General features: G+C 41.2%; 2 protein-coding genes across 6 annotated transcripts; both read right to left on the reverse strand.

The window, feature by feature from the left end:
- Positions 1-34,327: 34,327 nt before the first annotated feature.
- Positions 34,328-40,666, reverse strand: phlda1 (pleckstrin homology-like domain, family A, member 1). 3 transcript variants are annotated; one of them, XM_067490008.1, is made up of 3 exons: positions 40,012-40,666; positions 38,329-38,592; positions 34,328-37,394 (listed from the first exon to the last, which is right to left on the reverse strand). In XM_067490008.1, exon 1 carries the CDS (start codon positions 40,510-40,512, stop codon positions 40,051-40,053), a length of 462 nt encoding a protein of 153 aa, XP_067346109.1. In that variant the 5' UTR covers positions 40,513-40,666; the 3' UTR covers positions 34,328-37,394; positions 38,329-38,592; positions 40,012-40,050. The 3 variants fall into 3 exon arrangements, with proteins under 3 accessions (XP_067346109.1, XP_067346110.1, XP_067346108.1); XM_067490009.1 differs by having other exon boundaries at positions 34,329-37,394; positions 38,384-38,592; XM_067490007.1 differs by having other exon boundaries at positions 34,329-37,394; positions 38,351-38,592.
- A 914-nt stretch (positions 40,667-41,580) lies between these two features.
- Positions 41,581-60,407, reverse strand: nap1l1 (nucleosome assembly protein 1-like 1). 3 transcript variants are annotated; one of them, XM_067490013.1, is made up of 16 exons: positions 60,259-60,407; positions 54,766-54,804; positions 53,954-54,042; positions 52,521-52,623; positions 48,840-48,981; positions 48,112-48,204; positions 47,829-47,957; positions 47,553-47,624; positions 47,329-47,468; positions 47,080-47,225; positions 46,970-46,989; positions 46,643-46,765; positions 46,388-46,420; positions 46,226-46,276; positions 45,252-45,288; positions 41,581-43,410 (listed from the first exon to the last, which is right to left on the reverse strand). In XM_067490013.1, exons 2-15 carry the CDS (start codon positions 54,780-54,782, stop codon positions 45,283-45,285), a joined length of 1,164 nt encoding a protein of 387 aa, XP_067346114.1. In that variant the 5' UTR covers positions 54,783-54,804; positions 60,259-60,407; the 3' UTR covers positions 41,581-43,410; positions 45,252-45,282. The 3 variants fall into 3 exon arrangements, with proteins under 3 accessions (XP_067346114.1, XP_067346113.1, XP_067346111.1); XM_067490012.1 differs by lacking the exon at positions 45,252-45,288 and having other exon boundaries at positions 48,124-48,204; XM_067490010.1 differs by lacking the exon at positions 45,252-45,288.
- Positions 60,408-60,948: the final 541 nt, after the last annotated feature.

Consider the following 60,948-nt stretch of genomic DNA (forward strand, 5'->3'; position numbering starts at 1 on the left):
TTCACCCCACAGTACAGTGTTATGTCTATGTTGTATTATCCCTGCTTAAACGAATAACCTACAGTTCTGTTCTGTTTTACTGGAGGACAGTGTCAGAAGCTGAGGTTACAGGAGAATCCACATCCAAATTGTCAGGAATGATACAACGGCAACCAGGGGAGAGAGAGAGAGAGAGTGTTCCCAGGACAAATGTGGGTCCAGCAAAGAGCCCCTGGGAGGAAAGAGAGGACAAAGACAGTGAAACACACACACACACACACACACACACACACACACAGAGGCTAGAAGAACAAGGAACAAGGAACAAGGAGTTTCCAGATTTAATACATTTATTAAGACTGAGACCGACCCTCTGGTGAAAGAATGGTAACAGGTACAAGCTTATAAAAGTTAGGGGATAGAAATGAGTTTTAAGTTTGGATTTAAAAGCCATTAGAAAGTCAAACCCTCTGATGTCAGGTTATTCCAGAGAAAGGGGGCACGATAGGAAAAGGCCAGTAAAGGAAGTTGGAATTGCACATCTATAATTCCTCCTGTGGCAAGTTGCAGGCTGTTGCATGTGGCAAAGCATTACAATAATCAGCTCTGGATAAAACGTAAAAAGTGTGAATTAGCATCTTAGATCTGCCACGAACACGAGATCTCATTTTAACTTTTTGAGAAAGCAGTCTTGGTGATGTCTTTAATGTGTTGGAAAGCAAATAAAAGCAGGATGGCGTCTCATCAGGACCAATGAGTTTGTGACATAGAAAATCCTAATATTCCAACATCTTTTTCGGGACACTAGATGGTTTTCAGCAGTCAGTGAAGTGTTTGGGCTTCATTAGGGCATTGGTGAGGTCTCCATGGATCATTTTAGCCCTGAGCGTTAGCCACTGATGCTAGGGAAATGTTAAGCACCTCAGCAGCATATTCAACATTGAGCCACTTCACACACACACACACACACACACACACACACACACACACACACACACACACACACACGGCTGGCGTGTTTGCCTCGGTGCTTCCTCCTTCCTGCTCATACTGTGGATTTTGGAGGCATCTAACCATAGACAGCATGGCTCATCTATTTAATTAATTTAGATAATTACATTTTTTTAGGTAATCACTATTACAATGTCACAGCATCATGCTACCAGTTTTAGATACAGAGGTCGATAAGGTCAATACAGTGGTTAGATCCCAAACTCCACATTGTTTAAACATTGTTTCGACTCTCGTTGTAAAATGGACATCACCAAGTACCACCCCCTTTACCCAGTCTGACAGGGTCCACGTTCTCCTCCGATTAATGTCCATACTACGGGAGGACATGAATGATGTAATTTGTGAAACACCTCAGAATCCCAATTCCCAATTACAAGAAATCATGTTTTTTGTTTAGACACATTGAAATTTCTATCTTTCATTAAATCAGCCCCTTTGGGCAAATTACAGTCAGCTTTATATATTTTGGACAGTGACTCTATTTTGATCATTTCACCTGTGCTCCCCAACACAGAGGGTTTGAGATTAAACAACCAACATCCATATTTGCTTTAAATGCACATTGTTAGGGTCTGGTTGAAAATTGGAATTGGGAAATTGGATTAACTGTGCAGAAGTTTAAACAAGAAATCTGCATAACAGAATTTAGAGAATTAAGTATTAATACTTGGTTGCAAATGGGTTGTTTTTTCCCCTGGTGATGATGTGCCAGCCTTTTGCTGCAGCTGTTTCATAAGGTGTTTTCATAATTAAACAGTTTATTGAGAGTATTTTGCTTCCTGGATCAGACACATTGTACTGATCCACAATTTTTTTTTTGTCACACTCCTTATCACTAGCTTCCATCCACTGAATGCAGTGAAACAGTAATTCACACAAGCCATCAGAGTGTATGCTGTAATCTGAGTTTCTCATGAATATGAAACCACTTAAACATAACTCAAGGCAGATGGGATGATGGGATGTAAAATCAGTGGATACTGAAACCATCGAAACCAGGCACATTCTTTTAAGGATTTGACCCAAAACACGTTATGGCTGTGACTCGGATCTGTGTTGCCCTGGTGACCACCTCTGTCTCTCCTCTGCTCTCTGTTCTCGCTATCTCTCTCCCTCCCCACTGCTCTGCCTAATCAGTCATAGCCTACTTCACCTGTTGCCTCCCCTCCACAAGCTCCGAGTCTAGGCCCCCCTCTTCCCTAGGTTCCTCTGAAGCTATGCAGGTGGGGAGAAAGCTTTTTCCTGAGGAACAGGACTGAAGGTTTAGGTGCAATTTGTGCCTCTGTTGCAGTCAGCTGGGACACAAGGATACCGCTAAGCCACACGCGCACTGACTTCGCCTCGAATTCCCGACCGAATCTAACCCTTCAGTTTGCTAACAGTTTGACTCCTCTCGCCATGACTCTGGGGCGAACACGGAATTTATGAATGAGAACCTGGCATGTGAGTTGGGTCTCATTGATTCCACACTCCAGAGCCCTGGACGGAGACCTGCTGATTCCTAGCACCTTGCAAACTGCTCCCGTCATTTTGACTATTGAAAATCACCATGAGAAATTGTCATTCCAGATACAACAACACAACAACAACCACCACCATAATCCACATATACACTGGCTGAAAGGTAAAGTCCTTACAGGAGGAGAGCTTCCTTCTCCTGCCTCTGCCTCTGACATGCTACCCCTCTGCTTAGTCCCTCAGAGAGACATCTTCTGACAATAGTGACCTGACTAATGTCCCAAAACCTACCATGACCTTAAACTAGTCTTCTCCAAGGACAAAGCCACTTCTCTTCCGCCTCACCGTCCCTATGACTGTGCCATCGACCTACTACCCAGCACCGTGAGGCAGACTTTATTTGCTTACTGGTCCAGAGTGTGAAGCTATGGAAAATTACATCAATGAGTGGATAGTAGCCGGCCTTATCCACCCCTCATCCTCGTCTGTACTAACTTACCTCCAGTTAAAAGCCATTTCTCTGTTCCCCCCACGCGGACCGAGCCTTCTTACACCTCAAGGACACGTTCTCCACAGCTTCCATCCTCTCTCTGCCCGACCCCAGTAGACAGTTTGTTGTAGAGACAGATGCCTCACATGTAAGGGTGGTGGCTGTTCTCTTTCAAAGGTCTGGGGAGGTCTGTAAACTGTTAGCAGTCAAACTGTCATTTGAGGAGTGAAGGCACCGGTTGGAGGCCGAACATCCTTCGTAGTTCTCACCGATCACAAGAACTTAGAATACCTTGAGACTGCCAAGGGGCTCAACTCCCGCCATTGGACACTATGTGCTGCATGTTCGATCCCTGTTAGCGAAGAAACAGATTTCATTCTACACCCCTCTGTCCGACTAGCTCTCACCCAGCTGGAGATTGAAGAAGAGGTGTCCCAAATCCAAGCCAATGTTCCAGCTCCTCCCACTTGTCCAGATGGACTCCTGTTTGTTTCCGAACAGCTTAGGTCCAAGATGCTAGATTGGGGTCATGCCTCCTGTCTCTTCTGTCATCCTGGCATCTCTTGTACGCTATTCATCCTGCGTCAACGGTTCTGTTGGCCATCTATTTCTCAAGATGTGAATTTGTCTTAACCTGCCCTGTTTGTCCCCAATCTAAGTCCAGTTGCCAGACTCCTTCAACCTCTCTCCATCCCTAGACGCCCATGGTCCCACATTTCACTTGACTTTGTTAGTAGTCCATTTCATTCCCCTCCCTAAGATACTGTCTGTCAAAGAAACTGCAGAGGCACTTGTCAATCAGGTCTTTAGAGTCCATGGTCTCCCTAGTGATGTCCAGTTTATATCCAACTTTTGGAGAGTTCTTTAGGCTGCTCGGTGTTACGGTCAGTCCCTCCTAAGTTTTCCATCCTCACTCCAGTGGTCAGACTGAGAGGTGAAACCAAAATCTGGAGACTGGGCTCCATGGGGTTGACTCCCTTTCAGGATTCCGGTTACCAGCCACCACTATTGGAATTCTGTGAAAGAGATTCATCTGTTCCCTCTGCACAGGCTTCCCAGCTGGCCTGAAGGGAGGGCACGTGCTACTCCGATCATCGACTTCGGACTCTTATAAAAGATCTTCTGACCGACGCCGCAGCTGTGCCCCTCATTATTGGGTGGGCCAGCAAGTATGGCTCTCCTGTGGGAATTCCCCCTCCATGTTGAGAGCAGAAACCTGGCTCCCCGGTTCATCAGTCCTTTCCTCATACTCATAAACTACTTCTCTGCCTTGGGAATGAGAATGGGCTGGCACTTTTGTGCATTTAAACCACCATATCCAAAAGAGTTGGCACTTTGCTTATATTAATCTGATGCCTGCAACATATCTCAAAAATATGGGAAAGGTGACAACAAGAGACTAGAAAAGTTGTGTAATGCTAAAAGCAAAAACTACTTGGATTAATTACAGTAGCAATGAGTCATTATCATGACTGGGTATGAAAGAGCATCTCGGAGATACTGAGTTAAAGGGAAAGACTGGAGTGAGATTTATCACTCAGTGAAAAAAAATATGCATTATCACCTTGAAATTAACATTTCAAAAGTTAAAGAATTCGTAATATTGACAGGCGGTGGTTGTTGCTCAGTTGGTAAATAGTCCACAGACCACAGGGTCAGTGGTTCGATCCCCGGTCCCAGCTATGTGTCGAAGTGTCTCTGGGAAAGATACTGAACCACTAGCAGCCTATTCCTATCTTCAGCTGTGCAGTGCTGGACAAGAAATTGGGTAGGGTTGGAAAGGGGGAGGGCATCTGGCGTAAAAGCTGTGCCAAATCAACACGCGGACAATGATCTGCTGTGGCGACCCTGAAGTCATGGGATAATCCAAAAGGACCAAAAAAATAAATTAAAAAAAAGTTAATAAGTTCAGAATATTGACAAAAGAGGAATCCCGAGAAGATTGAAGTGATATTTGCGCCTTCAGGCTGCACTGCAATGAAGACATTATTCTGTAGTAGCCAAGTAATAACCTCATGGGCTCAGGAACACCTGGGAAAATTACTGTAAGTGAATACGTTTAGTTGCTGCCTTCACAAATACAAGATAGAATTCCAACATGCAAAGAAAACCATAAACAAACTAAAGAAACTGCTGATTTCTCTGAGCCCGAGCTCATTTAAAAGACGCCTTCACTGATACTGAACTTGCTTCTTTTGGATCTAGTCTACATGTAAATGAATGCCATTAAAATGTCCTCTGTCTCTCCTATATTGAAATATTTCTCTTCTAGCTGATAAATGCCTCCAGATGACATAACTAGGAGGAACTTTCAGTTCAGAAGTGATCTCATTGCTCACACTATGGACTTTATAATCCTGGTCAACCTGCGTTTCTAGAGCTGCCCTGGATGACGTCATCTGAACTCCTAATGCTAAACACTTCCTACAGATGACGTCATCATGATGTCATTCAGCTAGAAGCAGGGAAATATTTTAATATATCCATTAATGCTGAATGACTTAACTAAAGCATCAGTGTGTACAGTATTGCAGGTGGTGTGTCTGTTCAGCATAGCAGCACATCAGATGACACCATAACCTTGCAGCACCATCTGTCTTTGCCACTTCCTCATTTCTCTCAAGTTAGCCTTTAACCTTGAGTAGGAAATGACTTCCCCTGATCGCTGCTGGCTGTTGAGGCACAAACCGCGAGCCAGATATTCCCCTGCGCCTTGCAGTCAATCACAAAGCGTTATAATGTGTCACTCGCTTCTGAAGAAAAACCTTCCACACCTCCTGAACAGTGACCACATCCTCATAAGTCATTTCCTTCCCTGCGATTGTTGGAGGAGGAAATGGCGGATTTATTGCTGCTGTGCGTCTGATAAGAAAATAATGAGATGATAAAGCAACTGTTGGCCTCTATACTTCCTAAGTGATCAAAAGAGTGTTAGATGACTGCTGTGATGAGTCAGGAGCCCTCATTCTCACCATGCAGCACAAATGTCTCATTAAAACTTTGCTATGGAGGAGTCACAAAAGGCTCACACACACACACACACACACACACACACACACACATTCTTTCACTCAATAAGATTCATAAGAATCTTCAGATTATGTTTAGACAGGTAATTGAATCTAAATTAGGTTTTATATGCAATAAAAACCTGTATGAGTTTTATAGTGATCAACATTCTTCCTTGTACACGTTTTGCAGGAGATCAGATTCCACCCTCTAGCACACAAACATTACACATGTTTGTGCAATGTGGCCCCCAGTCCTCTCCACCCTGTGATGTGTAGCTCAGCGCAGGAAGTGGGTGAGAGACGCCTGCTGTCCACATGTTTTATGACTCCATCTGACAATAACTGTAAACACGTGCTGCTGCTGCTGCTGCTGCCTTGATGGAGTCGGAAACATAGTGGTTAACGTTCTTGCTCAAATTTTCTGTTAACTTCTTAAATGTGCTTAGTTCTTGATTGTCTGCTGGGCTGATAAATTAATAAATAGTATGAAATAATATATGCTGATGTATCATTATGGGTTATAGGCAAGTCATTTTTATTAACGTCTGCCGTAATTACCGTAATCGGTATTGTTTAAAATACGTTGTTTCTTAGTTAAAGTATTTTTACCTTTGTACTTTAATTACAATTTTTATGATTTTCTTAAGATTTTTACTTCTGATAAAGATTTGAAGTGGTAGTTGTAGTAAAAAAAACTTTTGGTTTTTTTTGCACACGGGCTGTGCAGCTGCAGACGGCTCAGAGTGGCCATGCTGACCCTGGGGGTCCATGAAATACTGGGACCACCAATGTTAATGTTGTGGGTGATTAGTCTGCTGAGTACCCTGTCAGCTAGGACAGTGTTCAACAGGTGCCTAATGGCAGGGAAAAGGAGAAGGACCATGGCTGACTTGGCTTTTGATGGTGGAAAACAATGGAGCTCTACACCACAGAGGAATTTATTTATATATCTATATAAAGTATTTACATAGAATTGTTTGAAGAATGCAGCAGTTAGGCATCTTAGAATTACACAGATCTGTTGGAGTGGAAACCAACTCAACACAGATTAAGATCACGTGAACAGTACGAGGCAAAAAGTCACTGCTGAACGACTGTTGGCTTTGGGATTTTCATTGGATTCACTGACGACAGATGAAGAATATCTTCAACCTTGTTCTGCAGTTAAACACTTTTGTAACTTCGTGCCACAACCATTTCATGTGGTGATTGGCTGTGAGAAAGCAGGTGTAATACTATACTGCTGTATATCTCCAGTCTTCTGCTCTTCTCCCTCTCACTCTACACCGTTCTGATCACAATCATGTTTGACCAAAGCAAAAAATGAAAGAACGGACAACTTGCTTCTTTATTCCATAGCTCGCTTCCACTCAGCCTCTTGGAAGACTGCGGTGAAATATCGATTGGAGCGCGGCCTTGGATGATCGCTGCCCAGATAACAGTAACTAAATGATGGATCACTGCAGGGAGAACTGAGCACTGGCGACAGCCTTAGGGATGTAAGCTCTCATCTATGATGTATCAAGCTGCATTCATGACCGCAAGCAACGTGCTAGAGCCTGTGTTTCAGTGCCCCGGGTTATATTCTTGCAGAGTGTTCAGGCTACAGACGAGTTCTTAAGATCTGCCTCTTTTTTTTTTCTTCCCATTCTTCTCCTCCTCCTCTCTACCTGTCAGACACTATGAGCTACTGCACTTGCAGCTAACACAAATGCCTGCTTGGTATTGATGGAAAGAGACAGCTGGTGTGGAAATACAAAACGGTTAAGCACACACACACACACACACACACACACACACACACACACACAGCAGACTGCCTATAGAGGGTTAAATCAGAGCTGGTGGAGCAGATTAACAACTACATTTGTCAATTAGACAACTTAGCAGGAGGAAATGGCTTTAACTTGACTTCTGCTACTTTTCTCGTGTGTGTGTGTGTGTGTGTGTGTATTGCTTTACAAGTATGAGTGTGTTTCGGCCCTCTCTGATCTAACCCTGACAGCTGCCCGCTGGCCAGTGGCTGTCACATGTTGCCTTCACTTCCTGTTCATGTTAAAGCTCTTCTGAGCCAGCCACGGATCTCTAGGCCTGCAGGGGGGGGGGGGTCTCATTTTTGTGTGCGCACCCTCTGTTACATGCAGTCACATGGTTCCGTTTAATTCAGTTCATTTAGTGGAGTAGCAGCAAGTAGAAGTTCTTCAGTAACACAGGAACATAAAGGACACCTTCACTGATTTTGAACTTGTTCATTTGGTTCTAGTTTGGTCAGCACATGTACATAAACACCATTAAACTTTCCTCTGACTTCTCTAAATCAAAATGTGTCTCTACCTCTTGCTGGAAAATGCCTCCTAATGCCTCATTTGAAAGGAACCTTCAGTTCAGATTATGTCATCTTGTCGCTCGCACTATGGAGTTTGCAATCACGGTCATCCTGCTTTTCCAGAGCTCGCCCAGATGACATCACCTGAACTCCTAAGGATAAAAAACTTCTCAGGGTGATGGCATATGGAGGAGTTTGTCCGCTAGAAGCCGAGAAATATTTTAATGTAGTGAAGCCGGAGGGAAGTTGAAAACCATTAATGTGCATTTACACCCTATACTAAAGCCATAGAAAGCAGCTTTAAGAAAATATAAGTAAAGAGGCAAAACAATTTCTCCAAATTGACAACAGAGGCACAACATTTTGAATAAAAAATGGTGCAAATACAGAAAATGCATCCAAATTGCAACCTAACTTATTGAGTTTAGAGTCAGCTGTTTCTTGTATTTGCAGTATTTTTTTCCTAAATGCTGAGCCAGTTTCAAATCCTAATTAAGAAACTCTTTTGTTTTTTTTTACTTGCCTTTTGCATATGAGATGTACATGTCACATACACTTTTTTGTCTCCTTGCAGTACTTTACACTATAAAGTGGACAGATTGATACTTCAGATGCATTAAAAAACGGACAGGAAATATAATGCACTATATAGCAAACAGGAATTGATTTCAGACACTGCCCTTAATCTGTGCCTTATATGTCTACTGTTTCCCAAAGTGACATATATGACAGTGATTGACAACCTGATAGTTGTTTTATTGTTGGAGTTATAGCATTGTACAGATGGACAGGTATAGATTTTATGCTCAGCTGATTATGAATCCAGAAGATGTAATATGCATGTTTGAATGTGAGGAAAGAGATGACAGACCAACTTTTCTAATCTGGCTCAGATTATCTGTGGGGCTCTGTTAACCAGTTTAAGCCAAGCAAATAAGAAAAAGTCCCAAGATCCTACAGAAGCTATGAAGACCACCTAGGTAAAACAAACAAACAAACAAACAAACAGACAAAAATGGCAAGAACGAAACAAGAATGACGCAGAAGTCCAGTATGTAAATATGCAGAGTGGGAGCAGGTGTATGGCAGACAGAGGGAGGGCTGGCCAATCAGGAGCTAGGAACCAGGTGATTCTGTGAACAGAGCGACTGAGATCATCATGTGGCTGCAGGGGAGAAACAATAGGAAAACGGGAGAGACTGAAATTACACAGAAGACAAAGACAAGGAACAGTCCCAGTAGACCAGGAGTCAGTGAAGAAGCACCTAAGAAGAACAATGCAGTGCTCACCTAAAGCAAATCATTAAGCCTGTGCCTTTTCTGATGTTACGTGAAAATGCGGGCCATGAAAAGGCAGTAGCTTCCATTTCTTTTAGTCCTCGAGAGTAGTTTGTGTTTCATACATTGAATCAATCAATCAGCTTTATTGTGATTTCGTCACATACAGCAGTAGTCCAAATTTTAAATGAAGCATAAATAAAATCTATAAAAATAAAATGTGATGACCAGTTATTGTTAGCCCCAATTACATCTGTATGTCCAGCCCTCAGTCATGAGTGTTAAAAACACGTTATATCTGAATTACCACGAAATAGCTGTTAAATTATCAAACATGTAACAGTTGTACAAGCTCATTTTTCTCCTTGCAGCTGTTTTATGCATGTTCACATGGGGCTGTTTTAAATGAGTAATTTGATGTATTGAAAAAGGCAAAATAAAATGCATTTGAGACAATGTTTCAATCCAATACAGATCTTTGTTTCGGCTTTATCAAACGCACATCACAAAACAAGCATAAGTCGAAACCGATCACTCGGGTGATGATGAGGTAATCACCTAAGTGAGACTGAGAAAAACCTGAAGTGCAACTGTGTGACTGTGTCCAGCATCACTCAGTAGTGAGCTGACACTTGACCTTTCAGACACTTACGAAGCATCGTTATATTGTGGCACCGCTAACAGACGTTTACACCAAGCAAAAAACGGTTTAACAGCCCCTTCAGAATTTTATGAACCTTTCATTTTCATGTCCTAAAAATGCCTGATTTCACAACAGCTATCCTACAAAAAAAAATGCAATGCGTGTTGCAATGTTTTAATGATGTTTTAGATTACAGGGTGGCACAGAACTCACAGGGGGATTAGTTGAAGTAATTGTTGTGATCACAACTTCACAAATTTCCTGGAGGGACTGGTGTACTGTGCTCCAGTTAGGCACTTTGTGTGGGAACTTGGATTGTTTTTTTTGTTTTTTTACATTAAAAATGAAAAAAAGGGAGGCTGTTTATTATGTTCCTCATGCAAACCATGCAGTCATAGACATGAGGATAATGAAGGCCCACTGAGGCCCCACACAGCTAATAAGGCAAGCAAGCAACTGGTGGGATGCTTCAATGTCCAACTGCATGAGAATAGCTAAGGCCCAAACTTTATTTAAATGGATCCAATTTTACTTTACTAAGTCAAAAGGAATTAATGCAGTTATTTTAGTACACGTATTCAATAAAGGCCTTGGGAGCTCGGCCCTACCTGACTAGCCACAACAAGCTGGAAATTCATTTCCCATTGCTACAATAACTTGATGCCATTCATTCAAAGAACGGGTCGTTTTGAATGGCAATTTAATTCGACAGAGCAAATTATTTATTAGAGGGAACAAATTACTACAATTATGAAAAATTGGACCCTTGATACTCCGTTGGCTGTGTAGTTCACAGTCTCACTGAGCTCCCTTAGACAATCAATCAACTGGAGGTGATCATTTGATTTGCAAATCGACAGGTTTGCTTTTGGGTTTTAAGTTCAGCTGTACAGTAGGTTTCTTAGATCTCTATTCCACAGTAATAACAAAAACTGGCAGCTGTCACACAGATGTTTCACAGTGAGCGTCTCTGTGCAGTATGAGCCCACCACCGCACACCAACCAGATTTAACTGACATTGCATAAGCTCGACAGAGTTGTTAAACACAGAGCTAAGAATAAGCCTGAATCATTTAACAGGGCACTTTTGTTTCTGCTGAACTCCCCCCCCATCACTCCTCCCTCCCTGTTTTCTTTCTATTTCTTCCCTGTGGGTATTCTACCTCATGAGGATCCCAGCCGCCCCTGTGCTGTCTGCTTGACAGTGCTCCGTCGAGCCCCAGCCTCCTCCTTTTTCCTCCCCTCGCTTGCGTTGCCATAGAAACCAGCAGCTGTGGAAAAGTACAAGCAAGTTGGATTGTCTGGGAAAAAGGACAGTGAGAGGTAGAGATAGGCAGCCACACAACACAACAGGAGAACTGCCCAACAAATAAAAATGAAATAGGTTTGAGGATAGTTTGTGCTGAGACCAAACAAAATTTGTTCCATGCTGTTGTGGTCATATAAAAAGGTGTCAACCCTCATGTGATAATAGGACATGTACTGTCAAATTAAAAGCTAAGCACATTCTTTTTTTTTACCAGGGTTTGTTACCTGTTTATAACAAACAAACCAAAACCTGAACTAGGTCCAGTGAGAAAGGGGAAGCAAAGTTTAGGTTCCCGCTTAAGTTCTTTGGAAAAAAGGTTTACTGTCAATCAGAGAAGCAGTTAGTGGCAGAAGAGCTAAATGATGAAATGGGACAAATCATTAAACCTAAATAAGGTATTTTACTCAATACAGATTTTCCGATGGGTTTTCAGAGACTATCATTAAGAATCATTTCAATAATATGACACATTGTCTCATTGTTTTACACAGTTTTCCATTAAATATTAGCAGAGAACATCTCAGAAGACTTAAAGCAAGAAGTGGGGAACCCGAGGGGCCAGTTGATATGATGGTACACACCCGATCCAGGTAATCAGCAGTCAGAAACATCATAAACATTATTGTCACACACATCAGGACCAGATGGTTGTAATGTACAACAAGGATTAATGTCAGGAAAATTGCAAGCTTGTAGATGTAAATCATTTTGAATGTAAATATGTTTTCTGAGTAAATGGATTTTGGTCTCTAAAACACTAGCAAAACACTCGGCCATCGGTAAAGACAAGAAACTTATCTTAACTAACTTAAGCCACAACAACAACAAAAAAAAGCAAATAATCAAGAAAAAACCTTCCGGCACTTTTTAAAAAAAAAAACAAAATTATGCCATTAATGCAGAACCATAATGAGTCCTTGCCTCACTACAGTGTGTGAGGGACTCAGAGTAGGTTTGCCAACTAAGGCTCAGCATGTTATTTTCACAGCAGAGAAAAAGGATCAGTCAGTGATAGTGACTGACAAACAGGCAACACTGCTTTTTATCATATGCAGATGGGAGATATATATATATATAGTATTACTATGTGACTTTGGTTTTGTATAAATAAATTAAATCATTTTTTAGTCTGTCAATTTATGAGGTCAGGGTTAAGTCAGCACAATCAGTACCAAGTGCACACACCTATCTTGATAAGACTTTATTAACTGGAATGTCCATGTATAGTAAATTTCATTACAAGAACAATACTTGAGGCCAAAGACAGTTTCCTGTTTCAGCTGTTGTACTTGTTGGGAATCTTTGAGGTTTGCATCTTCTCACCACCACAATCTTTTACTTGGCTTTTGTGGGACTGTTGGTATTGGCTTGCGGTTAATGTCGTTTTTAAGCTTGATGTTGACTAAAAAATACTGACTATGAGACTATGAGATTAGCTTGGCTGGATTTTCATATTTTGCACAGGGGCAGGAGTTTTTTTTTTTTTTTTTTTTAGATGTTCCCCTCCTACAACCCAGCATGAAGCTCCTACCATGAGCTAATACCCGAGAAGAGACGGCTACCTCAAGTTGCTGCCCTGTGGTGGTGTATTCCTGGTTTGTAACAGACGCTGAAAGTATGCTTTAACTGGCTGTGAGATGGGTTCTGGGACTGGAAAAAAGTTGAAAGCTGTTTAGAGTATGTCATGCGACTGATCCAAAAGCATTGGCCATATGGAGGATTTTCACATGCATGTGTTTATTCTCCTTCTTTCTTCTTTTCCTTTTGGCTGCTCCCTTTCAGGGGTCACCACAGCGAATCATGTGCCTCCGTCTAACTCATTCTCTGCATCCTCTTCTCTCACACCAACTAACTTCATGTCCTCCCTCACTACATCCATAAATCTCCTCTTTGCTCTACCTCTAGACCTCCTGCCTGGCAGCTCCATGCTCAGCATCCTTCTACTGATATATTCACATGAGCTGTCCCTCTGATGTCCTCATTCCTGTTCCTGTCCATCCTCGCCCAAAGAGAACCTCAACATCTTAAGCTCTGCTACCTCCAGCTCTGCCTCGTGTCTTTTCTTCAGTGCCACTGTCTCTAAGCTGTATAACATTGCTTTTCCAGAACAGATCACTCACTACAGATCACAATGTCACCTGCAAACATCATAGTCCACATAGATTCCTGTCTAACCTCATCTGTCAGTCTGTCCATCACCAGAGCAAACAAGAAGGGGCTCAGAGCTGATCCTTGATGCAGACCCACCTCCACCTTGAACTCCTCTGTCACACCTACAGCACACCTCACCACTGTCTTACAGCTCTCATACATGTCCTGCACCACTCTAACATACTTCTCTGCCACTCCAGACGTCCTCATACAATACCACAGCTCCTCTCTCGGCACCCTGTCATACGCTTTCTCTAAATCTACGAAGACACAATGCAACTCCCTATGACCCTCTCTGTACTTCTCCATCAGCATCCTCAAGGCATCTTCAACACTGAACATAAAACCTTCAATTTCCAGTTCAAGTTCAAATCAGTTCACACACAAGCCAAAACAGACATTTACTGCCCCAAATGACACTAAAATGACACAATCTTACACTAACATGCAAAAAGCTACCTTTTCCCCTCACACAACACAAACTTTGACAGTCACTACACATCACACTTCAAAATCCATCAGTATCCCAATACCCCATGATTATTCTACTAGGGTTAAAAAACCCTTCCTCTCTCTGCACCTTCACGTTTTGGGGATAGGATATGCTGAAATACTGTAAAAAGAGATTTTCCTGAGAAGGTTTTCTTGATTCATTCCTGCTCAGGTCTTTTTGCTTCCATCTGTCTCTAGGACCTACAGTGAGAATCTAGGTTTGACCAATTCAGACACTCAATGTGGGACAACATTTGTACTATATTCTCAAAAAATGACATAAATTCTAACCACACTGCATAAGATTTTATTCTTTCCCATATTTTTCAAACACAGAAAGGCTGAAATGTAAATGCTAAAGTGAAACTACAGAAAAAACTTATGGGTGGAAGTATCCAAAAATCTAAATGAAAACTTGAAACATTCTGAATTTCACATTAACTCCATTTGCTCCTGTCAACTTGGTTCTCAGAGGTTCTCATCAACGTCAGACTGACTGTTTTCCCTCGTCTTTCATCTAGACTTAAACAAATAGAAACACAGAGGAGCATCATTTATAGCTGAATAGGGACAGAACACTGAAGAACTTTGCATCAGGGGTTTCACACCTAGACTCGGGATTCATAATTTTGCAAGTACAATGTGCACAAAAGTGTATTAACAAATGTAATCACAGCAAAGTTTTGGTTCACCGAATGAGACGTGTTAACTTTGTGAAACAAATTAAAAAGTATTAACACATTTGCAATATAAGACTTGGGCCGTGTTAAGAAGGTGATGATGACGATTAAGTGGATCCCAATTTCATTAAACGCATCTTAGCAATCGAGGAAAGGTGGGGGCATTATTTCTATCAATGATTTTGTTGGTTTAATAAAAGAGACAAACAACTATTTAAGTTAGAGGACTCATTGCTCTGATTGGTTAGAATGGCAATTTAAAAAATATTTCCGGGGTGAATATCTCTGTACTGCTATTAGTGCTGTTCAATGAGTTCTAGTCACTGAAAGCTTTGACAGAAGCATATTTTACTATCAAAAAATATAATTAAAAAAAGCTTAAATACTACACAAAATCTGTATGATGCATTGAAAACAAAGGGTTCTTTATGTAGTTGAGTCAGGTTTACCAATTACCAAATCTTGCCTTATGCCAGTGTCTGCTCATTATTATGTAAATCATTCTTTATCCTAATTATACGAGCTGCAGCTGTTTCCATGCCACACCACATTCAAAGATGCAAACAAAAGCACTATTATAGCTACACGTGTTTGGCAGTTTACCAATTTAAAGAAATAAATCTACAAAGTGATTTCCATACCTTTTTTTTTTTTAACCCCATTTTTTTGCCTCCCAGGCAACATACACGTGCTGCCATTCGATGCGACGGTGATGAACTACTGCTAAGAGAAAGTGTGTTAACCCATTTAACAAATCATTTTCTTTGCACAAAACAAACCACGGTTTTGGCATCGTATTCCACCAGGAAGTGGACATTTGCCAAAATGTCCAACAATTGCTTTATCATAGGCAGCAGTTTAACACACACACACACCCAGGGTGCTGCTTGGTAAGTGTAAACCTGTTATGTGAACTTTCTCAGAGGTGTAAAGCTCAGCCATGGAAGTGCTTATGATAGACTGGTCCCACATTTACACTTTTCCTGGGAGGTTTGCAGTAAAATCAAAGTATTTAACAACCCGTCAGTGATCTCACTGAGCTGAGTTCTAAAAAAATACATATCAAAGGGTTCGTTTTATTCAAACATTTCTTCACAGGATTATGATAAAAGTCCAGTGCAGCAACCATGAAAGGAAAAGTAGATTTTCCATGTGCACAAAAAGTATTTTTTAGCATTCTATTACATAATGAGCGTTAACAAAAATTGTATTCATTTCTCAGTACCTACCTAGCATCATTCGTTCTGTGCACTAATGGACTCAAATAACACAAAAGTAGCAGAAAGGATCCAGATGTTGGACGTCGCCCTCATTCATTAAAAAAGGACCAGTGACTCACAAATTCCACATTTGTTATGAAACCACGCAAGTCTATTTAGTGCATCTTCAGAGAGATGTGGCCATTAATAATGGATGGTTTGACCCTGTTTCACACTGGGCTGGTGGAGTTTGGTTCACACATTTGCAGTAAGTGCAGCTGTAGTCTGACACATAACTGTGCCATATATACTGTAGCGTTGTAGCGTGGAACTATATTCATCAACGTCTGCATGTATATGATGTCATAGTCAGTTGTCCCATTTTTTTAACGAGCATCTTTAATTTCACATGACCACTGAAATAAATACAGTTGACACAGTGCTGCTTGTTCTGAATTCCAAGGCACATAAGTTACATTTTATTTGAGAATATAAGGACATATTTTCGGTCTAATTGTAATCAACATCATATTTAAGCAACTTTGAAAATTATTGCACCATTCAACTGCGGTTATCAGTTTTATTGAAATTTTTTTAAAGAATTGTTTTTGTAGAAAACTTGTTTTAAGGACTCATTTGATGATTTTGCTATTTTCTTTTTTCATCGGTTTGTTTAAAAAAGTAAACACTAAGTATGAAACTTTCTCATCCCACAGTGTCAGATAATGACGCTTCGTAAAGGCAGATTTATGCTTGTCCGTCGATACACGCTCGTGTTCGCGTGGAACTACGCAAATTATTAGGGAATTAGGTTGCAGAGGCCCCGCACGCATTGTGCGGGGACACAGCTGATTGGATAATGTCAGGAGTCGGGATCAAAAAGGGAATAGAACTGGAAAAAGAAAAACAGAAAAGAGGAAAAAAAAAACGTAACCATTCATAGATTTCTAGATGTTCACAATGATTTTATATATTTGTATGTGTTTAATATGTTCTGTTGTTGTACAGCTGCTTTATTCTGTGTATTCATTTAGGTTTTCACTGTGTATTTCAACTTATGATTTTTTTTCTTCCAAAAAGGAAAATTAAAAAAAAAGTAAACAAAGGGAAAATAAAATGTAATAAAAATTTAATTCATAACAGAGCATTGTGTTGTGTCCATTGTGCATGAGGACCATGCAGTCACTCATGCAGATTTACAACTCAAGCATAAAGTCTACACACAAAACTCTCTAGAGAGCAAATCATTTTAGAATATTTGCTGAGGGTCAAAGCATAACACTGCTTACATGTAATCGTCAGTTTCGCTGTGCAAAGTCTATACTTGGTTGAACAACTTGCCACTATGAACATGACCAATTAAAGCGTCTTTTAAAGACGTGTTTTTTCCAGGCTTGTTGTCTCCTGACAGGTGAGAGCATCTTCCATTGAAGACTCTTTGTTCCTCTGGACCTCAGTTTTGAAGTGCAGCCTCTTTTGGACCTGTTGGTCAACATTTCTATCATTCTGCTCTCCACATTGTCCACCCTCGAGCCCATGTCTCTCTCTCCGTCTCTGACCAGTCCTGCTGTTCAGGATTTGCTGGACTCCTTCAATGGTTGTTCAGAACTTGCAGCTGCTCCTCTGGTTTCTTTCAGGTAGCTGTGGTTTCTGCATTAACCTTTTCAGACGTTCCAGCTTTTTTTCTTTTTTTAAATCTCTTCTCAAGCTTCCTCTTAACTTCAGCAGAACTTTTTCTAGCTGACTTACTTGTGTCTCCCCTACAGCAAATGTCTTTTTGCAAAGCTCAGGCTACAGTTCCAGGGTTGTTCTCTTGGCTTTTACTTTAAAGCCCTCTTCAGTAGCGAGCTTGTCTTCAAGCTGCTGTATTTCAGACAGCAGAGCTGCTTTCTCCTGATATTTCTCCACTTCTCACTTAGCTTCCGCTGCAGGTTTTCTCCCTGTCCTCCCGTCCAGCTGTCCTGTGTGTTGTTTCTGGTCTTTGTGGGCTCTGAAACTTTTTTCTGATCCCCACCACTTCACAGACTTAGATGCTCCTCTTGTTGCCCATTTTACCAATTATTCATTTAGTAGCTGTGCAGATGTTCATCAACTTTCTGTAACTGCACAATTAGGTCAGATATGTCCTTTTCCTTGGTCTGAGGAGCCTTTGTGCACAGAACAGTGCTTACGTTTGCAGCAGAATTGTTAAATTGGAGTTTCAGTTTCTGCTTTGCAATGGCCACTTTAAGACTGAGGCTTGCGATTTTTTTTTTTGACCAGTTCAGTGCTGCAGTGTTGCCCTTTGCAGCCCCTGGTCTACAATCAGACTGGTGCTACATAATTTAAATAATTTTCTTCTAGCTGATGTTTGAAAATGTTTGAAAATCTTAGTCCTTCTTAGAAAAACAAAAAAAGTTTCTAGTGTTGCTGGTTGGAGCTCTTTGTTCGTTCAGGGCTCCATGTTTAGTGTCTTCCTGGGTTTTGACACTTTACTGGTTAGTTGTGTCGCTTTCCTGAGAGTGAAACTACTTGGCTTTAGTTCAGTGAACTGAGCTGAACCCCCAGTTTACCAACTATATTCCATTTGCATCAATATAGAATGTTGTCATTTAGCCTAGGAGAAGGTCAAACATTTCAGACAACTGTGCTATTGAAAAATGTATGCATTTATGCATCGGTGTGCCCCATTTATAAGAATTTGCTTTTGCCTATATGGTAAATGTGCTCAGCAGTAACAAACCCTCTATTGAAATGGGCATTTGACTGGTTCTAAAAAAAAAACTGGTAGTAAAACATGGATACATGAAAACAGGAGCATGTAGCTTCTATCGGAACAAAATGGATTTTGACAGATTATTAAAAAAGCTCCACATAGCTGAGGTAAAATCATAGACGTGATTGATAAAGTCCATTTATTGAGAAGGTATTTCTCAATATTTGGCCTCAGTAACTCAAAATATTAAGATCCTTTCCGAATATTTGGATTCAAAAGTCCAAATAATGAGATACTTTCTCAATATTTAAAGTTACTAAGTAAAAATGTCGTGAACGTATCTCATTATTCTGAGTTACTAAGTCATATTTCCAGAGTGATGGAAAGAGAAGAAAGCAGGATATACGCACACAATGCCAACAAAAAATGAGATAAATCTGAGATACATACTGGTATTTATAGAAACATAGCAGTTAGATGTATTTGCTCATTTTCTAAAAAAGACATAAATGTATTTTTTTTGCATTTATACTCACGCAGAGAAGACTTCAGAGGAGATGATAAATTATACATTTAGTATGTGTGCTGACTGCGCTGCAGACTACATCTCCGTGTATCTCAGTCTCCCCCTTGCTTCATGTTTTGTCAAGAAAATGCCAAAACCATTTAGAGTCACGACAGTTTCAAAGGTCTCAAGCAGCAGCCACATTTTCACTTCATTAAAGGACGTAAATGTGAGCGTTGAGTTTGTCTTTATTTTGCTGATGAGCTCAGGTTACAGGTTGAGGATGAACAAATTAGTCCTTCACTCTGTATTTATTTCTGCATGTCTTCAAAAATTGTGATTGTTCTGAAATGTGTGTGTGTGTGTGTGTGTGTGTGTGTGTGTGTGTAAATTGCCATCCCACAGTTCATTGCTCCAACAATATTTAAAAGATGACACACAATTGGTGCATCTCATACAACTGAGTTGTGTTTTTCATCTCCGACTTTTCTTTTCACATTTCTTTTATAAATCCATTAAAAGCCATAAGGGAAAAAAAGCATCATTTTTTTAATACTCAGTTTCAGCTCATGAATGATTTAATCCAAGTACGAGAATTTTCCTTTTAGAGTCGTCCTGGTAATTCAAAACCACTAGAACTACACAAGAAATGTCTAAACTGGGGGAAAAAAAAAAAGGCCCCAAATGCTCACAATCAACTATTTGATATTTGATTGGAAATGAAAAGCATGTCACCCAATGGAGCTATTTGTCTGGCTGATGGGTTTTTAATCATTTTTGGACAACACCAGAGTCTCCAGCACAGATGGATAAGCTCATCCAGGCTGCAGACTGACCGAAATTAAATGTAAGAAAAGTCAATTCATTTCATTTCATTTTTAGAGTCTCAAGGGGGATTGTTGAAAATACGATTCATTTAGAAAAAGTTATCCTTTAACAGAAATGTAAAATGAAAGCAAATCTGTAATGATTGTAGTTATGGCTGAACAACTCACTTAATATCTTGAGTTTGTTGATCTCATAAAATGACAATAAACAGGGGGAATATTTCCAGGTTTATTAACAGCATGTACCTATGTTTATGAGGCTAAATGGTGAGATCTGACTACATGCTTTCAGTGTTATTGTTGGAGATGTAGGTTGGTGTGAGGAAGATCCAGGGCACCAGCCATATGTCATAGTGTCTCAAGGGCAAGACACTGAACCCCTAACAGCCCATTCCCCTCCCCAGCTGTGCAGTGCCGGTCCAAGCCCGGTAGAAATTGGGGAGGGTTGTGTCAGGAAGGGCATCCGGCGTAAAAACTGATTAAAATCAACACGTGGACAATGATCCGCTGTGGTGACCCTGAACTCATGCGGTAAAAAAAAAAAAAATTATTATTGGATTATCATCCAACCTCTCGCATGCTGTAGTGATGTCACAATTCTGTTCAATCCCTGCTTGTCCCTGTTTTTTGCTCGGCTTCACTTCCTGTCTCCAGCTTTTATAATGTAGCCCCTCAGCCAATTTACCGTCTTTACTGTCATCCGCTGCTGTTCGCTTTGACCTGTGCCCCTGCTCATTTAGGCCCGGCTTTCCCCACAGTTCCCTGCCAGTTAGTCTTTGTTGTAGCCTCTGGAGCTTTTCCTGTTTGGACTCCTGTTTCTCTGCTGTGCCTGTATTTGTATTTTGATCTGAGGTTTGATTATTTGTTTGTCTGCCTCCGTTTTAAACTCCATTTATTTATCCTTGTTAACTTGCCTTTGCACTAGTGTGTCTTGATGATGTTAGTTCATCCCTATGTGCACACAACCTTTAGTTTCTGTCTAGTCCTGATCCTGGATGTTTAGAATGTGTTCACCCCTAGTTGGTTAGTTGCTACTCCTGGTTTATGTACCTCTCTCGGTGTGTAACTTCCTGTTCTCCTTGTGGGCTGATTTTCAGTAGTTTTTACCTCCTCTAGTTCTTACAATAAAATCCCATTAACATTAAACCCTTCTCTTGCTGTCTCCTTACTTGGGTCCTTAGATACTGAATACTAAACCTGTCACAAGTGATGCTTTGGTAGTCGCCGCATTTCCAGCGTCCTGTTATGTCTGATCACTTGAACACACCAATGAACAAAGCTGAATGTGAAAAACTGCAGGCAAGTTAAAGTTGGTAGTCAGTTGCAAAGTTGCAGCAGTTTTCTATCTGTCACAGCTAAAAACCAACAATTGGTGCTTTATTTTCAGACTGAGTACAAATACTTACCCGACCGATACAAGTATTAAACTGTTTTTTAGACAGTGAAATCCTTATCCGTCCACGGCAGTTAAACAAATCACGCGATTCTCACGTTCTTCTGTTAAAACAGACGTGGATCTGCAGAGTCTACACAGCAATATTGAGCTGAAATAACTTTGTAAATCAAAGTGAACTTCAGGCTGCGATCACCTCTTCCTGTAGTTCATAACTTATCCACCTCGGGTAGTAACGGACTTTCTGCTTCAGTTTCAATTTGAATCCTGATAGCTTACATAACACATCATGTTAAGCACCCATTTTTAACACTCAGGAAAACCACAGCCATCAGCTTTTTTACTTTCTAATTCCTCCATGGTGAGTAGTAACACATGACTTTCTGCTTGAATTTCTGCTGGAATAAAAAGGCATGTGATTGGCTCGCACCCAGCTGTAGCCGAAGCTCGGGTTCCTTCGCACAGCTAGGCTCCTTCTGTGTCGGAGGCGCACAGTGGCAGAACTCAGCAGTGTAGCTGGTTTTCCATTGACAATGAATGTGCAGCTGCAGCTGCTCCAGACTTCTGTATGCATATGTGAATGCCCACTTAAATGCTGGGTTCTTTTAGCCATTGTTGATATTCAAAATACGTGGCAGTTGCTCTGAACTCGGTCACAATTTCTATTCATTTCCAATGTCCTGCACAGGTGGCTTTAATTTTCACTTGATTCGTCCTATTTGTCACATTGGACAGACAGCTCCAGCTCACCGCCCAACCATTCAGTGCAATTAAAAGCTTAATGACAAACTCCACTTCAGTCTGTCTCTGCCGGCTGCACAGTTTATTGCTATAACCAAGCAATTAGATTGGTGCTATTTCATGGACAACTGGCAAAATCTACCTATCCTGGCTTAACCCGGCTCACTCCTTTCAAAGCTCAATCAATAGATGCAGCAGCCCTCACGGTGACAATCACAACATTCAAATTCAGACTCCCAGTCTCTTTTTTTTTCACTCTCTCCCCCACTTGGCGTTCTCCAGAACATTTATAAAAGTGACAGTATCATTCCTGGGAGAGAAATGCCTGTACCTAACTTTGAGACCGAATACTGAGAGGTAGAGGGTCAGAGAGCAAAATGGAGGAATGAGGAGTGGAAAGGAAACACCAGAGGGGCAGAGGGGCAGGATGACACAAACAGGAAAGTGATGAAATGTGTTTGATTACAGGGTGACACCCACTGAAGCTTCCCCATACCTTTTTTTTACTCTTCCACTATTCAGTCACACTACACTCTTCACCTCCCACACATCATCCACTAACCGCCCACCACCTCCGCTCCCCATCCACCATCTGCGAGGGTCCCCCGGTTACCTGGCAGCATCGCTTGAGCGCCTGTCAGCACTCTGGAGTGTCACAAACATTTTCCCAAGACGGACGTGAATGAGATCATTGTCCTTCGAGTAAGAGGGAGAGCAGGGGGGAAAAAAAGAGGGGAAATAAAAGAGATGGAGAGAAGCTAACAGGAGACAGGGAGAGGGGAGGGAAGAAGAGGACAGGAGTGGAGAAAGAGGGTAAGAGGAGAAAAATTACATGCTTGATAGAAGATAGAGGGCAGGGAAGGAGATCCTGTCAATAAAAGAATATTAGGGGAAATACAAAGGGAAAAAAATGATGGTGGAAAGGAAGATTGGGAAGAGAGGAAAAGATTTCGAGAGAAGCAGGACAGAGAAATCAGGGAAAGGTGAAACGAAATAAAGATGTGCGGGAAAGATGGAAAAAAAGTAAAGAAAAGGCTGGAAAAAAAGCAAGTGACTGGTGAGGAGGGTTATAAAGGTGGAAATGCAAAAGGAGAGAAGAAAAGGAAATAAGGAAAGGGAAGGAGGAGGAGGAGGAGGAGGAAAAAGTGACAGGAAAATTAGACAAGTATAGAGACAGAAAACAAGAGCAGACAGGAAGAGGTTCACTGAAATACAGTGCGTCACACCGTCGCCATATAAACGGGATGTGATGTTACACTGGAAAACTTCTTTTTAAGCTCAGCAGGCCGGAGCAGGTGCAAGTAAAGGTGATATTTATTAGCAAAATGAAAATTAACCAAACTTAAACAAAAAGGAATTAAAAAAAAAAAAAAAACTTACAAAAAGCTGCAACCTCCTCTACACCACTTTTGTGGAACCTACATCCTGTCCAGGTACAAATGGGGTGAGGTGCCAACCTGTCTCCATTTCCCATTGAACCGATGATGATTAATTGATTAAAGTGCAGATCCACTGCACCTTTACAGTAGAAACATACCCAGTGAAAACACAGGGAACATTTCTGAACAACAGCAGAAAAAAAAAAAAAAAAAAAAACAAAGACAAAAGCTTAACTCCAACCATAACTCTAACAAAACATTGTTAATGTCAGGGAATAGGGAAAAGAGAGAGTGACCTTTCCACACAATATGCAATGAAGCAAGTCCTCCTATCTAAATGACGTCCTCTGTCTCTACCCTCTTGCACCATCCTTAGTGGGATTTATTGAAATGTTGCAGGGTGGCGGGTGGACGTGCTGGTGGTGTGTCCTCCATGACATTGTGAAGACCACCAGTGGCACTGCTGTGGCTGGCTGGTGTATGGAGCATCACACATCCATAAAGTCTTCATGGTGACTGTAACAACAACAGGAAGTTGTTTCACACCCTCCTCCTTACAAAAAATCTGTGTCTAAACACTAAATAATGACGGTCTTGTCGGCACTAAACATTATTCAGTCAATTATATTAAGATATACAAATATTCCAGCATTATAATAGTTTAATCATAAATTTGAGCACAAACACAAACTTCTAATTTTCTAACCCAGTGCACCCGTCAATTATTGTCCAATAACGCCACCCTGATATAACATGTTCTGCCACCTTGTTGTGGAGAAGAAAAATGTCTACTCTACATAGTGAGTAAACAATCTGTCCTCCTCCGTGCTCCGATCTGCCCAGGCAACGTGTTACCAACACCGAGGTAATTACAGTTAAGCCAAATTACTGCAATCAGATTGTAATCAGGAATCAGATTACTCGTGTCTTGTGGTTTACCTGTGTCACCCAGGGTTCCCACATCTCTGCAAATAACTCGCTAAACGGTGTTTAGATGTTGCATGATGTTAAACACACACTGTAACTGTATGTGTGACCCCGAAAAGCAATATGCAGCTTTTATGAATCAATCGGCCTGTGACAGCACCTCTTCACATTATCATCCGTATATTAGAAGAAAGTCACATAACTGGGGAAGTTTAGTGTGTGCCAACAGTTGGAAAGAAAAGACCAATCTGTTGGACAGTAGCATTTTATTAACAGGCTGCTTGTGTTTTTACAGGCTGTAAAAACACAACCGCCAATATCAGCATTACACTCTCGATATCAAATGTAGTGGCAAACAATAAAGGACTGAATCGACTTCCATGACCTTCTGTGTGCCTGTGCCAATGAAAGACTTCCATTGTTCCCAAATTATCAGATGACCGAGAGGAGGTGGTGCCAGCATTGACTGTTAAGATAATGCTCCTCAGTTGTTGTTTTTTTTTTTTTCCTAGGGAAAGATTTTACATCAGAATCTCATGACTTCTAATTCAAATTGTGGCCCAATAAAATGTGGATAATCTCCTCTGGAGTTAAAAAAAAAAAAAGAGATTTCTAAAAGAAAGTACAAGTTGGGAAGTCATTTCTATATGATAGTAGGAAGAGATTTTATGTCATTGTTTACAAAAAAAACATTATCTAGTATTGTTGAATGACAAATTACTACAGTGTCTTTAGGAATCATGAACACTTTAAGCCTCTGTGTATGTAAGTTAGACTCACTGAGTCACACTTTACCTTTAGATGTAATAAATACTTTGCGATTATGGTTCAGATATGTATGTATGTCATTATCATTCCCTCCTTTTACTTTTCTAAACACTAATATGAAACGACCACATTCATTTAAGAGTCAGATTCCAATGACACAAACATCAGGGGCTGGGAAATAATCTGTGACAGGAAACACCAGGGTGGGGAGGGTCCCACCAAATTGTATTTTAATGATTTTTTGATCATTATAAACTCAATAAATTCCTAAATTGTACAATGACAGGTTAGGAAGTTTTCACTTTTTAAGTCCTTGGTGAATCATGGGAGAAAGTCATCGCAACATCACTTCGCTTTTTTGTTGAGTAAGTGAAAATTGAACAGTAAATAGTAAATATTGTATTCATTTATAATAATTGCTCTTTTAACCTTAATGTTTGTTTTGTCAGTGTATCGCTCCTGTATTATGTACGACCTGTATTCATTGAAAAAGCCACAGTTACATCTGTCTGGCTGCTGACTCACTGTGTCGTGGCTCATTGACATTCCAGGAGACTGAACAACGTCTGCATCTACACCCGAGATATGTAAAACGGAGAGGAGCCTCCTGCTGGGAAAAGCAGTAAAGATTAGCTGTAATCGGAGAGGACTGAGTGGAAAATACGAGGTTTGCTGTCGGCTTTCAAGGACAAAAGTGTGTGTATTCACACACAGATTTGGCTACTGTTGTCACTGAGCCAGCGCAGCCTAAAGGACACATCACCACATGAAGTAACGCACGTCCACGGGTGAAGCTAGGCTGTTTTACTCTCCAGTCACGAGTGACATTATGTTTTCTCAGAAACGTCAGTTCGGTTTCATAAAACTGAACTGTGTTAGTCACAGCGGAGCTGGAAACCTGAGAGAGAAGAAACACACACACACAAACATTGCAAATCACTTCACCAACACCAAGATGCTAATAAAATGACAAATATATCATCTCCGATTTTTATTTAAACATCCTTTGGCTAAGTGAGGCTGTTGTCAGATGTTTTTATCTTTTCAGGTTGTCCAATGATCCCTTCATCCATTTTTGTGAAAGCGGTCTCTTAAAATATTTTTTCAGATTTTGCACATACACCACCTTGGAAACAAGGTGGTGTATGTGATGAAACACATTTCATCCTGCCTCTCTGGTGTTTAAGAGGTGGTTCTAATGGTTTGGCCAACCTCATTCATTTTAAGTGTGGTGGCCAAAATATTAGAACCCCCTTTTATTAAAATGCATTCCAGCACGACTCCACAGAATTATCACCATTTATTCAATTCGCCTGTCAGTGGTCAGTGGCATAACGTCTGGGAACTTAGGAGACCAAATTTTTTTCCCATGTTTCTTATTGACTCGTCACACCACAGGACAGTTGTTCGCTTTCCCTCAGTCCATTTTCATGAATGGTGTTTCTGTATCTTGTTTATGTATGGTTATTTCTTTGCATAGTGAAGTTTTAACGTGTATTTGTAGATGCAGCGACAAACTGACAGTGATTTCCAGAGGTGCTTCTGAGGCTCTGCAGTAAATTCCACATCTGAATATAAATGTAGATGTCAGCATCATGGAAATCAACACTATTGCTACTATTTTCCTCATTAGTATTCTGATCGGAAAAGGGAGCAGTCGCACCGACAAACAGGATGTCTTTCGATCCAGCTGTGGCAGAACAATCTCATTCATGCACAGTTCCTGCCTGCGATGAGACAATTTTCCACACCGTAGTAAACAATATCTCAGTAGCCGCTGTGTCCTCTCTCCGTCAGTCCAAGTGGAGACAGTAATTTTAGGAAAAGATAACAATTGCGGTGCTGGATTCTTTCTGTCTATTGTATTTGAGCATCTCAAGCCCCGAGAAGGACTCTTGTGAATTCCTTATGTGAGACTATACTGTCGGAATCCAACATGTGTCCATTCACTTGTCCACAACAGAATGGAACTTAATTTTATTTTGCAGCAGGACGTTCACTGTGCACTGAAAGCAAACTCAGAAAATGAAAATTGATTTATTACCCGTACACCAGCTGCGGCTTTTCAGGAAAATAAAAACCACAGCTGTCCGAAGCAAAAAAGACGAGGCGTTGGCTGTCAAACAAGTTCCGGCTAACTCTGCATTTTCCAAGTCCATTTGCATTGTCTTTCAACTGCTGTTTGGCTCCTGGGGGAAGATAATCCCAGCAGAACAATGGCGTTATCTCATGCAAAAGAGGAACTGAGCGTTTCACGCAAACACAGGGAGGTCAGGGATTGGCTGAGAGACAGCTGTCCCTATCTGTCGGCCTATCGCTGACCTTGGGAAAGAAACGGGAGGAGGTTGAGTCAGCTGCCACGCTGCTGTTTTTACTGGCAGACACCATATCACCTGTGGGTGTAGACAAGTGTGTGTGCGTTTGTGTGTGTGTGTGTGTTTGCAGCCTACACCACCTGCATATTCAAACGGAAAAGGGAGATGACATTTACTTTGTGTGTCTGCAAGCAAAAGACAAGACTTGGCGTCCTGGTTGAATCAGGGAACAAATAGGTCATAAACACATAGTGTATTTGTCCCCTGGTTTGCTGACCTCATGGTTTTTAACTGCTGACAATAAAGGGAATTTTAGGTGCAAGCAAAACCAAAGAAAAAGTGCCTAAGGCGTTTTTTTACCTGCTGCGTTTACTCAAAGTCTCATAAACAGCTGTGGGGTGGATGTGAATCTACAGCCACTTTGCAAAACTCAAGTTTCCATTTCTTTAATGGGGATCTCTTGTAACTTTTTGCCTCGGACATGTATTTGTCTATAAGCATTTTACGGCCAACAGCTGCATGAGCAAGACCTTTGTGCAGGCGTCTGACTTCCACTTTAAGGTGATAACATCTGCCAGCCACATTTTGCAGCCAGAAACATGAACAGTCGCTGGCTCGAAAATGAGAAGCCTCGTTTGTCTAGAACCAAACATCCATTTTTTTTTCTCTGAAATCATTTCTGGTAAATCTGCCAGTGGACAGGTGTGTATGAACTAGTAAATAAAAATGATTCCAGCTTTAGTCTGTCAAAAGAAATTTCTACCATAACAATTCACAATTCCCAAAGAAAGGTCAGTAGAGAATCTGTTCCCATAAAGCACAGTGTGTGTGTGTGTTTGTGTGTGTGTATGAAAGCTCTCAGTCTGGGTTTTATGCAGTTTTTAGAAGCTGCAGAGACCAAGGTGACATTTCTGCTCTTATCACAAACTTTCAGCTCTAATTGCTGAGAAAGGCTAAGCTGAGCCAGCTGACCATCAGGTGCTGCATGTGTGTGTCTGTGTCTGTGTGTGTGACTATACATTGTGAGGGTGTGAGAGTAAGTAATATCATTTTGACTGATATGATTTTGACACATTACCAAAAACACAGTGAGCACATGATGAAGCTCAAGGAGAACAACTTGGCTTGTCCCTTCAGAGGTCACCACAGTGGAAAGTTTGGCACCTCCCATTTTTTATCTAGGCGGGTGGGATTTGAACCCGCAGCCTTCTGCATCCCAACCCAATGCTCTACCACTGATCCACCAGCTTATTTTATTTATTTATTTTTCGTACTTTCAGCTTATCCCGTGAGTCCGCATGTTGATTTGGCACAGTTTTTACGCCGGATGCCCTTCCTGACGCAACCCTCACCAATTTCTACCGGGAATGGGCTGTTTGGCAGCTCAATAACAAATGTCCTAATATTTATTTCTTCTAATCAAACATTAACTTTGGGATGCACATTGGAAATCCAGTGTAAACTAAGCTTGTTCTACCATTGACCAAAACAAGAGAATTCTATTTTTTACTGCAAATCCAAATATTAAACATTGTGTCAAGTAATACTGTACATGTTTCTAATGTTTCTAACTTAGAAACTTGTATGTTTTACGTTAATATCATCCTACAGACAAGATAAGGATCTGTAAAGTGCCCTGAGATGACTTTGTTGTGAATTGACGCTATATAAATAAAGTTGAATTGAATTGAATTGAATAATAATATTAGTCACACAGTTCGCAAACTAAAGCCGAGGGAAGAGATTCATAACTCAGACTCTGGAGTTTCCCTTTCAGATGTGTAGCCAACATCGGGAGATACTCCGTGTGAGATGCATTTCGACTTGTGAAGAAATACTCCACGTAATTGGGACAGGGGCTGGTGCTTGGACACTTTCAGCAGGGGATGGGACATGACACAAAACCAAATGTGTGAAAGTGACAGTGTTTTGTTTGTGATCTGATAGTTGCTCTTCCTTATACTGTGGTGGTTTGAGGATTTCCAGGTCTCCCCTAACCGACAGAAGTTCACCAATTTCGTTTTCCTCCCAGTTTGACATTGTTGTTGTGTTTGCATGAAGGAACGAGTTCTTCACCTTCAGGTGTTTGTATTTGCCCAGTTTCACAGCAGTTACAGGATTTTTTTCACTCATATTACCTCCTCTATTCACAAATGAGCTCGGGAAGAGATAATCCGGACTTTGCACTGGAGAGCTGGCTGGGTAAAATCCAAGTAATGTCAGGGCCAACAAACTTTGCGTTCACACATACAGATAAAGTCCAGATGTCTGAATGTCAAAATGCCAGTGCGTGTCTGCAAGGGGCTTACGTCTTTTGTCACTCTACAGACCCTTGGTAGGTAGGATGGGTTTAACTAGACAGATCAGAAATCAGAAAGATTGCGCTGCTTTGGAACATTGGTTAGACAGAGAAGAACGAGGACAGAGATGCCCATGACTGTTGAAGATGTACACATCGGTAAAAATCAAGTATATCCTTAACTTTGGGTGATAATTCTCTTCCATTCCATTATTAGTGAAAACTGCTCAAATTACACATTCATAGTCATTTAATTAATCTCTATCAAAATAAAAATATTGATTAGTGAAGCTTTGAAGAAACACAGCTTTAGGTTCTGAGATACCTTAAGGCAAGTGTCAACAGCCTGTTAAAGCTCCAAATGATGATCTAACTCAACCAAAGAGATTATATCTGATTCATGTCCATTTGAATCAGACATCTATGAATCACAGAGATGATTGATGATGATGACCCTGTGGACCCCGGGGGGGCAGAATCGCTCCAGACTAGCTGAACTAGTTTCTCAACAAGGCACCTTACCTTCAAATCCTTTTCACTTCATTCTTACCAATCGGGTCATTAACATAGAAAGTACAAAACACAGAGTTTATGTACAACTGAGCAGATGGCTAAGTATTCTTGAATTTTTATAACCCACTGCACAGCTCACTAATGGATAATTACATAAAGTATAATGGCTTAATAATGCTGCATAGTTAGAACGAAGATCTGAAGTATGAGATTCTTTATTTTATGTTCCTCATAATCCTCCACTGCCGAATGATGAAACTTACAATAAAAACCACTTATCGTTGCTCTCACTTGCATCCAAAGTCGAACAGAAATCCACAGAAAAGCACAAGCGAGTTGGCTTTAATTCTGATGCACAGCCGGAATAAAGCCCCCATAAAGCAATCTTACACCTATCTATCTTCTGCCCACACAGTTGGGAGAAAAACAAAACAGCAAGTGTGTGAACAATCTGCTCTCCATTCTCGGTGCTGATGAGCTGTCTGAGCTTCTGATGGAGCCCGTGGAGTCGGGCTGATGCCAGATGTCCCAGAAAAAAAATAAGCCTTTCTTTGTGTACCTGCTATCTCTTTTTTTTTTTTGCCAAGCGCACTGAATAATGAAGCCGTCTAAGGGGCTGCTGCATCCATGTTCCTGAGTGATCCGTGACTCTGGGTGTGACGGTGATGTGGTTTGATAGGAGTGGCAGCTGACTCCCTATAATCTAAGTCATAAACATACCCAAAATGATTATATGGCTTTTGTTCAGCGGTTAACAACACTTGGAGTGAGCCAAATAGCTAACTCGCTGCTTCCTAAAGGTTGGCATGACAACCAGTCAAACGCATACAAAGCGGGTCATCAGCAGTGATGGAGATGATGTGCCAGAGAACATAGAGAAGTTAATGAGCTATAAGTTTTAAAGCACACGCTACAGCAGTTGTCCTGTATAAGTTTACTGGATCGTAGACCTGTTTTAGCTTGAGTATCCGGCGCCTTCAAAAAAGTTGGGATAGTGTGTAAAATGTAAATAAAAATAGAATGCAATGATATGTACTATATGTACAGTTGGTAGAGGCAGTCATCCACGGACCACAGGGTCGGTGGTTCAATCCTGGCTTCCAGCTATATGTCGAAGTGCCTCTGGGTGAGATGCTGGACCCCCCAACAGCCCATTCCCATCCCCAGCTGTCCAGTGACGGTCCTAGCCGGGTAGATATCGGGGAGGGTTGCGTCAGGAAGGGCATCCGGCGTAAAAACTGCCAAATCAACGTGCAGACAATGATCCACTGTGGCGACACTGAACTCACGGGATGAGCAGAAAGGATATTTAAAAATGTACAGTGAACCCTTAGAGCTCGTAACTCGAACAAAATCGAGAAAAGCGCAAGCAAATTTAAAAAAAAAAAAAAACAACTTCATCAATTTGACAACACAGGTGCAGCATTAGGAAAAAGCTACAACCCAGCTGTCAACCCTATGCACAACTATGTGCATTTACATTTCGTCAAATTAATCTTGTCAGCAGGATGATAATTAGCAAAGTGCTAATACTAGGTCATCAGTGATATAGCAAAAAGAAAAAAATCATAAAACTTACATGTCACCCAGATCATTTACGTACCCACAGGTGGCTCCAATAAATAAAAATGAAGTGAGTTTTTAAATGTCCACAAAACAAAACTGTCATGTCATTAGTGGCAACTAAAAACTGAGGGACATTTGGATTAGTAAATGTATCAAAATAATGCAAAGACAACATGTTGAAACAAACTTTGTCCCAATTCACCTGATGTAAATCTTAATTAGCTTATCCCACACGTGGCCTCACTGCACGACTGAGTCCTGCTAAACAAGTAGCAATAGAAAGTTATAAATCCCCCCAAAAAGGTTTTTTTTTCCTCATTTAAAAGCTGCTTGTATTGATATTTTTATTTTAACAAAGAGTCTGACTGCGTCAAACCTACAGATTTATCACGCGTCTCTACAATCCCCCCTGAGCTCTACAACGTGTTTTAGCCAATTTTTCAGTGTCACCCGGCTCGTAGAATTCCCAGCAGCTGCTGACAGCTGTTTTCGGGCGAAAGGTGCTGATAAACCCACTGTACATTTCCCACGAAGCTGCAGATATGCAAGTTAGTGAGTAGCTGGTGTGTGGGAATAGAGTACATTTAGTCAATGCCTAAAAAGTCCAAATGCTCTGTGTCTGCTGGACAGAGATGTCCACTACTCGTAAAAACCAGTTATGGGCCAAGTCTCAAGGTTCTAAAGTCTCCAACAGAATGTGAATATTCCAAGAGCATCTTCTCGTTTATAATGATATAGTTTCATGAACTAAGAAGTGTTCATTGCGGGTGAATACTGAGTCCATCTGAGCTGCACCAGCCCATCCAACTTTCCCCGTGTGGAATTCTGCAAACCTGCAGAGACGCAGAATTACTGACTAACATGCACATTAACCAGTTTTCACTTGGTCGAATGCTCATTAGCCAGAGCTTTCAAGTGCTTAATCAAGTTGGACACTGGTCATCAGTTTTCATATCTTTACAGGATTCAACTTTAAAGAAGACAGAAAGTTGTGAAATCCCTGGATCCTAAGGTACAAAACCTTATATTGCCGGACATGCAATAACTTCTCCACCCTAAACACCCATGCTACAGGAACCTTAAAAGCAGAATGGTGCCTTTTGCACGTCTCTTACCGTTGCACCAAAAAGGCAGTGAGCATAATATTTATTTTTCATCAAACAAAAAAAAAACTGGATCACAATTGTGCAATAGTGCAATTGTCTGGTTGGGTTTAGGCATAAATTTACATGGTTAGGTCTAGGAAACTCGTCCTGGCTAGGCTTTAACGCAGCATACATCATATATGAGCAATGGCTCTTTTTCATGGTGCAGAGAAATAATAGTGTGAAATCATGTGTCACGTCCCAGTTGTAACAATAACGTTAAAAGTGTTTCACACTGGACTCAATTTTCAATCTCCTCTACTTTGTATCTCATCCACCAACCCCATCCCCTCTGACTAAAAGACCGTGTGAGTCTGCATACGAACTGTGGTCAAAAGACTTGAAAACATGGACTTAATGAAGTTGAAATAAAATGAAAACTTGAATCACTGGGTAAGTTTAGCCCCCTTGGAGTATAATGATCATGTGAAGATAAACACGAATGATTGCTCCCTTCTCACTGTTTGATCCTCTAGCCCTCTGAGGCTGATGTTGCTTCATCATTCTCCTTTTTTAAGTAAACATTTTTCAATAAGAAAAAAAAAAAAAGTTTGTGAAGCCTAAGAGGCTGAACAGACTAACCACTAACAAAGTTCTTCCATAAGGTGCAACTTGAGGGGTTATGAATAAAGGTAAGTGAAATGAATCTGGTGATGGTCACACGATAAACTGTAATTATATCTTGCAATACTGAAAACCCAAAGAGGAAATGTTGAGAGAAAAAGTTAAGTTATTAGTTGTGAAAAGAATTCTATGTAACATGTTGCAAATTTTTTGGAACTAGATCCTTTAATTGTATCATTTTCTCCTTACATCTCATTATTAAGTAACATGGAGATTAAATGGAGTAATATTGGAGTGGATATTAAATGTTATCTACAAAGCAAGGCAGTGTGGGGGATTAGTCTTAGTAATTAGTTCTTCCTTGCTGGGGGTCAATGAGTCAAACTGGGATTAAATTCTATGATAAGGACCCCAACAAATCTGGCACAGTGGCTCCTGCAAAGCACTTGCAGCCACATGCACGTGCTTCCACAAGTTCCATCAAAGAGGGATGTCGATAGTGAAAGATCCTCTGGTGGTCAACGCACCTGCTGATACTGAACTATAGAGGCGTCTCGTTAGAAAAAGAGCAGATGTGGTGGTTGGTCACATGCAGGAAAGACAACATTTGTACGTTTCCACGAATTTCTTCTTTGGCTCTGAACACAGAAGAACCACAAACGAATCGTTTTCTTTGTCAGGTTAAAGGGTAAAATGAATTTAGGTCAAAGTTTATTTCAATGGACATACAGTGAAACGAAGTGTCACCTACAGTACATCCACAAAGTATTCAAAGAGTTTAATTTTTGCAACATTTCATTATGTTCATTTCACATGTTCATAAGTATTCATCGCCTTTGCTTAATACTTTGGTGAAGAACCTTTAGCACCAATTACAGCTTCGAGTCTTTTGAGTACGATGTTACAAGCTTGGCTCACCTGTTTTTGGGCAGTTTCTCCCATTCTTCTTTGCAGTACATCTCAAGCGCCATCAGATTGGATGGGCAGCATTGGTGCACATCCATTTTCAGATCTCTCCAGAGATGTTCAAGTCTGGGTTAAGGCTGGGCCACTCAAGGACATTCACAGAATTGTCACTCCTTTGTTATCCTGGCTGTGTTCAGAGTTGTTGTCGTGTTGAAAGATGAACACTTCCCCCAGTCTGAGGTCCAGAAATGCTCTGGAACAGGTTTTCATCAAGGATGTCTCTGTGCATTGCTGCATTCATTTTTCCCTCGATCCTGACTAGTCTCCCAGTTCCTGCCACTGAAAAACATCCCCAAAGAGTTCAATCGGAACAGAGAATTTTGTTTCTCGTGGTCTGAGAGTCCTTTAGGTGGTCTGCTATGTGCCTTTTAGGGCTAAGGCCCTTCTCTTTCGATTGCTCAGTTTGGCTGGCTGGCCCAATCTAGTAAGAGTTCCAAATGTCTTCCTTTTATAGGTAATGGAGGCAACCGTGCTCATTGTACCCTTCCAAAGATCTCGGAGGTCTACAGATATTTCTTTGGACTTCATGTCTTGGTTTGTGCTGTGTGCTTTTCCAAATCAAGTCCAATCAACTGAATTTCACACAGGTCGACTCCAATCAAGTTGAAGAAACATCTCAAGGATGATCAGTGGAAACAGGATGCACGAGAGCTCAAATCTGATTGTTACGGCAAAGGCCATGAATACTTGTACATGTGGCTTTTCATTTTTTATTTTTAATACATTTGCAAAGATTTCAAATAAACTTTTTTCATGTTGGGGTCATTATTGGTTATAGTTTGTAGAATTTTGAGGAAGCATCGGCTGCCTTCCAAAAAGGATCTTAGGAGAAGAGGTGTTGATGTGCATGTAGTTGGAAAGGGCTACATAGTAATCGCTAAGGCTTCACAGTTTGACATATTGTCTGTTTATGAAAATCCGTTTTTACTCTGACTACTCACCATAGAAGTGGGCTCCAAGCCAACATCACTCCAACGGCACAATGCAAAAAGCTCAGTAAAATAAAAAAGATTAGACGGATTCCCTGGGTTGGCTAACATCTCTGCCAATGGTCCCCAAAGCCAACATTGCAGCACTCCTCCAGTTTGCCAAGGACCAACTCGATGCTCCACAAATTCAGAAGAACCTCGGTTGCAGCAGGACAATGACCCTAAACACTGAAGTAAATCTGCTACAAAATGGCTTCAGTGACACAAAATCCACCTTTTACAGCGGCCCAGTCTGAACCCAGACCTCAACCCCATGAAGAGCAATTCACATCAGCAAGTTCTGAAAGAATGGTCCAAAAAGTCCTGCTGAACATTGTGCAGCTACAAGAATCCGTGTTAAAAAAGTGTTGCCATCACTTCTTTCATCTTAGAAATATTGTGTTTGTTGATATAGTTGTGACTTTGGTGAAAATCAGATCACATTTAAATTTATGCAGAAAACCAGGAAATTGCAAACAGTGCATTTACTTTTTAATGCGACTCCTGCATCCATCCATCCTGTAACCGCTTGTCCTGTTCAGGGTCACAGGGGCCTGGAGGCTACCAAATCTGTCATTGGGCTAGAGGTAAGGTCCACCATGGACAGGTCTCCAGTCTATCTCAAGGCCAACACAGACAGACAACCATCCACACTCACACCAATTTAGAGTCACTAAAGACAGTGAAGAAATACAGAGCCGCAAAGGTTGCACACGAAATGTGCTATCATCATATCAAAAGAAGAAACATGGGAAATGGGAAATATCTAGCTAAATATTACATTTCATTTACTTTAAAATTACATATTCCCACCGTTGTTCCGTAATATGAAATGTGCGATCGTATTTTACGCAAATAGAAACAGTTTGCTGAACTAGTTTCTCCTTGAAAGAGCAGCTCCATGTTAAAAATGTGTTTATCAATTATCTTTGGGGGGGGGGGGCTACATTAGTTTAGCAGTTTATTGGAATTAACTGCGAGGCCCCTCAGTTATGAGGTGTGCTGCCTACCTTTGTCCAATCTTCATCAAATGTGAGCATGTTCCTGTAACAGGCTCCGGTAAACAGATTAAAAGATCGGATGCAAAAGCTGCATTCAAGAACATGGGAGACATCCAGGCTCCGTAGATGTCTCCTTACACAGCATTTCTGGGTTGCAGCAAACCCTTCGTGGGTCAGCCAGGATGCCATCGTGTGCGCGTCAGTTATTCAAATTAGCTCCGCTTCAGAGAGCGGAGTGGCCGGAGCCATGTGTGCTCTTGACATTACGCACTGGCAGTGTATCCCAGCACCAACAACTGGCAGTGAAACCCAATTCGGTTCACGGCTTCTACTTTTAGACCAGGAAACGAGGTAAAAGGTTCAGAGGTCGTAGAGCCTGAAAGGCAACCGCGACTTAAACAGGTTACTGACATGACCCGAGTGAAGCGCAGGGCACTGACATTCATGTACTGCTGAGCAGGAAAGAGAAACCACGCGAGACACTGTGCAGTTTTTTGGTTATGTTTTTTTTTTTTAATGGAATGTATCCTTTCGAGGTATGAAAATAGATCTCATGTTGAAATAAGAAATTGGACAGTGACTACAAAGGGTGCAGCTATAACTGTGTTGGTAATGATAGCAACAGGAAGGCATGTCAGAGAAGCATCACACCAGTCACATTAGATAGAGGGCACAGATATCGCCCTGTGTGGGAGATGACTGCAACACAGAGGCATGTGTTGGTTTGGCGGCGGGGAGAGAGGGGACCGTGAAGGGGAAAGAGTCCGGGCAGACAGGAAATATCAGGAGCCTCTGTGAAATGAATTGTAAAAATAAAAACACAAATTTAACTCCGGTACATGGCGGCAAGAGGTGATTTCTGAGACCTTTGCCCGTCATTTTTCCACTAAATGCCGCCCCTTTAATTTACTATCACTATGTTATTTAATCCATTCGTAAAATTTTTTTCATGCCTTGCAATTTCTATTTTCTTTTTGAACATTTCTCAGAGGCAGAGCTGCAGCAGCGGAGACAGATTGAATGCGACTGGTTGCAGTAACAGTAAAGCTCAATGGGTTTGTGTGTCTCTTTTAGCATAGTTTAACTAGGTGCCAGGCTTGATTTGGAACAAATGAAGTCAGAATAAAAAGTCTCCAGCATTTGAGATACTGACAGGCTAAAACGTGTTCATGTTGCACGCACAAAACTGTCCAGCGGCCATTGTGGAAACTGCAGGAAAATTAAAAAAAAAAAAGTCAGAAGTATTGTTTTTTTTTTAAATGTCTTTAAAGCAGCTCAGCTTCTGAAAAAGTCACCACCTTAACAAAAAGTCCGCTGTGCATTTCGCTGAGGCCAATAAGCGAGAATCTTACTCAGATTTAAGACTCACAAGAAAAACACATCAAGCACTTACAACGTATTATGTAATAGGTACAGCAGGTATCTCATCATAACACCATCTATCACACACACACACACACAATATATTCTGAGGTGTAACACTGCATGAGAGAGAAATGATTCTTTGGTTCAGTTGAAAATGAGAGCATGGACGAGGACATTTAAACTGACCTCACTAACCTACAGCAACCATCTGAATCTGATAACGACACATGAATAATGCTTATTTATGAGTAACTTGTAGGCAACGGAGATCCGATTTCCTGTTCCTCTCTAGCAACAACCACACAGAACATTCATCAACAACATAACATTTTTTATAGAAAATATATATATATATACACACATGTAATAAATAAAGGACGAACCCATAGCCTGGTAGAATACAGGTGTTTTCTCACATGCTTTTTGTCCATCAGTCTTTTGTGAATCAAGTCTCTGTATTGAAAAAGGTGACCAGGGCGCTGGTCTGCAGAGACCACTACATGGAAGAGAGGGGGGGGGTCCTCCTGGAGAATGGAGCTCGGCGGTGAAGCGGCAGGGGGGGAGATGCAGCCCAGGGGCGGGGGAGGGGATCGAGATTCATCCTTTAGCTGAGCGTCCAATTAACCTGCGGATGCAATCAATTAGACAAGACTGCAGACGGATGGTTCCTAACACAGCTCAACACAACAGCACAGGTCAGGATGTGACCACAGCTCATGCTGACACTTTATTCTGCGAGATTGTCTTTACAAGTCTGTTACTAAGTAAAGAGGAATTACATTGTGGTGGGAAACTCAATCCCCTTTGTGTTCACGGAGTCAGTTTTTGTGCCTGAAAACAATCCCATTTAAAAAGCACACTAGCTGGTATTGGTCTCCAAAGACCCTTCAAATTGGTTTTATTATTATTACTCTGTTCTTTTCACTGAACACTAAACTGCATTTTGTTGCCAAACTCCTGGACCTCAGACCCTCAGTGATAGCTACAGCCCTGCTCAGCCCAAGGGGCAAATATTACTCATATATACCCAATTTTATGCATTAATACCTCATGATAATGTAATTATTTGTTAATGTTTTTTAACTTAAAACGCAGCTTTAGCTTCTTAAATATGATGGTGGGAAAGGGGCGTAATAATCAACCATCAGCCTTCGCTTGCACCGGATATAACAAGTGGCTTTTTATTTTACTTCATACCGGGGAGAATCAGCAAGGTGTGTAGTAAATAGGTGGTCAAGACCTTTTGGGACGCTCGGTCCGTTCATGTTTTGCTGGCTTGAGATCGCTATGTGACAACAATGGCCATGTGCCCAAGAAGAGGCCCACGTGTATGGAAATGTGTTGTCAAACCAAACAGCAGCAGCAGCAGCAGCACAAGAGCCGCTGGAGCGTTAAGTTGGACTGTAAAGCAGCAAACACGTGGCTCTGATGTGACACGTTTATAGCTGAGACTGCGCGACAGTACAGAGGAGAGTAATCACGCTAGATTTCCTCTGCGCAACGTCGGAGATTCACACTTACGCGCAATCGCATCTTTACGCTTGGTTTTAAGGGCGCGTGTTTTGCAAGTGTTCGAATCCTGAAGTTTACAAATATCTAAAATCGATAGTCTCATATTCACCTATTGTTATATAACTCAACACGCGTTTCGTGGTAATGAGGTGACGTGCGTAATTATTTTTATCGGTTTGGACCGAGAAAATGTCCTGGATGGACTTTCAGTACATTTTCACCACCAGAGAGACGTAGGGGGGTGGGGGCAATAAGCAGAGGCCTACACCAGGGGCTCCCAAACTTTTCTTTACGCCAAATAAATCCACGTTTTGTACGTTTATGTCCCCTTTTGGAAGAATATTCGCTCAGGGTCAAACCTGTGGGGGAGGACGGTTGCCTATAAAGGGAACAGAGGTCCTCGCTCATGGTATAAATATCCAGGGAATACAACAAAAATAAAAATAGGTCCTTAATTTGCGAGGGGATCCCCAGGTGGTCCATGACCCTGGGGATCCCTCCCTCTGTCTGGCTTTTTCTGTAGCAGTCTTACCGCTAATGGCGCACCAATGTCCACGGGACTCGCCGCAGGTCACGCAACGTTTGGCGAGCTGCGGACCGTCTTCTGACCGGGCATCTGCACCACAAGCAGCTGCTGCTTCTGCCGGGTGGACTTAACGGCGAGGATCGCCTGCCGGTTCTTGTACTGGACCATCTGCAAGGTGATCTCCGCGTTCCAGCCCTCGTCCTGCGGGCACCTGAAGTCGATCTCCTTCCCCTCAGTCATGACCACCGTGAAGTAGATGTATTTGCCCTTCCTCTCCACGCAGTCTACCGTCTTCATGTTAGCGAAGTGCAGCTCCTTGACTTTGCCCGTGTCCCCGCCGCCGTGGTGCGGCTGATGGTGCTGCGGGTGGTCGTGCTGCTTGGGCGGCAGCAGCAGCACGCCGTCCTCGGTCAGGACGCAGTGCTTCTTCTTCCAGAGCTGCAGCAGCCCGTCGCTCCGCTTCTCCAGCAGACCTTCCTTGAACACCCTTCTCCCGTTTTCCAGCATCTTTCACCTGGACGCGTCACGCTTCCACCTCCCTGCGCTGCTCGATTCCACTGACGGATGGGCGGCTGTTTTATCTGTGTGCAGGTGAAGGCATGAGACGCGGCTGTGACCGCGGCGGCGAGTAGTGCGCGATATAGTGAGGAGGCTGCCTGGCTGGTCACAGTGTGTGTGTGTTGGGGGGGGGGGGGGGGGGGGGGGGGGTTTGGGGAGGTGCACCGCCCCCTTGAGTGGCACTAGTTTCTCCAGACAATGAAAACTAATGAGTTTTCCCATTTTACCAGCCTCTTGGTCATTTTATTGATTCATTAGTGTTAAGACTTGGTGGTAAAATGGTTTTAAACACAAAAAGAAAACACTTTTTTTTCCTCCTTTCGTATTATCCTGTGAGTTCAGCGTCGCCACAGCGGATTGTTTTGTCCACATGTTGATTTGGCACAGTTTTTACGCAGGATGCTCTTTCATACTCAACCCTCCACATATTCCTACAGGGTTAGGACCGGCGCTGCGCGGCGGGGGATGGGGAAGGGGCGTCTTGCCATGTGGTCGGGAAGAGCGGGGCGAGAACCACCGACCCCTTTTGTCGGTAGGCGGCCACTCGACCAATTGAGCAACTGCCGCCCCAAACACTACACTTACACTATTCAGTTTTTTTCATCTGTTCGTAGTATAGAAAGGTCGAGTCTACTGTAAAGTGACAGTAGAAGGCAGCATTTATGGAGCCATTTTAATTTTGATAACTTCTGTATTTTAATCACTTGGATGATTCCCACCACTAGTGCCGGAAGGTTTTCCCTCGCATTATCCAGTGTTTCCACCATGGTCACCTCTGGTTTGGGGTCATGTAATCCAGTCTTAATGGAGTCAGCGGTTTCAATCACACAGCAATGGCGCCCTCTGCTGGTGCACAGCTGTTCACTAAATGTTCCAAAAAAAAAATCCACTTCCAGTTATGTCAACATTTTTAGAAGATACATCATTAGGTCTGATTCCCCAAAAACATGTAAAGACAACACCTCCGCACACACACACACACACACGATACTGCTAAGAAAAAACGACCATATGAAACATGTTTTACCAATTTATTCATGACCATACACGTACAGTTATTGAGTACATTAGTATTTTGTAGCATAGAGTTTTTGCCTTGACAACAGCTGCTAAATAGGACCCTAAAGAACCCTTTCACATCCTTTTCCCAATGAACATGACCTGAATACTCCCTGCAGAATGAGAAGGAGCCTGACTTTTGCTGCTCCAAACACAACCAACATTTGGCTGTTTTCTCAACTTAAAAAAAAAAAAAAAGGCATTAAGAATGACCTGGGGAGGGAGGCAGGCAGGCTAGGGTTTCCTCTTGGTCCCCCCTCCTGGCTTGATCCAGTATTGCTCTGACATGCTTCTCTGGTCTTGCAGATAAAGGAGGTTGGGTAAGGAGGGGTGTGGGGGTCATTGGCCACACAATGGCCTTATCACGCTTCCCCTCTCTTTCACAGTGATAGGAATGAACAAAGACCTCACAGGCTTGGCCTGAGGTCCACGAGTCACCTGACCAGTGACAAATTGGCGACACAAGAGGGGAAAAAAGTCAAACCGAAGGGAATAATAAGGTTTAGGTTAACCCAACACGTTGACACACTTGCAAACCCCGGTTAAGACGCTCATAGTCTGCTGCACTACATTTGCCCAACCCTGTTCCAACAAAGCTGAACTCAACCGGTTACTTAAAAACCACATTGTTCAACCCGATATCCACAGAGCAGGGTAAAGGCACCTCCCTGTGCCACTTTTTGGCAGGGAGGAGGGGGTGGGGTCAAAGTGCTGCTCACAAGGAATACTTGGGACAGATAACCAATGACAAGACACCACTATTACACCACACACTAGAGCCAAATGTTAAAACAGCTACACCACTAAGTCTACAAGGAGCCTGAAGCACTGGATTACTGGAGCTTTAAGGCCCCAAACAGTCTCATCCCCTTCATCTAAATAAATGTCTGGAATGTTCAAGAGAGTTGACCAGGCTGTACCAAGACCTGGCGGTAACCCTCTGACAAAAGTTTTTCAAACTTCATTTGTTAATTTAGAAGAGTTCGTCCAGTTAGTGATAAGTGGAGTCCCTGATTGTGCCAGCCAGTCTGTATACTGGAATGTATGAAGAGTGGGAAGGAAAAAAAAAAAAAAAGTGGCACAGGAAGTGGGGAAAATGAAACGTAAACTCCGGATACCGTGCTCAGCAAGATTAGATAAACTGGAACGGATACCCAAGATGCCAGTCGTCCATCTGTCCCACATCTAGAGCTGGAAATGCTACAGTGCTTCTACAAGTGCTAAAGGCCCCGCTAAGGATATAAAGAAAATAAAGATTTACCTGGGACAACCAGACAAGACCAAATAAGAAACTTTGGTAGGTGAAAGAGGCGGAAGAGGAAGAAAGGGGGTTTTTGGAGGGGTGGGTAATATTTAACATTACCATGATGCTGTCTAAACCACAGCTGTTGTCTAAGAGCAAATACAACAAAAGACTTCACAAGAACCCAAACTAGTTTAGCAGTGAAGAAACATGTTCATGCTTTAAATGGGATTTTCTGTCTCCATATTTCATGTATTGTACAGAGGAGGAAGAGAAGGAAAAAAAACACAGGTCTAGTAAAATACTATGTATAATGAGCTACACAGCTCCCAGTATATTACCGTAAGTTTTTGTAACAAAAATCTTGAAACCTTTTCAAATTCGCTACCAAGAAAAATACAAAAACATTATAAGGCGGTAAGTAACTATTTTTAAATTTTTTTATTTTTTTTAAATTTTAGAAGCCGTTACAGTGCAGTTTATCTTCAAGGCAGCCAGGTCAGGTTTCACTGCTGCTTGCACTCTGCTGGGGGGGCTACATCCTTCTGTAAGAAACCACAAAAATGGGGGGAGGGGGAGACTTGTTAAGACAGAGACTACTTAAGACACATTCAAAACTCCATCATAAAAAAAAAAAAAAAAAAACCTAGTCTACACACAGCTATGCTATTTCAAGACCTGAAGCGTTCAACAAGCTTTTAAATGGTTTGTCATGTTTGAGCCCACAGCTACAGTTGGATACAAACCACACGTATGAACACGACTGATGTTACACAGACTATGGTTACTATGGTCTGACTACGAGTCCCATGTCTTCAGGTAGTCCTATATTGCCCCCCTGTGGGGTTCAAAGTCTGAGCAGGTGTGGAGAGCTACACAGTGGCTATATAGGATTAAATTGCCAACTAATAAATTCAGTAGTACAAAGCAGTGTCACAGGCTGTTTATATTTACAGATTTAAAAAGAAAAGTGGTTCGGCAACAACTGCCAGAGATTCTTTAAAATAAAAAAAACCCTAGCTTTGCAAACCCGCACCTACCGATGAGCTTGAAAAATTCAGAAGGAGAGATTTCAGGAGACAGCTGATAAGGCCTCAGAGGTTTATGCAAAATACTTCTGACAGATTGTGAGCATCAACCATATACTTGAGATAATTGCATATTTGGACAATAGCATTGAATGAGACACCTGCTCAAGGGGCTTATTTTTTGTGCCGTAACCTCAGTCAACTTGGCACAAATCAATTAGCTGCCATAAAGTGCAAATAAACAGGAGTAGACAGGGTGGTGAGGAAACCAAAAACACCCTAACGCCATACTTGTAATTGAATGTAGCAACTATTCTTTAAAAAGTCTAGTGAAGCATATTTTTGCTGCAATCATATTACTAATGATAACCAAATAAGGTTTTAAAGCAGGGGTCTTAAACTCAAATTACCTGGGGGCCGCAGGAGGTTCCACCTCCATCATGTATTTATTTATTATATACAAACAATGGGATGCAGCCATGGAGGTGTTATTTACTGGCTTTTATTTTCTATAATAACCCCGTGGATTCAGCGGTACGTCTGAGCCTACACCCATGTTCCGTTGACTAAAGTTTCTCTGATTGCATCAAGCCCGGCCGGCGGCCCGCCCCGGAGCCGTATGCTCTACTGTGATTGGTCGGTTTGTTCAGATCGAGCTTGCACAAAAAGGAACCTTCCGCACACACGACGCGGTAAAGTGCCGTTCATTTAAAACTTGCGGGCATTAAACATTAAACTTTCATATCGTCTTGCGGGCCGCAATTGGCCCCCCGGGGTTCGAGTCTGAGACCCCTGTTTTAGAGCTTTGGTGGGATTTGTTTTATATTGGTAATATGCCAACTATTAGGGTGTATTGTGTCACGAAATTCCATTCCAGCTTTAATGGCAGATGAAAGTGGAAAGTATAAACCCATGAACAAAAGGAACCAATAATTTTCAAATGGATACTGAAATAAACATCTCTAAAAGCACAGAATTCATGGCAGACAAATCCTCACCCTGGGGGGGGAAGGGGGAATAAAACGAAAATTTGATTGTGGACTTGAACATGGTGGAGGTAGGGGAAATAAAGGCTGGAGTAGCTTCAACATACAGAAATGATACAGGTGCAAATGCAGAGCTCACTATGGGTTAGACTTCAAAAAAATAACCAACCAACAACAACAAAGCAGCGGTATTAGTAAATCAGGAGGGTGCAACACAGCAACGGGGGGGGGGGGGGTTGTGTGTAGGGTCTGGGGTGGGTGCAGAGATGACAAATATGAGGAATAAGTAAAGCCAAAAAATGAAATGGAGGAGAATGGGGATGGACGGTAGGGGTGTGATAGTAAGCTGACAAACTCACAAGCTGTACCTACCAGGACAGGGTTATTTTTCTACTGTCACCATTTAAACCTAGTGAGGAAAAATTTAAAGAGCAGCTGACAAAAGATGCCAAAGTGATCGGAGATGAAGAAATATTAATGAATAGGAGGGAAAAAAAAAAAAAATAATAATAAAACTTGCAGAATACAGAATGTCGGCCTATTTTCCCAGCAAAAGAACAAACAGAGGTCACGCTAGTTTATTACGAGCAGCGTCAAACTTAAAAACTGCCCCTATAAACTTAGGCCAAATCACGTAACTAGCACTTTGTGGTGCTGCTAGCACTTAGCTTTCACTGCCTTTCTTGTGTTACACACACAGTGGGTCGTTGACCAGCTACACCAGCGCCATCAGGGAAGCAGTGAAGCATAAAATAGCAGTGAATAAATTGAGCCTACAGTAGAGGACCAGTTATTAGTCTCCGTGCAGTTGCAGTAACTCTCTGCAGGCTTGCATTTCACTGCATGTGGGCTTTCAATCAAGCCACCGACTATTATTTATGGACTCAATTGTCTACACAAATGCATGCTGCTAAATAAGACTAATATGTTAGTATCATGAAAACTGTTATCTTGGTGTTTCTGTAGGTTAACCTTTTGGTTTTAGCAACATGTCAGACTACAATGAAAAAAAAAAAAATACAAGATCTGGTTAAGAAATTCATGAGCAGAGTCAGTCATATCAGGACCACAACAAAATAAATGCAGAAGCAAATAAAAGCTGGTGTAGAATGAGATGCATTTGACAGCATGTAATCTGTATGTTGACATCCAGCTGTTCTCTACTTGTAGCCCAGGTTCTCACTTTAGTAGCCTTTAAAAACTCATTAGCGGTTGTGCATGGCCTCAAGTCAGAGATGGTGTCCTGAGCCAACAAACTGAGAAGAGCTGACTATGGTCTTTCTCTGACATCAGAGAACTTTAAAGTGGAAGAGTGTGTGTGTTTTTTTTTGGAGAGACGATCTCACCTTAGGATCATAGTCTGGGTCATTCTCCTCATCAGCCTCCTCCTCACCTTCCTAAATACAGTACATACAACAACTTCAGTCTACTGGCTTCAGTTATGCACATTTTTCAGTACATGGAAACCATAGATCTCTTTGGTCAGTCATTTTCATGAATCACCTTACCTCATCATCTGCCTCCTCCCCTTCTTCATCATACTGTAAAACACAAAGGATAAGCTTTAAAAAAAAAAACAATTGACGTGATTTTACCCCATGCAGTTATGCAAAAATAAAAATCCTGACTGGCAAGCAATCTGGGAGCTGTCAGTGAGCTTGCTACAAAGCCTTAGGATTTTAGTGGGTCTAATTTGGCAAGGTTCACTTAATTTTAGCTAAACTGAGGAAAGAAGCAAAACTTGAAATTATTTTGATACTCACATCATCATCATCATCCTCTATGGCCTCCCCAGTGAAGTAGAGCACAGCCCGAGGTACAATACGCTCACGGATGAAGTGGCCAATTTCGAAGTCCGCTGCCAGAATTGCCTCAGAGTCCTCATCCTGAAGAAAAACAGTTTGTTCAGGCATTTCCTGTGTTCCCTCTAAAGTTGCAGTACATATGACTAAAGTATTAGGTAGACAATTATCAGGCTTCCTTAAAGAGTAGAATACAAAAAACATGTCACATGAACAAAATGCATGAACACTTGTCAGTATCCATCTTATGTTAAGTTCAATAAGTGTTGATTAGGGATATTTACTTACCAACTCTCCATTTTCTGGGACTGCAAACAAAAGAACAGGTGACGTTAAAGCTTGCACAACAAGGTGGCACAAACATTTCAAACTAAGCCTGTGATATTTCTCAGTCTTACCCTCTGGTGGGCTAAAGAAGTTGAAGAAGGAGTCATTAGGGACCGTTTTGGTGACTGTCCTGACTGTGCCACGGCCCTTGTGCTTCTGTTTCTTTTTGATTGTTTTCAACGTTACGTTCTTGCCCTTTGTCCAGTCAATTGTGCAACTGTAATGAGGGGGGATTAAAAATATTAAAAACAAAAGTCAGTGACAAACATTTTACAGGTCAAGTCTGAATGACATGCTGCATGTGTTTGTCGTGCACTCACCCTGTGCAGCACATAATCTCTGGTCCGTCAAAGGAAAAGGGATCACTCTCGTCAGGTTCTGACCTCATCTTGTAGGTCTTTGACAACACTGTGTTTGTGAAGAAGTCATTGGGCTCGAAGTGGAACTCTAACGTGAAGCTCTGAGGAAGACCGCATGTAATTACACAGTTTGTAAGTTAACCCGTGTTTTAAACTGTGCACACAGGTGTCATCATCTGACTCACCATGGGTTGTCCTGGTTCTGAAAATTTGACTTTAATATCTTGTAAATGTTTAAGGATGGGCTCATCGTGTTCCTGAGGAAAAGGATCAGCAGAGCATTAGAATGCCATGTAGAACACCAAGCGGCAGTAGGTATTTGTTTTAAATTCCATTTTGTTTGTCAGCCAGCCTACGAACCACTTGGCCAGCAGGTGGAACCAAACCCTGATATCCCATTGCTGGGTGCAAATACTGTGTGACCCATTTTCTCAGCCCCTCCTGCAGCCGTTGGAACCTACCTGCAGCATGTCACTAAGCAGGTCAACATTTTTGAAAACCGTTAACCAGAACTCAGGGATGCCTTTGGGGTCTTCCTTCTCTTCATCCTTCTTCTCCTCCTCCAACTTGGCCTTCTCCTTCATTTCCTCCTGGTTGAGAAACATTTCGGCTTCAAAATTAAGCTGCATTCAACATTTTTCTCTTCAAGTAACACCAAATAAATGAGGAACATGTCAGCATCTAAACCCACAGACAACTTTGTTTTTCGTGATTAGAGCATGCAGGTGTATACATCACCTGTACCTGCTTACTTACTGTCAGCTCTTCCTCCTCATCTGCCTTCCAATCACATTCTTCATCTGTGGGCTCATACACTGCTTTTACTATTTCACTTCTCTGTGAAACACATTAAAATAAATCATATGCATCATTGTTCTTCTAGAATTTCATAGGAGAATAAGGAAAAAATACATTTTCTGACATTACTAAACCATTTACACACATTCCCTTAGGCTCTGCTAAACCAATATCAAGATTTCCTTGACGTTTAAAGACATTGCGAAAAAAGCTTGACTTGCAGCCTCAAATTTAACAGTTACAGAAAGATACAGCTGAAGTGGCATTTCTGCTTAGCAATATAAACTATGACAAGTTGTGGTTGGAAGCAGAAACCTGAGTGATTGGTTTTATATTTTGAGCTCTAAAAAGGATCTGTGGCCTGCTTGCTTCAAAGATAAGTCTGTGTGTGGGCTGTTTTGACTGGATGTACCTCAGCACAGCAGCATAAACATGCTGCCTGCTCAAGACTTTGAAAGGATGAGGGTGATCATGGATTTGACAACATTTAGCAACTGTTCCATGTTCTCGTGTCCAGCTCTCAACTTGATCAATCAAAAGGCGATTTAATGAAGACTGAATTAATTTATCAAAACACATGCACCTGCATTAAAGACATTTGTGTGCATAAAACGGTTGCAGAAGTGCAGTAGCAAGACTCAGTCTGCATCTTAAAGAGTTTTTAAATAACGTACTTTGTCGAAGAGGGGCTGGTAAAGCGCTGCATACTTTCTCTCCAGTTCGTGTACTTCTTCGTAGAACTTTGCCTCAATGTGGGCACATTTGACTTGCAGGTTCTTGAGGGCATTTACACGTCTCTTTACAACCTTTGGTAAACTGGGGAATGACAGACATTCAGAGAACATATGAGAACAATCCTGGGAGGGAAAAATAAAAAGGCACAGATTTTTGGTTCATTCAGGTTGCTACGTGTGTGGGGGGGGGCGTTTAGACCTTTTGAAACCTAAATATGTATATTCATCAATTTGTAATCATGCTCCTTTGCTGTCACGCTTATAAATAAAGAAGAAATGTGCTTAATAGCAAGCAAATGCTTTAGAAGTTGATCTGTTCTGAGCTGCACTCTGATCTCCAATATGCAACTGAATATTAAACTGAATCTATGGCAGGATCTGTTGTTCCCAAAGTTCCTAATCATTCAACAGCATAGTTAAGAAATTAGGTTTTATTTGTACATTGATTTGCTGGCTTATGCAAAGGGAGAGATTAATGCTGTGGTTCCTGAACTGCATGTTGCAGTGAGTTCCTCAATACAACTTAAAATGAGTAAGCTACTAAAGCTAATGAAAGCACTTTCTAAGACTTGTTAGATTTGACACCTTGAATTTTGCAGAATATTGAACAAGTTAATTTGACATGGGTTTTTTTAGCGTTGAGAGCTTTGGTGAGACTGCAGAGTCAATTTTCTCCGCAGTACGGTAAATTAAAACCCCGCTCTGCCCTGGCAAGGCAATGCATGCATGGTCCTAAGTGCAGGGATGTTTAAAATGGTCTGTTGTTAACTGCCAAATACTTGTTGATTAAAGAGCTGCTTGCTGATGGTTTTGCAGAGAGTAGAGGAGCAGTGGAGCTAATGCTTTCATTTCTGACAGCACAACAGTCTCAGGATAGGGTTAGGGGTTAAAGGCAGGTATGCAATTTAAAAAAGGCACTAATCCAGCTAGCCGAATTTTTTTTAACCCATGACACAGAACACATGGTGCTCAGCCCAATGTGCTCCATGAGAAACTGCTTTGGCCATTTGCGTTTCATTTTACTGCAAATCAGGGTTGTGCAATTATTTACAGCTTGGCAATTATGGCTTTTAACAATTATTAAAAACAAAAAGTAAAGTTCCCCTACCCATTTAACAAAGATGCTCTTATTATAAATCCAGTGAAGCTCTTTGTTCTACATGTGTGCGTTTTCACCTCTCGCTAAAAGATCAAATGTTTAGTTTAGCCCAAGAATTTCCACGTCAAGACTGTTCACCTGTTCGTAAAGACTGTTACAGTCAATTATTAGCCACAGAGGAGGCAGATGACCAAACCGAAAATAAGAGCAATTCTTTAAGTCAGTGACCAAAGGTGGATTCTGGTCCAGGCTCGGCCCCAAAGATTCTTGGGACGGGACCACGAAGTGTATGACATTAAGCATTATTTTAATGAGATTGTGTTAGAGGTGCAGCTTTGACACCTTGGCAGAAATTTGTGGGTCTCTCTTGGTCTCAAACTTTGCTGTAATTTATAGATATCTAGGCTCAGGAGTAGACAAAGGCAAGTCATTAGGTTATGGTTGATTCAAATTAAGGCGAGGTGAAATGTAAACGCACTAAAATGAATGAGGGGGCCAAAACTTTAGAACCACCTCTTAGACTTAACTCCAGTACAACTCTGTCACCCACTATGACCTCAACAGCAAACAGTACAATTATCAGCTTTCTGACAGTTTCAACTTATAAATTTTTAAATTGTCTACTCCTAAGCATTTGCATCTAATACAGCTAAACTGTAGCCAAGTGAGTGAGAAGCAGGCTCTGGTAAAAATTAATTTGACACAAAGTCCCAAGATGAGTAGACAGCAACACATCTGTATTCATGCTACAACATAGGAAGTACAGAAATAATGCTCTGCTTGTAAAAAGTTATCAGATAAAATCTCTGCACCTGGAATTGTTGCATCAAGAAAAAAAACAAAACATTTATTTTTCAGGTGAATTGTATCTATTTAAACTTCAAAAAAAATCATTGCGGAATCAAGATAAATAATTGTGATCGCAATATTGCACAAAATAATCTTGATTAGCCATAATTGAGTACATTAATCTGGGGGTAAACACTCATATCCTACCTGCTGCATGCGGAATTGAGATAATATTTAATAGATATCATCTGTCACAGAGTGGCATGTTTCAGAGGACACCATTTAAATCTCATACAATCCACCACCTGCTCTTGTACTCTCAAGTTACCTCTGACCAACCATTTTCTTTCCTTTAACAGAGAGTCAATGAAATTGAAGCCTAACAGCTGAATCAAAAGGGTTGCTGACTGGCTGCGTGTTCAGATGAAGGGACGTTTATAAAACTGCAGCCATTTTTGTTTTTTTTCCTTATTTCCTCTGCTATTGTGATGGTTAAAGGCTGCCACACAACTAACGACAATGTTGATTAGGAGTCATACAATTTGGTTTGACGAATGTTTGGACATAGTTGGTTCTGGTTAGTGATGAAAATAACTGCACACGGGCTATTTAAACATTCTAGTCAACAGTGTTAAAACCACAGTTCAGTGTCCTTTAGAGCCACGATTTTGCGGCTTTTATTGCCCTTTTTCCTTTGATGCACAAACTCTTTAAGTTACTGGTTGCCACCTTATTTGTTTTGGCAAAGGAACAGGTGTGTGTATACATATATCTCTTGATCTCTCTATAGATCGAGTGAGACGTTCTTTTTTACTCCTAAATGAGATTTAAGATACCAGGCAAACTTTGGTTTAAATATTTTCTGTCACAAATTGAACATGACAAATGTACTGTAGAATATTATACAACCATTTCCAATAATATAGGCATCTTTAATAAACTTAATTGTCAATTCTGACCTGTCAAAAGCTCTTAAGTTTTACACATTAAATTTGTTGACATCTCAAAAATAAAATTAAATCCAATTCAAAAATATTAGTTCTAAAACTAAAATCTTAAAGCGTTAAAGTTTTACAGGAGAACAAACAAAATTTTTTTTGGGTTGGTTTCTAAATAAGGTAGGTTTTAATACAATATTTAAACCTGCCTAGTCTCTGTATTGGCTCAGCATTGAGTGTCACATTAAATGTTTGGTACTTCTGTGCATCCTCCTGGACTTTGGATTCACTTGTTTTTCATTGTACTGGAATGACTGTAGGGCAGAACTTCACTTGGATTTGATTTGCATAAAAACGTCACTGCTCCACAAGACAGTCACCACTTAGAAAAGTAATTATGCTGCTAAGTAAGGTTCTGGACAAGCAAAAACATCCACCTACAAATCAAGTGCCCGTGAGTTATTACAAACTACAATTGGTAGCTCACAGCAGCTGCGCAAGTTAGTCAAAAACTATGACAAAACAAATTCCATTTAGTTTTATACTGTATTAAATATCAGAATGTTATACTTTAAAATGGCAAAAACTGTAGCTTTGACCCGCAACATGATTTTAACTCTGCTTCCAGTAAAATTTAATGTCAGATGTTGGGGGATAGTCAGCCACTGTTTAAATGCAACTCCTTTCTTTAGTATCCTTACAGAGGCTGAACATCTGAACTATCCTGCAGCCGACTGTTATAACAGCAGAATAAATGTGCTTTTATATTAAGGTTAAAATGAGCCCATCTCTCACCTCTCTATATACCCTGACGGTGAGCCGTTCAGACCATCCAGCCTCTCCTGCAGCGCAGCCAGGATCTGTGGATTCTGCATCATCTGAACTGTCAACTGACGAGCTGAGGACACAGACAGAAGTGAAAACACGAAGGCAGACAAATTAAACTTTACGTAAAGTGCTTGTTTATAGTTTGACAAGAACTGGCCTGAGTGTGAGGTCAGTTTGAATTAACACTTTGTTAAAAAATAAATTTAAAAAAAGCCAAGTTATGGACCAGGAATCATCTGAACAAGAACGCCTTTTTTAATTGTGTGTGCAGAGGAGTAAAAGTAGTTAAAGCCTTCTGTCAACTGTCACCCAAGTTTAATGTGTCTAAGTTTAACGTGACTGTTTCCTGCATACTTTTAGGTTTTGAAGTAAATAAGGTACGGACGGAATTAGGTCTGGTTATTAATGTGTATACTGCCAAGAGCTGCAGAGACAGAAGAGGTGGCAGTCAGCAATAAAGGGTGCTTGTTTTGTGAATCCAGACAGATGACAGATGGTACAATCCAAGTGTCCAACACTATGCTGGCACCTATCAAGGCTCTGTCAGATCACTGCTGGCAGGTGAGAAGATTAGACAGAAAGTCACTTTTTGTTGGCACGTCCTGAGCATTTTGATTGTAATGTGTTATCAGCTACCATAGATCAGCTGTCCAAGACTCTGCATCTAGTCACATAAATACACTCATGCTTGACTGATTTCACAAAACACAATGGCTGTATGCTTTGATAGACAAGACTACTTTGAAGAATACACCCAAGATAAACTGCCTTTGTCATCGACTTCCTGTTACAAAGAGTGTGTTACTTTTGTCTCACAGCGGCCTTGATGTGTAACTGTGCGATATGTTAGATTTATTAACAATGATTTGTGCTGCATGTTAACGTTGGTAGGTTCTCTGCATTACTCATGCATTTCTAATCTCACTTCGGCTTCAAGAACTCATGTAAGTATTCTTCTGAGAGTGTGGTCGCTATGACAGATCAGTCGTACGCGGCTAGAAAGAGACTGTATTAAGTCTGGCTCTTAAAAGAATTCAATCTTGCTAAAAATAGAAGAGGCCAAACAGTCATCTATATCCATCCACAATGAGTTAGGAGCAGGCTAATATGAGGAGCCATCTGAATCATTCGCTGCGCATCAAAGGACACATTAACAGCATCCACATCCCAAAATAAAACAGATTAGTGCCTCCTAGCACTTGACAATTGAAAATCATGTCATACAAATAGCTGCTCCGTCAAAAAGGCAGAGCCACACATACTTCAATCCACCAACTCACTACTGAAGGAGTCAACATTCATTGGCACACTTCACTCTACTGTATTTTGTAAACTTCACATGACCAATTTAACCATAAATACCACCAATTACGCCATTTGGTAGTTCTAGAGAGACCTACCTTTGCTGTTTTCATCTTCTCCTGTCTCCTCCTCTTCAACTTCTTCCACATCCTCCATATCTGCCATGTCCATCTCAGCCTGGTCTTTGCTGCTCAACAAGACATAATGTTTAGGGGAAGAGAAGAAGAGGCGGTCAGTTAAAGCAAACACTTTTAAAAATATGCCAAACTACTTCTGGTGTGTTTGGTGAGACTGCCAGCAACTTTTGTCACGATCATTTCAGCAGGGAGATACCAAACCCCTTTAATTCTATAAACATAGATTGGTGAAACTAACACAATGCCCTGTGAAACTTGTCTTAAGTACTGAAAGTTCCGAGACACCTTTAAGTAAAACAAGTGCACATTTTGAGTAAACAGACTGCTTTTAAAACCAATGCATGCTAAAGAACATCAGGTTATTAGTAATAAAAGCTTTTTTTACCCATGATGCAGTTCTAATCACTAAAACATGACGCCCTACTATAAAGATGCACCACAGATCGCTTGATACTGAAGACGTAACAATTTCAGCAGTAGAGCCTCCTCTTCCTGTCAGTATGCAGCTCAAGGTGAGATTTAATAATGTGTGTGATGGAAACTGCATCTATCTGTGTTGGTCCAACAAGAGCGATGCTCCAGCGGTTGCTCAACGTTAAGGTTCATTGCACAAATATTGCGAGGCGACATTTATCAAAGTGTGATAAAGGGCTCAAGGGAGAACCTGTTTGACCATCATAGCTGTGATATCACAGCAGGAGTTCTTTTCTTTTAAGGGTTTTAGAAACCTAGAACGTGTAGTGTTTACAGCAGTAACTGTTAGATGTACTTACTTGTCAATGTCTGCCATTTTAGCTGAGTCTCAAGAAATGCTGGAAGAAAAAAGAAAAACAATTATTAGTTAGTAAAAAAAAAAAAAACTTTTATTTTTAAGCAAAATGTGATTTATCAGTAGATATAACAGGATTAACAAATAACTCCAGATGTCAAAACTATTACAAAATGTAACTTTCAGTTGGCCTTACGGCATAATGGAAAATGAACTGAATGCTGCACATACTGGAACCAAGGTATGAAATCCGAGTCAAAAAATGTTTCATCCATACAGTAGTTCCAGCTCTGTACATACACACGAGAAATAATAGATAATTCACTCGAAGTTGCTGTGAGAGTTAAAAAGGTCTGAATGGCGCTTTTCTACCTACTGGTACTCAAAGCGCTTTACAGTGCTTCTCATTCACACACCGATGAGGGAGAAACCAAGTTGGGGTTCAAGTGTCTTGCCCACTGACACTGTGGCATGTGACCGGAGGAGCCAGGGATTGAACCAACAACTGCGGGATTGGTAGACACGCAACAGTCTCCCCAACTGCCTTGAACATGAATGGCCATTGAATCCTATGTGATAACTATGGTTCATTTTATTGACCGGTGGGAAATAAGAATTGCTATGGCTGATAAGTCAGAGATGTTACATTCCTTTACACATTTTAGTCAACAGTTCTCTCTGGCAGCTTTTATCAAGTGTAATACTCTTTAATATAAGTGTACCATTAGAAGTGTACATTTTGACACTTAAAATTTACAGATATTCTGATTCTGAAGTGAAGCCAAGGCATTCAACTTAAAATTTAGGGGTATGACAAAATGTGCCATTAAAAATTTTGGAGCAATTTTCATACATACAAGTTTTTGGTGGCTCATTAACATTGGAACAAATTGCTGATAAGCAGTTGCATGGCAAAGCTCAGATTAGAGATTCTTTGGACTGATGAAACCCAGATTGACTAGCACCAGATTGATAGGTGAAAATAATTGTGCTACTGGTGAAGAGTATGAAAAAAGATGGAGAAGCTCGTGGTCCAAAGCATGCAACATCATATGTCCAACATGTTGGAGGCAGTGTTATGGCATGGACATGTGTGGCTGCCGATGGAAATAGGTCATCAATACAACCAGAAACCTAACTGTTGATACAAGTTGCACCATGAACTTAAAAGTGTAGGGTTATACTCACTGGTCAGATTCAGCCAAATAATGCAAAACTGATAAGATGAGGAATGAAAACATACAGTGAAAGCTACTCGAGAGTTTCTCAAGACAAACAAATAGGATATTTCTCATCGGCCAAGTCAGTCACTTATTCAACCAAATAGACCAGATTTTCACTAACTAAAGAAAACAATGAAGGGAGAAAGCCGAAAAATTAAGTGGCAGCTGTAATAAAGGCTTGACAAGTCATTTTGAGGGAAGAAACTCAGCAATTGTCCAAGTCCATAGGCTCCAATCTTCAGTCACTGACTAAACTATTTTCATCCAGGTAATAAAGCCAATGTAAGAAAGAATTAACATAATTGCTCACAATTTATGAGCCACCAAAAATGGGTGTTTGTATGAAAATGGCTGCAATTCCATTTAAACGCCACACTTTTGTAGAGCACCTTGAATATAAGCTGAAAGTCTTGATTCTGCTTATATTTTGAGTGGGGTGCCAAACATAAAAAAAAAGTATTGTTTCAAAAAAAACTTGTAAATGGCACTAGGGTGTCAGACCTTGTCTCTTCCTGTGCATTGGCTTTAACAGTTGTAACACGATACTAAAAAAGTGGGGTGGAGGAGTAAATTTGAAATCTAGCAAATGAGCAGCTCATCAGTACACTGCAAGTCTTTACAAAGGTTCCATAAAATCTGCTGTACATCGTCACAATCTAGAAATTAACAGTACACAACGACTTGGTACCTTTGAACAATAAAGAAATTACCCCCCAGAGTGCAGATTTAGCTGTTAAAGCTTAACTAGAGTAAGAAAATATCAATCTTTGTGTTCTGACATCACTGTATGTGGATTTTTCAAGACACTGAAATTACTGAATAAGAAAATAAACTTTTGAAGCAGCTCCTTATCTCTAAATCTGAGTGAGGATAGCGCTTAGCCAAGTGTCCATCACTGCAGCAGAGGGGGAGCAGACAGCTCAGGTAAAGTCAAAGTTACTCCTTAACTTGACCAATTAACATTAGTGCTTGTTTGGGTACTGACATAAAGCAGACAGTCCCAAACCAGACAGGACCCTGTAGCTGTCAGGAGAGCGTCCCCATCAGCAGCAGACAGTAGGACAGATCAGTGAAGGGACTGATCTCATGTTTATTTTTCTATTACAGTATTTAAACTAAAGTAGACTGAAGTGCTTACTGAGGAAATGTAGATTGCAACAGATTCCTTTAACTTAAATGAAACAAGCTCTAGCTTTAATGATATTGTGGAGACACTTCATATTGGTCTGTAAAACACAGATTACCAGTTAAGACTGGCCCTTTCTTGGGAGGGAGATATTACCCTGCAGTGCATACTTTGAATAATATTGAAACAAATGATTATAAAATTATTTACAGAAAATTCACTAAATTGCTATGTCATACATTACTTGAAAAATAAAGCTTAATGGGAAAACAATCAATAAATTGAGATACAAAAAAAATATATAAACAATCGTTAGGTGCAGCCCTAAATACTAACCAACCCAGACCAATGATGTATGTTGGGACAGGCGTGTTTAGAGAGCTTCCTACAGTAGACCTGCTAGCTCTGCTCCAAAACAAGACCCCACACAGTAACCCTCAAATTGATCATAAATGTGCTAGTGACTGTCATAGCTCCCCTAGACTGCTTCTATTTCCAGCAGAACAATGGACAGTATGAAAAGGCTCTAGGTTGCCAACCATGCTAGACAGACAGCTCCCACAATTTCTCGTTGCCCGTTTAAATATGCTGAGAGCACAAAACTGAGTGACCCTACCATTATAGACTACAGGTAATTAATCCACTCCCCCCTCTGATAAAACATTTCCCTGTATTCATTACACAGTTTTCATTTTCACTATTTATTTGCCTCATTTTGATCATAAATTTGAACTAAGTGTAATTAGCCTGACCAACCAGCTGAGCACTGGTTGTAAGAAAGGCAATTGGGCAACTGATGGGTGATTAGCTACCTCCTTTAAAAGTCATTATTGATTAGGAATACACACTACAGGCACCTCTGTTAACAGTTTTACATTTCAAACTATGGTTTGTTTCGAGCTTTACTGTACAAGATTCAGCTCAGTCCTGTTGCCAATACAGTCACATTACATCCTGGATGTTATTTTCAGGACAAACCTACTGAGATTATATCCTAAGTTTCTGTTCTATGCATTCGTGGTTTTAACAGCACCAGTTAAGTTCAGATACACTTTAAATACTAGTTTGGGATTTCATACATGTATATGACCAAAATGCTGACTAAGCAATGATAAAACATTAAAAAGACCTAATCCCCCTTTCCCCTCATTTCATTTTAAATCAGATGTTTGGCACGCGCCTTTTAGTGGGAATTAAAAAAATAATTTAAACTAAGGATCATCTGAAAACCAGGCCACTGTTCTTTATATGTAGTTTATCGGATTAATCAGACGATGTTGATTAGCGGACATGATCATAAATCTGTTGGTTGTTTGAAAGTCATTCTGTCTATTTTTTCCTTAAAACTACACCATAAATTAAGAAAGTGGCTTAAGCTACAGCAGTTATGTTTACTGAAAAGACTTTAAAGCAGGAAACAAAACACAAGTGGACTTCAAGCTACTAATTGACTGAACACACCCGATTTAGGTAATCAGCGTTGGGTAGCACATTGAAACCAACAGCCGCTGCCCTCAAGGCCCAAAGTTTGCCACCCATGAAATATGTGATCTACTCAACCAAGTCCCCCAAAAGGTAATTATTAAATAAACAAAAATCCCACAGAAAATCTGAATGACATTTCAATCAAGTACAGAACACTGTGGCATGTTCCAGCTGGCTTTTCACCCTTTCTGGCTGCTAACTGCATTCACCTGTCACTGCAGGAGTAAAACTTAGTCTTAAACATCTTTTAATATACTGTCATTGCACAAAAGGCGATGAAAGTTGTTTTTAACACTTAATGGACAAAACCCAATAAAGGCGGCAATGTAGACAAACTACTGTACTGGGATAATAAACTAGCTTTTCCAGTGTGTGCATGTGATGTCTGTGAGCAGACATGAGGACATATACTTTACATGTCTTTGGTTAAGTTTCTATAATATCTATACAAATCTTTGTCATGACATTAAATGAGAACCACCATCACCTGAAACCCAAGGGATGACTCCTATTAGCCACATCTGGTAATATCTAGCAACATTACAGCTCTAACAGACTCAGTTTGTACATGCTTGGTACATACGTACCGTACAGAAAACCTTTTAAAAAACAAAGCATCAAAAATTTACTTGGCAAATGTCATCTCAGAACAGTACGAATATTACTACTCGTGGCTAACTTTGACCGAGCAAACTGATTGAAGCACTTTTCCTTTCTAGGACAATACTTTTCCCTAATCCTTCCCAGCGACCACGTGTTGCGTGCTCCAGTCCAGCAAACCATCAGTGACTGACAAAAAGCGCTGGGTAGGTGCCGCCTGCTCATTCCCAAATGCCACATTTTCAACTTCGTCTGGCACGAACCAGCTCGACCACCCGTTAAGCCATTAACCATGCAGCGTTAACCAACCTCTGTCCCCTCCCTGCCTCCACCAACAAGACTCGCCTGGCTTGTAAACAGGCTAACTTTAGCCGGCCCGGGCGGTCAATACACTGACTCAGTGTGCGCGGCTAGTTAAGCTAAGTTAGCTTACGTGCTGCTAGCTTCGTGCGCACTACTTCGGCTGAGCAAGTGGGAGGAACAGCTCCGACAGACGCGGTGCTGTAGCTAAAAAAAAATATGGACCAGTTATGAAGTGGCATCAGCGCTCCTCTACGATGTTTCAACTAGCTTTAGTGCTGAAATATTACCGGCTACCCGGCTGAACCACCCGCTGTGTGTATATGTCTGATGTGCAGAGTCCCGTGCCCACTTCCCCACCCTGAGTATCATCCTCCAAAAAAATAAGGTCAAGTACAAAAATACACGACAGAAAGACACGTGTCAACAAATGGGGAAAAACGCCGACAACAGCGGGACACATCCGACGTTTTAGAGTTTTTTATTAACGCAATGTTTCTTTCGAAAGCACAGGAATAACGAGCATGGATGATAACCGGTGTTTTATTGTGTTTTTAATCGCGTGTAGCGTTAACACACATCATGGTGGAACCAGTCTCAATGGCTGCTGCCAGTGTCTGACTTCACTAGTAGCATTAGCAAAGCGGGAGCAGCCTTCTCTGTCCGCTGTTTGCTAAAGCCGACGAACTGAAATTTAACTTTTTAAGCGACGCACAAGTTTGGGGCGTTGGCGCCGAAGCCATTTCCAAGTCCTGTCCCTTACCTTCGCTGTCTGTACGGAGGCTGGACCGGCTAGGCTGCGCTGCGCAATGAAGTGCTCCCGGGGAAGAAAGCGACTCCGCTCTGATGGCGGTAAAAGGGAGCGAGATCCCGCCGCCTGCGCTCATATACATTCGACGTAATCACGTAAACCGGCAGTCGCCGTGGCAACGCTGTCGATGGGAGGGGCGCCGGCGAGGGTACCAGCAGGCGAAGAGCGACCATCATCTCCTTTCCTCACCCACTTTTCTCAATGAATTTCTTTGCATCTCCTTCAATTTTTCGTTATTTTCATCTTGCATCGTCATTTTCACCAGAATCAGATCTAGTTGTAATGTCCAAACAGTTTCCACATGTATGGAATTTGTCTTGGTGAGTTGTTAAGAGACAGTTTTTGTAAATACAGACATACATTATATATTGGTGCACCCTGAGATTAGAAGTGTTAGAAAGAGCAGCCCTTCGAGAGTTGAATTAAAGTTTTTAAAATGTTACCTGGCCCCTGTCGATGAGGCCAACAGCAGGAAGAAACGATTTTTGCAATGTAAGGTTTTGGTCCTGATGGTGATGCTTACTGTGTTCAGTATCATAATCTTCTCACTATCGTCTCAGCATCAGCGATAGCAGCTCTACCGTCCACATTGTTCTAACCACCCGCCTCATCTTCAGTTTCATCAGCCATAGCAGAATAATT

The sequence above is a fragment of the Channa argus genome, chromosome 21, assembly GCF_033026475.1.
Source record: "Channa argus isolate prfri chromosome 21, Channa argus male v1.0, whole genome shotgun sequence".
In the NCBI taxonomy this organism is placed as follows: Eukaryota; Metazoa; Chordata; class Actinopteri; order Anabantiformes; family Channidae; genus Channa; species Channa argus.

What these genes read in the sequence shown, in the direction of transcription:
- nap1l1 (XM_067490010.1), bottom strand. An exon ending in TGCTTAGTGACATGCTGCAG is followed by an intron (nt 47,625 to 47,828) that starts GTAGGTTCCAAC and finishes CCTTTTCCTCAG; the next exon opens with GAACACGATGAGCCCATCCT. An exon ending in TAGAGGATGATGATGATGAT is followed by an intron (nt 46,421 to 46,642) that starts GTGAGTATCAAA and finishes TGTGTTTTACAG; the next exon opens with TATGATGAAGAAGGGGAGGA.
- phlda1 (XM_067490008.1), bottom strand. Translation starts at nt 40,512, where the DNA reads ATGCTGGAAAACGGGAGAAGGGTGTTCAAGGAAGGTCTGCTGGAGAAG.